The 72,089-nt window shown below is 36.2% G+C and overlaps 1 protein-coding gene across 4 annotated transcripts; it reads left to right on the forward strand.

Annotated features, from left to right (window-relative positions):
• The first annotated feature begins 11,448 nt into the window (after nt 1-11,448).
• Nucleotides 11,449-56,355, forward strand: DNAJC10 (DnaJ heat shock protein family (Hsp40) member C10). Of its 4 annotated transcripts, none has more exons than XM_036744168.1 (24): nt 11,449-11,621; nt 12,314-12,400; nt 13,731-14,092; nt 15,791-15,956; nt 17,538-17,588; nt 24,240-24,322; nt 24,595-24,726; nt 25,390-25,483; nt 26,374-26,451; nt 27,904-27,947; nt 28,429-28,566; nt 30,732-30,821; nt 31,401-31,514; nt 32,145-32,259; nt 33,866-33,993; nt 34,622-34,738; nt 37,856-37,957; nt 38,708-38,863; nt 40,152-40,285; nt 41,115-41,168; nt 41,540-41,687; nt 42,495-42,614; nt 52,315-52,431; nt 53,536-56,355. In XM_036744168.1, exons 3-24 carry the CDS (start codon nt 13,886-13,888, stop codon nt 53,545-53,547), a joined length of 2,400 nt encoding a protein of 799 aa, XP_036600063.1. In that variant the 5' UTR covers nt 11,449-11,621; nt 12,314-12,400; nt 13,731-13,885; the 3' UTR covers nt 53,548-56,355. The 4 variants fall into 4 exon arrangements, with proteins under 4 accessions (XP_036600063.1, XP_036600064.1, XP_036600065.1 ...); XM_036744169.1 differs by having other exon boundaries at nt 11,608-11,678; XM_036744170.1 differs by lacking the exon at nt 11,449-11,621 and adding an exon at nt 11,828-11,846.
• Nucleotides 56,356-72,089: the final 15,734 nt, after the last annotated feature.

A 72,089-nucleotide genomic window follows, 5' to 3' on the forward strand; every position in this document is an offset into this window, starting at 1 on the left:
AAAATGGTTTATTGAGGTCATAAATGAGATTAAAGAGAAACAGCAGGCTGCCCATTCATAGTTGGAATAAAATACAGAAATTATTAAAGTACCTCTGTAGTTCAGTTAGAGGTAGAAAGTGCCCAAGTGAACCCTATGGGTATTTCTAAGAATACGTGAAGGCTAGATTATGGAAAATATATATTTATACATTGCTATCCTTCATCTTCTCTTGAATCTATCAAAAGATGTGGAAAGCTGTCTCTTAGTGCTATTGATTTCCTTCCTTTTGTGACTGGAAAACTGACAATTAAAATCTTTTGGTAGTTTAGTTCTCAGAATATATACCAAACTTGAAAGTCTACCCTTAAAGTCCCTGAAGAAAAACATAACAAATAAAAGCTGTGAAGTTCTTTGGACAATAATGATATATTACAAGTGTTTGTTCAGCCACTTAACATGCATCCTTTTGTCAGGTCAGATTATGAAATGATAAAAGGGGAATGCTAGGGATAGGATGGTCTGGTAGCCTTCATTGCACTTGTTTCTTTTAAATCTGCTGGCATTCTTTTTCTTTTAGCTATGTAACAGAACGATTCAATCATTTTATAATGTTGATGAATAAAACAAAAATCATTGAGGAACATACTATGGGGAACAAATGTTCTTTTTCAAAAGATAGATCAGATGACCTTTTGAATGTAAAATGACTTTTATTTAATAAGTTCTCAGGTATTGACTTCAAAGGAAAAGTAAATGAGAGTAGAATTAGCTGTAATATATGGCTCCAGAAAGTTGTTTCATTTTATTGGAAGACAATAAAACCCAAGCTTTAAATGCCTTTAGTAGTTTTATTTAGGAATTCAAGAAGATCTAACAAAAAGTAATAATTCATGCTGACCTTAATGAGAGTTTAAGGGATTTTTGAAACTATCCAGTGACTTGCAAAGTTAAACCTATTTAGAAGTTTGCATATTGTTGATACCAGGAAGCTTGCCAGGATGTTTAACTACTTGGCAATGTAATCAGTTGTTCTAGCAAAATTGCTGGAAGCTATACATGGCCTTGCTGGCAAATCTCTCTGGGTGATATGGATTCCCATTTGTGATAAAAACAGAGAAAAGGGCTGATAGCAGACCACTGATGCTGGCTATATGAGATGACAAGCACAAAAGTAATGTCAATTGACTGTAATATAAGGATTATAAGCAGTGTATTAGTTTTCTGGGACTTCACACTGAAAGGGTCTTCTGCTTATTGTTAATTCCTTGTTGTTAAAATAGCAACTCTTTAATTAGGGACAGGAAACATGTGTTCTCTTTCTTTTAAATCTATCCAGCATCCAGTACAATGCACTAAACAGTAAATTAAAGGTTTTCTTTTAATAGGTGTAGAGATTAGAGATCTACTGTGTCAGAACAAAGGCCCAGAAAGCAGGCATGCCCTGAGTTTGGCATAACAACAATCCTTTGCACTCACCCTCTGCATGATCTTAGCCATAGCAAAATCCCAGAATTGTTTCTGGTCATGAAGCCCTACTATGAATCAAACTTGTCACATTGTTGCTATTACCCCTCATTGTCAGGGCTACAGCTCACTGAGTAGCCATAGGTATAAATATTGAGATCTCCCCACACAAAAGGGTCCCTCCCACTTGGCACAGGGCTCCAGCACATGTGTCCTTGCTTGCGATTGTTTCCCTAACTTTGAAATTAAACTTCTGTTTGATTCCTGACTCTCCTGTCTCTAGGCTGCTTTGTTCAGCTCTGGCCATCCACAAGTTGGTGTGGTTCTGTCCAGTGGACAACTCATATGGGCAGTCATTGACATTAAATGTGTTGCTAAAAGTAAATGAGAAGTTTGGTAATTCTTATTTATTCTTGAAGAATGGTTTACCCAAATGACACGCTTTAGTTCATTCAAAAATGCTTTAAAATGTTTCAAGGAACATAAATTTTGATCACTGAAACCTCACAAGATGTCTTGGGATTTGGGGGCTAGATTTTTTTTCTCTTCCCTACTTATTTACTCTATAATTTTTTTTTAAACTGGGATGATTGTCTCTTTTGTCCCAACTAGTTTCATCTATGATTTCTTGAAACAGAGCTCTGAAAAAAACAGGTTTTGATTAAAGCCCATTGAAATTCAAATGGAGCTACTTGACCATGTTTTAAACTTAAATCCAAATCTCCAATAATGGGTTCCAGCCTAAGGCTCACTTGCTCATTATTTGGAGTTTTGATGGCTCAGAATAAGTGTAAATAGCAATTGTTTGTATTCCAACAAGAAACCCTAAGGGTCTCCCCTTCCTGGTTTGATTCCCCCTCCCACCCCTAGGCAAACTAGGCCATATTTTGCCTCATTTCTTGCCTATCCTTAAAACACTGAATGGGTGTTGTCTCAGACAAACCAAGACCTGGGAAAGACTTTAGCTTAAAAAGGCCAAGATCTCCCACTGCATCTGGGGTCATCTCCTATCATCCTGACCTATATCTTGCCACTTGACTCAGATGACCCTGCAGTAGAGTGTGAGGCTAATGACATTGCATAGTCCTGCCTCACTTAAATTCAATTCACTGGCAAGTCAAGACATCACCCTTCTGATGTCATTGGTCCTCTTTGAGAAGGAAGGACAAACAACAAAATGCTCCAAGGAGGGGTAGCTAGGTGGCACAGTGGATAGAGCACTGGCCCTGGAGTTAAGAGAACCTGAGTTCAAATCTAACCTCAGACAATTACTAGCTATACAATCCTGGGCAAGTCACTTAACCCTGACTGCCTCCAAAAAACAAACTAATTTAATTAAATGTTCCAAGGAAAAGATATAGACCTTAAAAGGAGTACTAAAGATTGTTGTGAGGTTTAATAAATCTTTTCAATAAAAAATAGGCATTTGTAAGATCAAGTTAGTCTGTGATATGCAAGATTACTAGGGTCACCTGGTGCTAACTGGAAAAAGTCATTCATAGGGACTTGAGACATGAAAACACACCTCTGGTCTTTCTCTGCTCTTGTGTACTCACCATATTAAAAAGGAAGCACAGTTTGCTGTAGCAAGCTATACAGAGCAGATAGCACTTCGTTTTTATTCATAGTCACTAGTTAAGTGGGTAGAACTAAACAGTGGCTATCATGGCATGAGAAAAGCCTTTCCTATGGAAAGATTCCTAATTTATACTCGTAATAGCAGAAAATGGTAATACAATATGCAGTTGTAGCAATAATAAATGAATGTGATCTCTAAACAAGTTCCAAGGCTAAGATATCACATGTCATTGATTTTCCTTAAAACATAATAAGAACCATGAGAAATAAATTACACAGTGTTAAGTAATTAGTGATGGGAACAGCTACCTAGGTATTTGTATGTACTCAAATTATGCTCTAAAGTCTATCTCCTCATATTTGTTTTGCAAATATTGGTAACCGGTATTAAATTTGTGTATTGACATTTAAGAAAGAATTTTTTTGGCACAATTGACCTAATTGTGTGATTAATATTCTAAGCCTTAAAGTAGTTGAAAAATGTTTGTATTTGTAGACATTTAAATTTGTAAAGTATTTCTGGAATGTAGTGTTTAGTACTCCCCCTTTATTAGGAAGCTCTAAAACTCTTTTAGGGCAAAAAGCCACCAACATCTAGACAGATACTCAGCATAAGCCAGCATAGTACCTCCAAGCTAAAATTATTCATTCTTTTGACTTTTTCCTTTGCTGGTGTTGCCTTGTAGTCTTTGAATACAGTGACTATCTGACCTAATGTTAGAAAATTCTTTTAATTTCTATTAAATTCCTTATTTCTAGACTGCTTTCTCTAATCTCCTTCCTGCTTAATTCTCTCTTCCATCCCCACTTATTTCCCTGTATTTCTACATCAAACTCTAAGTATCTAATCCTTGTTGGTCAGTTTCAGATGAGAGTGAGGCTCATCTAATGTCCCCACTCCCATATCTCTTCTTGTTTGTTTACTCTTCTTCTCACATACCCCAATGATGAGAAACAGGAAATTCTACCCCTTTCTTCCTCCCTACACTACTGCATTCCTTTTACCCTTCCCTCCAGTTCCCTTCTTAAAACCCTGAGAACACTCAATCCACTCTCAGGTTTTCTTTTGTAATTCCCTCACTACTTTTTGACCACATTAAGGCTTTGAAAGGACACTTTTCTTTTCTCCCCCTCCCCTTACAATGTTAGCACTGCATCATCATATAACCTTTCAAGCTGCTCAAATAAATTTAACTTTCTATGCTTCTCTTGACTCATGCTGAACTTGAATTTCAAAGTTTCTAATCATAGATACTTGAAAGTCCTTGATTCCATCAAAGATCCCCCTGTGGGATTATACTCAGCTTTGCAGGATGTTATATGTTTATTGTGCGCCCATATCTTTTGCCTTTTGGAATATTATATTACAAGATCCCTTTTCATGTGTAATAGAAGTTGAAAGTGTGATCTTGACTGCAGTTCCTTGTGATTAGAATTGCCTTTTTCCATTTCAGTATTTTTTCTTTATTGTATAAACTCTAGATTTTAGCTATACTGTTTATAGTACTTTTCCTTTTGGGAGTTCTTATAGGAGGATGTCTGTGGATTCTTATAATATTTACTTTGTCCTTGGTTCTGATAGATCTGAGCAGTTTTCATTTATGGTTTCTTGAAAGATATTATCTATGCTTTTTAAATCATGGTCTTCAGAAGTCTGTGATTCTTAAATGAGCTCTCCTTGACCTAAAAAAGTGAGTTCTTTTTAAAAGCAGTTACTTCACATTTTCCATTTTTTTCAATCTTTTGATTTTGATCTATTTCTTATTATCTCAAGGAGTCATTGATTTGCTCATGCTATTCTAAGTTTCAGGAAGTCCTTTCTTTGAGTAAGGATTACCACTTTCTGTTCTAACCTTTCTATTGTCCTTCCAGTTCTTTCCTCCGGAACTTATAAATCATTTTTTATCTTTTGCTCCATTTCTTCAGGAAATGCATGTAGTCCCTGAAGGAAGTTCATTTTTTTTCTTTGAATCTCTGCTTACGGTTGTCATGGAGTACTCTCACCTTCTAGAGTGGATTTGGGAGGCATCTCTGGGTCTACAATAATTCTTATCATAATTTATATCTTCTTCAATTTACTTATTTCTCCAGCCTTAGTTCCTAGAGAGAAATCTTGTGCCAGGACCAGAATTTACCTCTTTTACTTTTGACTAGGATGGTTGGTCACCCTTGATCTTAGTAATATCATATAAAGATTAATTGTAAATGACATAGCTCTTCTCAGCAATACAATAACCCAAAACAATTCCAAAAGATGGAAAAAGCTATCCACATCCATAGAAAGAATTGATGGAGTCTGAATGAAGAGTGAAACATACTATTTTTACTTTTTTAATTTTTGTGGGTTTTTTTTTTTCCTTTTGGTCTGTTTCTTCTTTCCCAACAGGACTGTGGAGTTAATGTGATTAAAGATCTTCCCTGCCCATTAATCCCATTAATAGGTCTCAGGTGGAGCTAGTTAAGGGAAGCTTGATTAGGGGAGGCTTGTTTGTAGGAAGGCCCACACCCTTTTGCTAATTAGGTCAGGAGAGTTATAAAGCCCTCAGGCTCTAAAAAGAGTACATATACTCTAAGGGTAGCCATTAAGCTCTCTCTCAGGTCTTCAGGAGGAGAGGAAGAAGCAAGCAGACAGCTAGGATTTGTGAGTGAGTTTTTAGGGAAGGCCCCAGCAAAGGGGAAGGTTATGGGATGGCTTGGCTCCCTGCTGTGATATTGTGTTTTAAGTTCTTGGCTGTTATAATGAAGTGGACTTACTAGTTTTGGGATATAATTGCTGCTTTGTTGAATTGGAGTTATTTGTTCCTCTGGTGTCTGAATAAATGTTTTACTACTTTTGCCTTCTATATAGAGAGTCTCTTATATTCTTTGATACAGAACTATACAGGCATATTCATGGTCACCATCACTATTGTGACCTTGCCTTACTGATACAATGACTAATATGGAAATACGTTTTACATGATTGCACATTTATAACCTATAAGGAATTGCTCACCACTTACAGATGGGGAAGAAAGGGAAGGAGGAAGAAAATTTGAAACTCAAAATTTCATAAAAATTAATGTTAAAAATTGTCTTTACATGTATTTGGAAAAAAATAAAATATTGACAGGTGTTTTTTAAAGTCGGATTGCAAGAGGTTGAGTGAGTATAAGGTGAAAAAGTATATGTATGAACTGAGATGTAAAGAACTTGTTCTAGTTCAGCTGTGTTAAGGAAGAGATATGACAGCTTGAAAGGATGGCATGATTGTGAGAGTTTTTAAGAATGGGGAGATCTGGGCATGTTTGCGGGCTTTAGGGAAAAAGTCAGTAGATAAGGAGCAAGTGAAGATAAGCACAGGATGATTGAAAGGACAAATTTCTGGAGGGTACAAGAGATGGGATAAAGGACACAAAGAAGGTTGAAATGGGCAAGGATGGCATCTTGTCAGATACTGGAGCAAAGAGAGAGTAAATAGAAGGTAAAAATGACAGTATTTGAGATGCAGAGCTGAGGAGAAAAGGGAACTTGTGATGGATAACATCTCTTTTGTGAGTAAAGTATGAGGCAAAGTCCTGTTAAGGTGAAGGAGTATAAGTGGCTTGAGGAATGGATGTGAAGAATGTGATAGTTAATTAGGGAAAAGTAACAGAATTGGAATGTAGCAGTGAAAGCCAAGTTGAAATAGATACAATCAATCCTCAACATTCATGGTAATTTTATTAGTAACTTCATTTTCACTTTTCCACTGGCAACCACACTTTCAGGGCTATGCACAATAAAGAAGGAAAAAAATGAAAGGCACCATGTACAAGTTTATATCTGCAAAAAGGAGGAAAGTATTCACAAAAGTGTTCATGAATCCCCTCCAGAAAGTGTTAAAGTAACTTCTCAAGTGATGAGGGAATTGAAAAAGATGGAAAAGTGGCTAAGTCTATGTGTAAATGAGATGGTAGTCATCCTAATCCTTTAACTGATGCTTGTATAGCCAAGCCAGCCTTCCACCTCTGCTGCTGCCTATGCCACTGGGGTCTTGAGCATCCTGGAGGAGCAGCAGAGCAGCATGCAGCAACAAGGCCAGCTGTACCAGGTCAGGCTGAGCTGCCCCAATCGAGGGTCTGAGCTCACATACCCCTCAGGACTCACCCCAGACAAGTGCTTTTCATGAGGTAACAATTCAACCACTGAGCTGGAAGGGAGATTAGAGATGGTAGGTGTTGCCCATTCCCTTTTTTGCCTTGGCCCTTACCCATCCCAGTACCTTGTTGCCTTTCCCCTCACCTGCATTTTATAGATTATTTCATGGTTATTTATCAGAATTAATATTTTGTTAAAAAGAACTGCATGCAGAAAATTGTATTTTCAACAATGTCTAAAGAAAGATTACAGTTTTTAATGGGCACGGGAATCTAACCCCCTATTTCCCTAAGAGTCAATGTATCAACATTTGTGTTTTTTATTTTCACTCAGTTTTCTGGGAACGTTACCCCACAAAAGTTGAGGACTGATGGTAACTTAAATTTCTGTTGAATCCAGTCAGTATAATTATGCAATATCCACTGGCATCAGCATCATATTGGTCCAAGGTAAGTGAAGAGGTAACTCTGTGCTGATATTATCAAAGAGATGGTGGGAAATTGGATGAGAGGGCAGGGGATACAAGGGTAGAGGGCTCTATGAAAATGAATGGATCAAGATTTGAAGGGGGAAAAGTGATGCTACAGCAAGACTGCTGAACTGGGAACACAGCAAGTGAAGTTACAATGAGGACAAAGAATAGATTTAGGAGGCAGAGTAGAGTTAGTAAGATTTATGGTCTGAAAAAGAATTGGATCACGGAGATCAAACAATTATGACGATGAGATACAGTAGTTATAGTAATAGCTAGTGTTTATGTAGCATTTGAAGATATTCAAAGTCCTTCACACATCCTTTGATCCTCAACCCTAAAAGGTGGGTGCTGTTGTTATTCCTATTTTAGAGTTCTGCAAACTAAGGCAAAGTTTAAATGACTTGCCCAGGGTCACATAGTACTTAAGTGTCTGAGGTGGGATCCACTCAGGTTTTCCTTACTGCAAGTCTAGCTCTCTATTCACAATATCACTTCATGTGGTGTGACCATCTTAGTAAGTGGTTAAAATACAGTGAATGTACAAATCATGGGAGACAACATTGATGACTTGGTTATTCAGGGAGTTTAAGGGGCCAGCAACATCTATAAAGAAGTGAAGGCAGGGATTGGAATGGATAGGAAGACATGATTGATGCTGAACTTCTTGAGAAAAGAATAATAACAAGGGCATCAATAAATAACAACCACTTTGCCACCAGGAACTATATCGGGCTACCTGGAATGAACCCCAAATGAGATAAAAGGTAAGAGCAATAGGAGGTGGCAGCGAAGAGCAAAAAGAATACCTGTGTATATCACAGGACAAGAAAGTAGGTACATTTTGTCCTGAAAAGCCAGGAATATGCTATCTTTTTTAAATGATTTTTTTTTCAATTAAAAAGCACTTATTTTTTCCCTCCTACCTCCCCACGATGGGGAGGAGAGGGAACTTGTAACAACGTTTAGTCAAGCAAAACAAATCCCCATACTGCTCACATGCAAAAATTTGTTTCCTTCTGCACTGAGTCCATCACTTCAGTCAGGAAATAGTAGCAATCTTCATCACTGGTTGTATGGAATTATGGTTGGTCACTGTGTTTACCAAAATTCTTAAATCAAAATTGTTCATTTTTACAATGTTGTTACAGCAAAAATTGTTCTCCTGGATCTATTTACTCGCTTTACCAAGTCAATCATGGGAATGACAATGTATAATCAAGCCACACAAGAAATCATAAAACTTTTGTAGTTTTAAACAAGTATGAAGGCATACATGACAATATTCCTAATCAATAGAAAATTATGTGCAAATTGACATTACAAGGGTATTTAACAATGTTCTTCAGCAAACACAACATTTAGACAGTCATGGAAAGTGAATCATTACAAGCCTCTACACAAATTGGTAAGATCTTAAACTGAGTGTTTGTCTATAATAACATTCCCTTTTATGTTGAAGAAAACAAAGATACGTAATCTGTAAAAGTTGCACTGAAGTTGAAACCTCTTTTATAAAAGTATGGTAAGTTTTGAATTACTGCTTCGATTTTTCTCTTCTCATAATGATCATCTGCTTCTCTTTAGGTATGTGGAGACCTTGCTGAGACAAGTCAGCAATGGCCACATAGCTTATTTTCCTGCAATGAAAGCATTTGTGAATTTACCCAGAGAAAATTAGCTGACTTTCAATGCAGAAGAATATTCAGACATATCAACCGAACTTGTTAATTCTTCAGGTTTCATTGCAGAAAATCAATACTTAACTGGAGTCATTTTCTGTTAAGTAAAATCTTGCCTTTGTAGAAATACTTCTGTGTCCTTTGTGGGTTACCTTTGGATTTTGGGGGGGGGGTGAAATAAGTCTTTCCTTGGATCTGTCCATTTATGATTTCCTTTTCCATGTGATGGTTGTGGTATTCAGGGGTTTACTTTTAAAATAATTTGATTCAACTCTCAAGTGAGTGAATTAAATTATGTTTTCTTAGAAAGGAGGTCACCATCAGAATTGCTAGGTTCATATGGTATGAAGTTCCTCAGTGAAAGTTCCCCATAGGGCATATTTCATCACAAGTTGCTGAACTTAGGGTAATAGTTTTCACCATTTTATCTATATTTGAATTCTCTGGAATTAGTTTTGAAATGTCATTGTGGATGTGATCAAACAAAACATGTCGAATTTTAGTTATTTCATCACTTTTAATAAGAGTAACAGAATTTTAGAATGGGAAGAGACCTTTTCTAAACCATATAAGAATCAATTCTAGAACATGTCCAACAAGTAGAGGTCCAGAGATAACATGCGTAAAGTTATTTGCAAACTTCAAAGCTTTTTAAATGTGAACTTTTGTGATGATGACCATTAATCAGCAAACAGTTACTCAGCATTAACTCTGTGAGGGGCACTACACAATAGGGACCATCTCCAGTCCTCCTGACCTATATCATGCCACTGGACCCAGATGGCTCTGGAGAATAAAGTGAGGCTGGTGACTTTGCACAGCCCTCCCTCACTTAAAACCAATTCACTTGCAAGTCATGGCATTACCTTCCAGATGTCATGGTCTTCTAGGAGAAAGGACAAACAACAATAAGAACAAGGTCTTTGCCACCACAAAGACCTGCTTTAAATATTTTTGCACTGAGAGTTCTTTTCTTCTCTTTGCTTTGGGGTAGATGTGTATCTTCCAGAAGGAGCCAGCTTTACCAGATTGCAATAGGAAGTGAGAGATAAGAGGCAAACACAAAGGGTAGGGTTTTGTTTATTTTAAACACTAGGTAAGGGAGGAGTTCCCAGGAGCACAAAGGAAAAGGAGAGTAGGGAGGACTGGTACTTGAGGAAAGTTGGTAGTTTGGAAAAGGAGCCAACATCAGCAAAAGCCTTATAAGCCACAAAATGTTATATGACTATGAGTTATGAAATCAGTCCAATTTCTTCCTTTTGCTGATGACAAAACTAGAGTCCAGGGAAGTTGTGATTTAACCAAAATCACAGGGCTAGTTATGTGCAGAGACAAGACATGGAATATAACAAACTCCAAAGAATAAGAAATGCCTATCAGAGCGCAACGTGAATATACACGAAAGAAATACTAAGTAATCTGAGGTCAAGTATGAAGCGAGCCTTTGAGGACTAGAGATTTGGAGAAACGAGGATGTGAAAGGAGTGAATTCCAGGTATGGAGGGCAGTCTATGCAAAGGCAGGGAGTGTGTCTTTCGTGAATATTCATTATGAATTGTGAATTATGAATGTTCCTTCATAATCAGCACCGGGCACTTCCTAGGGATTCCCAAAAAGCGGTATCAAAAGCTTCAGTGGGTTTCCTTTGGGCAGTAGTAGTTCTTCCCGAAAACGGTCCTCCTTCCTTGTCCCAGCCTGTTTCTCGTGAACGTAGCAGAAAGACGAGTCCCGGGGCAGGAGAGGCTGGGAAAGCTCCCCAGTTCGGGTCAGTCCTCGCTTTCTCTCCTCACCCCTTTCCCTAGCTTCTGGTCGCCATGGAGACGGGGGGGGGCAGCCAGGCTCCGCCTTTCCCCTAGCCGAGCAGCGCAGGCGGGCCTCTGGTTCATCACAGACTGGGTCTTGGATACACAGACCCTGCCTTCTTTTCTGACATCCGGACTGGGGATGAGGCAGGAGTAGGGGCTGGGGCTGGGGCTGGGTCCGGGGCCGAAGCCGGAGCCGAAGCCGGAACCGGAGCCGGAACCGGCCACGTCAGCCGTCGCGAGCCGGCAGCGTCTCTCTGACTCCCGGGGCGGCCCAGCCCCCCACCCCCGCGCCTCTCCCACAATGCTCCACTCCGTGCCGGTCCAGGCCACGCCCCCTACTCTCCTCGCCCCGCCCCGCCGGGCCACCAGCCCAGAGGAGCGAACTGGGCTGCTAGCCTTGGGCTCAGCTTCCTCCTCCTCCTCCTCCTCTTCCTTCCCTTCTTCCTCCTCCTCGGGCTTGCTTCCTCTAGCCGCCCCCTCGGGTCCTCTCCGGACGCCGGCCGGGCGGCTGTCGGACTAGTACGTACTCCACCCTCTCCTTTACCGCCGCGGACTCCCTTCCCCACCCGCTCCCAGGTCCTCCTGGCCCCGAGGCGGGTGGGCGGGAGGTCGGGGCCACTCCGGGAGGGGGACATGGGGGCGGGGATAAAGGCCGGAGGGGCCCGGCCCCTGAGGGGAGCTTAGGCCTGAGAGAAACTGCCCCGGGGAGGGAGCGGGCCGAGGAGGCCCCGGATCCCTGGGAAGGTGATGCGAAAGTTGTAGCCTCCTCCCCTCCCTGGCTGCCGGCCTTATCTTCTCCCTCCATCTCCCTCCCAAGTTCGGTGCCCTAGCGCCGGCTTCCCGCACCCCGGGGGGTGCCTCCCAGTCCTCTCCCTCCTAGCGTGCTTCCCACGCCTCCCGGCCCGCCGGCTCCCCACGCTACCCACTCCTGCGTTATAGTCACTTTTCTCTGACCGGTCAGTCTCCATCCGCAGCCTCCCCACCCTGATTTCCCCTGTCCTTGGCAGAGAGACCGTGGAGGGGGGTGGGAAGGAATGAGCCTGGCTCCGTTCTTCCTAGGTTAGGATAGACTTGCAACCTACTGCGATCAGGTTCACGCCGTCTAGGGACAGAGATTTGGACATGAATGCTAATAGAGGTCACGGTGTACCTGAGTCCAGCTTCTGTCAGTTTTACTAATTAGTGTGTTTTTTTTCTTGGCATATTTCCAGCCTCACTATTTATTCCTAGCTTGGGTGGCTGTGCAGAGGAGGGAGAAGGGAGAAAATGGATTAGAGCTGAGGACCAGTAACAAACAGGTAAGGAACATAACACATACATTTATATATGTGTGTGTGTGTGTGTGTGTATGTGTGTATGTGTGTATACACACGTATATATGTTAAAACGAGTTAATAATAATAGCTAGCATTTATATTGCGTTTTAAGGTTTGCACAGACTTTACAGATTGCATTCTTTCCTTACAATCCTGGGAGGTAGGTGCTATCACTAAGAAGAAACTGAGGCAGACGGGTTATGTGACTTGTCCAAGGCCACACAGCTAGTAAGTGAACTCAGGCCAACTTGACTCCATGTTTGTCCTCTGTCTACTTTCCAAACTAAGTAATGGAAAAGACCAGAAGAGGGACTGACAGTGCTCCGTTTGATTTTTATGAGGATGATGATAATAGCCGGCTTTTATAGAGCACTTTAGGTTTTCTCACTTGACTCCACAACCTTGTGAGGTAGATGCCAGTATTTTCTCCGTTGAAACTGAAGCTGAGAATGGTGAAATGCTTTGTTCCTTGTCACTGGGCTAATAAGTGTCTGAAGCACTTTTAATGTAACAGCACAGTGTGTGGCACATTGTAGGCACTTAATAGATGTTTATCTGTTGATTAATTGGTAACTTATTTTACTCTTTTGTCAATTAACGTGCATTTACTTTATCTTCTACTTTTGTCTAATTAAAAAAGCAAAGCAAACCCCTTATAACAAATATGCATAATCAAGAAGTCTATTAGTTTTTCAAAGACTTTGTGACTAAAGTATGTTACTCTGAATATACTGTTATCAAAGTGAAGTTGTTTTGGCTATGTTAGATTGCAAATGCCTTCAATTGCAATGTGAATTCCATTTTATAAGCAAGAAGTTCCTAGGTAACACAGTACAACCACTAAACTTGTAGTTACTAATTGAGTTTCCTTGAGAAGTCTGGAGAAAGTAGTCTAGCATGTAAATTACTATTGAAAATAAATTGAGAATTTTTTTCAAAAGGAGGAGCTAGGTGGCAATAGATAGAGCACTGGGCTTGGAATCAGGAAGACTCCTCTTCATGAGTTCAAATCAGGTTTCAGGCACTTAACTAGCTGTGTGACCTGGGGCGAGTCACTTAACCCTGTTTGCCTCAGTTTCCTCATCTGTAAAATGAGCTGGAGAAGAAAATGGTAACCATTCCACCGTCCTTGTCAAAAAAACTCCAAATGGTGTCACAGAAAGATTGAGCTGAAATAATTAAATGACAAAATTTCTTGGGCAGTTGAGGGGACTGACAAACTACCAGTTATAATGTCATCATTCGATAGACAAATAGGTTCATTTACTTTCACGGTTGAAATAGATTTTAATTCCTGATTTCTTTCTTTCAGGTTGCAGTTTTTACGGAAGACCATTTTTAAAAACTTCATCCATGGACTAGTATGGACTACATCTCTCAAAGTTCAGTACTAGAATTAAAAGTCCAACCTGAACTAGCTGTACACCCTAATATTTACTTGAATTAGAACTTATGTAAGAAAACAGGATGGAAGGCTGGTTAAAGAAAGGAGATTATGTTAGAGACAAGAAAAGGACTTTTCTGTGTTTCTTAATTTTAGTATATCTGACTACTTTAGTATACACTGATAAGGATTTTTACAGTTTACTTGGAGTATCTAAAGAAGCAAATAGTAGAGAAATAAGACAAGCTTTCAAGAAGTTGGCATTGAAGTTACATCCTGATAAAAATCCGGTAGGTACAAATTATTTTTACACATCTTTGATTAAGTTACTGAAATGATGGCATGTTTAATAAAAGCTGTCTTAACTCATTTTGAATGTTTTTTTAACCTAAATAAATTTAGAATTTTAAGTGATGCATATTGATACATTAGCACCACAATATATATTTTTCATTGGCTATATTAGAAAAGAGATGCTGTATTTAATTATTGTAAATAGCTGAAGGACTGTTAATAAGCACATTCAATAGTTTATGCCAAAATATCCCCCTTATGTTATTTATGTTGGTATCTAGGAGTCTTGTTCAACTATTAACATAAAAGCAGCAGTAGTGCAGCAGTGTTGGAGAATTGTGTGTGTGTATGTGCAAGAGAGAGAATATATAATTACTTAGAAGATGCTCTTAACAGTGATAGATAAAGAATATTTGCTCTTTTTTTCTGGTACCATTTGGAGAAAGAAGCTTGAAAGAGTTTATCTACAACTATCAATAAAGTATTTTAAGAGTACTATATGCCCAAAACTGTAACTTCAAATATTTTTAAGGAATGAATAACAATTTAAAGTAGATTTACAATTTACCTACTACTTCTAATTCTTCTACTAGATGAGTTTTTAATCTTTGATTAGGGTAAAGGAGGAAGAAATCATGGGTAGGTTATACTTTATACAACTTGGTAATTGAGAACATTATAAAAGGTGGCCATTTTGATTATATGATAGAGTGGAACAGTTCAGGGCACTTTAAATTATATATTATCACAAGTTCTACATTCTGCTTTGTTTGATATTTTTGTCATTTCTCTTCTAATAGAATTTATTCTTACTTCTTTTAAGCTCTCAAATGAAAGGTTTTTCTCCTTTCCTACACTATTAATCTAGGCCTGCCATGTAAAAAGTGTCATTAAAATGACAAGCTTGTACCCAGAAAGTTCTATAATTCATAACTAATGAATAATATTTCAAAGACTCATAGTGAATTATTTTTAATTCTGAGTTACATTGGTTTATATCTTTTCACAGATGTAACATAACTATTTGTCAGATGGAAAAAGTGAATTATAATTGATTGTTGCTACCATGATTTGTTTTTGGTTAGGTTTTAAGTAAGATGACCACATTATGTGTTTTACAGGATTTAGTCTTTTTTTTTCCTTAGCACATTCCCTGAATCTTCCATATATCTATACTACCTGGCCATATTTGGGGTGGAGGGGAAAGTGAAATAAAGGCAGGGATGTGCTGGTAAATGTTTACAGTTTAGCTTTCCAGAAAGAAAAAAAATGGACATACAACATACTTTTAAGCTTAATCTGCGTTATTAACTTTTTCTCATCACTTTCTCGAGACTAGACAATCATTAAAAAAAACAATAAATTAAGCTGTGATTTGTAGTTTGTTAGATGATTTCCGAGGTGCAAGTGCTCACACTAAAAGTTAACAGACCAGTTTGAACTAGCTCCAGCACACCCTTAAATAGAGTAGACATTTCTCATTTTTCTGTACCCTTTTCATACTTTGTGATAATTGTAAAAACATAAAAATAGGTTTCAACCTTTGGCATCTTCATGCCATTTACTCTTCCCATCTTTGTCTATGACACTTGGACCTTTCCAGGACTTCTTAAATAAAATCTCTAGTAGGGTTGTGAAGCGATAAACCTAAGTTCCTGGTGTTGTAACCACTCTCTGCCATTTTTCTTTACTAGAATAACCCAAATGCTCATGAGGAGTTTTTGAAAATAAATAGAGCGTATGAAGTATTGAAAGATGAAGATCTTCGGAAAAAATATGATAAATATGGAGAAAAAGGACTTGAAGATAATCAAGAAAGGGGCCAGTATGAAAGCTGGAACTATTATCGATATGATTTTGGTAAGATACTTTTGATAACTTCACAAAATTGATGGTTCTTATTTAAGATTATATTGAAAAGCTTTAGTTTTTATTTTGTAAACTTAAAAGTGCCATATAATAACTCTTAATTGATCTGTGTTTACTTGCTTCTCCCGTTGTTACTGTATCATCTCATTCCAGTAAGATGAAAATACCTCATTACATAGATATTATTGACATAATTTTGAAGTACTACATCTTCTAGTTGTTTTAATTAAAATTGTTAGGGGCAGGGTTTAATCCACTGTAAGTTGATCTTGTAATATCCTAAGAATATATTTATTGAGACATTTCCTCAAATATTTTCAAGAAGTAATTCTTCTAATTAATAAGTCAGGGTTCACCTTAAATTTAGTTGTAGGATAAAGCTCTTTACAAACACTCCATCCTTCGCATCTGCCCTAATAAAAGCCTGTGGTTTGAGAAAGTGGCAAAAATACAAAGATTGAGGTTAGGATGAACAGAGACATAAAAGGGAAATGAAATCCAAAAGACAGAGCAAAAGAGGGGGGAGAAAAGTAGAAGAAAATGGGTAGATTCAGACCCTAGCTCTATCCCCCAGTACTTAGTAGTTCTTATATATAATCTTAATGTGCTTTTGGCATCAAACTAAATATAATTTGGCAGTTTTAGAATATAAACTGTATCGAGAGGAATTTCATGTCTAGATACTTATTCTTCAGTGTAAGAATCTTCAAAAAATTCTGATCAGCAGTATCATGCATGTTTACAGTTAATCTGACTTCATAATTAACTTTTGCCACTTTGTTGAGAGGCAGCATGGCTTAGCAGTTTTGGAGCTGACCTTGAAATTCATGTTCCACCTCTAACACACGCTGGCTGTGTAACTTTTGTTAAGTAACTTCGTCTCTTTGTTCCCTCCCACAAATCTGTAAGTGGCATCTAGATGGTTCAGTGGATTCAGGACCTGGAGTCAGACCTGAGTTCAAATACGACATTAGGTACTTACTAACTGTGTGACCTTAAGCAGTTCACTTACCCATATCTGCCACATTTTCCTCATCTGTAAAATGAGGATAATAATAGCACTTAACTCCCAGTGTTGTTATATACACTAATAAATCACAGGTCAAGTAAAAAAAAAATTTGTTTCATTATTGTAGACACTCATAACATGAAATTTAATTTTTTGTGATATAAATAAATTATTCATTTATTATATTCTTAAGTGACTAATGCTATATGTGCGGTTAGCACTAGAAAGATTACTAAAATACTTTAAAAAAAATTTTTTTGGATTGAACAAATGTTAAACATGTTAAAGGGAAAGTTCTTTCATGATTAGTTTATACAAAAATTAATGAATTAAGCAGTCACTTTCATGAAATCCTTGTATTCAAGCCTTATTTTTCACTCATTAAATGTGTTACTGATAGTATTCACTTTGGACTTTTCCTTTAGCATTTCTGTGCATGTTCTCTTCAAGTGTAAGTAAGATTTAGGATATTCTGATTTTGTAGTAATCAGTACTCAAACTTCACTTTAAATGCAATTTATATTTTGTTTTCTAATTTTGTGTGTGTCTCCTTTTCCAACTAGGTATTTATGATGATGATCCTGAAATCATAACCTTGGACAGAAGAGAATTTGGTAAGGCTCTGGGAACATATAATTTTATCAGAACACTGTGATGATAATAATTCTGTCATTAAGCAAAACTAATATCCACATTATAGACAGTTTTTTATCCAGCTTTTTATTTTATGCCACCAAAATGGCAAACAATTTGATCTATGGTCTATTTGAATTGGTAAAAGAATGAGGTAGGCAAAATGTCCATTTTTTTTTTAATTACTCATTTTGGAACATATCTTAATCTTTTTGAATTCTTATAAAGGACTTATGTTTTATTATTTGCATTCACCCTCTATCAGTGACATCACAAGTCCAGTCCCTATCCCACTTCAATTATACATTGAAGATTAAATCTTTTCCTACTCATTTTGTGCCACTGAACTATATTCAAGTCAAATTTACAGTTCCACCATAATCGGGTAACAATGTGGCTTTGGACATGCCTCCTAATATCTCTGGGTCTCAATTTTCTCATTTATAAAATGAATGACATTAGAATCTTCCAATTATTTGATTCTGTTAATATCTTGACATCTACTTATCTTTAGGAGAAATGTAATTCATCATGACATTTATTTTTAATAGCTCAGTCTATAAATCACTCTATCAAGCTGCATGTACTCTCAAAGTACTCTCAGAGTACTTTTTTGGTAGTTTTAAGTTTTACTTAGTATTCTAAAGCAGCAGTTCTCAAACATTTTGCTCTCAGGACACCCTTATACTCTTAAAAGCTATTGAGGACCCTAAACAGATTTTGTTTTTGTGGGTTATATCTATCAATATTTATTGTATTAGAAATTAAAATTAATAAAATTTTAAAATGTTTTGTAAATCATTTAAAAATAACAATAATAAACCTAGTGTATGTTAACATAAATGAGATTTATGGAAAAAAAGCAATTTTCTAAAACAAAAAAATTCTGAAAGTGTGGTTATTGTATATATTTTTGCAGATCTCTTTAATATTTGTCTTAGTAAAAAAAAAATAGCTGGATTCTAATACCTGCTTCTACTTTGATTCTGTTGTAATATATTACTTTAGCTAACGTATTAAAAGAAAAGCCAGCCTCACAGAGATACATAGTTGAAAAAGGGAAGAGTATGTTAGTAGGGAAATAACATCTTAGTATTATTATGAAAATAGTTTTGATCTCGTGGACCCTCTGCAGGGACCCCAGGGATCTCTGGACCACACTCTGAGAACTGCTGATCTAAGTATAATAGGATAGACATATTTTGTCTGTTTATTTTGTTAGACAACAATTAGACAAGATACATCATTGAGCCTAGTAATATGGTGTTGAATATGTGTTCTGTCATGTAGTAGACCCATAATAAGTTGACATAATTTCAGTGGCAAGAATCCTCTATAAAAAGAGTGGGTAGGGGCAGCTAGGTGGCACATCGAGTAGGGCACTGGCCCTGGGGTCAGGAAGACCTGAGCTCAAATCCAGCCTCAGACTAGCTATGTGACCTTGGGCAAGTCACTTAACCCCAATTGCTGTGCCTTGCCCCCCCTCTAAAAAAAGAGTGGGTATTTAGAGGGAAACTGAAAACTACTACTTGCTCCTTGCATTTTCTGTATTAAAAGTCTTCCTATAGAAAATACAGTGTCCAATAGTCTCCTAGTGCAATTTTAAGTTATTAAATCTTACTACTCTTTTCAGCTATTAAAGCTTTACTAAGACTTTTAGGATACCATGTATGTTCACAATCCCCACATAAAACTAAAAATCAGAATTCTAGAGTTTGGGATTTGTTTGGTTTGTTTTTTGGGGGGTTGTGGTGAGTAACTTAAGTCTGCTGTATTTGCCACCATATTTTTGTGGATGAAGTGACCAAAAGAAAAGTGAGCAAAACCTGAGCTTTGAAAAGTGTCATAGTGTATATAATGTAGACACTGAATTGGGTGTCATAAGCCAAGAGCTCAAATACTAGCTCTAACTCTCTTAACTAGCTGCATAAACATGAGCAAATTTTTTAAGCTTCCTCAGCCTCAGATTCCTCATAAAATGAGAGAGGTTAGACTAAATCTTAAGAAGTTTGTGCAGAAAGATATCTTGCTTCTTATTGTTGGTTATTCTATATTAACCAATCAGTAAAAAAAAATTTAAGTAATTACTATGTGCCAGGAATTGTGGAGATAACGAAACGCAAAAACAGTGCCTACCCTCAGTGGGCTTATGTTCTAATGGGGGAAAAAAACATACACCTTTACCTATATGTACCAAACATATATGCAGTTGTATACAAAGTTGTCAGAGAGAAAGGTAACAGTACTGGACAGATCTTCTGTAGGAGGTAGTACTTGAATGGAGTCTTAGAGGAAGCTAGGGGTTCCAAAAGATGAAGGTGAGAGAGGAAAGCATGCCAGTGACAGGCAGCAGTTAGTGCAAATACAGGAAATGAAGTCTTCTGTAAGAGGAGCATCTAGTAGGCCAGGCTGCACCATAGAGTGCATGTAAGTAGATAATGTGTAAGGCAGTTGGAAAAGTAGGGGCAAGGTTGTGAAATGCTTTAAATGCCACATGGGAGTTTTATTTGATCCTGGAGTTAACAGGGAGCCAGTGTTGTTAATCGAGTAGAAGAGTGACATGGTCAGATCTATACAGTCTAAAAATCATTGAAATGTAGAAAAAAATTTAAGGCAGGGACACCTTAAAAAACACTGCAACAGTCCAGGCAAGAGGTAAATAGAGCCTGAACTGAGGTAGGAGAAAGATGGGTGGAGAGAGGGGCACATATGTGAGAGATATTGTAGAGATGGAATTGACAAGTTTTAGCAACTGGCCAGATAAGTGGGGTTAACGAGTGAGATATCAAGGATGACATTGAGGTTGCAAACTAGCATTGGCTAGGATCATGGTGCCCTCAACGGCAATAGGGAATTTCAGAGGAGAGGGATGGGTTTGAAAGGAAAGATAATGAATTTTGCTTTGGACACCAATACTGAGACCTGTTTCCAATGCACTTAGAATGTTGTCATCTTACACAGATGGTCCTCCATTCCTGGAATGTTACTCCCTTCTTATCTTTGCTTCAGAAAATCACCATCTTCCTTCAAAGCACCATTCAGATGCTGCCTCCTACATGTGAGGTCTTTTCTATCTCCACTACAAATTATCATCACTCTGTGTAATAAATTTTTATTACTTTGTATATACTTTATATTTGCTTATTTGTATAAATATTGTATCTTCCCAAGAGAACATAAACCCCATGAGAGAAGAGACTTTGGTTTGTCTTAGTATTCTCCTGCACCTTATCAGGGTATAAGATGTAGCTAAGTTATTTCCCATATTGTTGGGTAAAACACAAACATGTCCACATAAGAATTTTTCTCAATTCTAAAAAAAAGTTAAAACCCAAGAGGACCTTGCCACTCTAACTACAGTTCTATAGTGAAAACAACATTGGTACCCTGACTAGGAAAAGAAGAAAGGAAATAAATGAGTCATTAGCATTTCCTTTGCCTTTACTTAAATAACCATCTTCTCTCCTGACAAAGGAGAGTTTTACATGAAGGGATGCTGCAGGTGTGCATACCTTAGATATTCAAAATGCTTCTTCCAACTATTTTAAGAAGCAGTTTACTATAGTAACCACATTTTAAAAATTTCTCAAAAATTCAAAACTCGGCTAGAGAAACAGTGAAAGAAGTAGTGACTCTCATAACTCACTGAAATTGTTTATTTAAATCTAAGTAGGTTGTACCAACTCAAAATATATTCAGTGCATCTCAAACCACTGCATGCTTCAATGCCTTAAATCACATCAGATTTAAAATTGGTAACCACAATCAGAAAAAAATAGAAGAGAAAAAAACTTTTGCCAGGTAAATTACTTAGGTACATGAAGAAATATGTATGGAATGGAAAAGAAAAGAAAATTTATTTTAAAATCATGTTAAAACATGAACTTAGTCAACTGGCAACAGTAAGATTTTTGTCTTATATCCTTTCCACAAGCTATTGTCCATATTATCATTATATATGTTTTCCCATGAGCAGCGTATGATTTAGCTGTATACATTGTGTTTCTTCATAACTAACCTGAATCAGTGATACATATCTAGAATACTATGGAATCTTTCTTTACTATGATGTTAAAGATTTACAAGGTCTTCAGTATCACCCCTACCTACTAAACTACCATCTTTGCTGTTATTTGTCTTCAATCTTTTCAATCTTTAAAATTTTTTCGCTTACTGTTGCATCTATTCTCCCTTTCATAATCAAACTCCAAGAAAGAATTTTCTACAGTCATTGTCTCTTTTTCCTCTTCTGCTCATTTCTGTCTTTCACAGTCTGGCTTCTAACAGCACCATTTGACTGACACTGTTCTTTACAAGATTATCAAGTACTTTTTTAATTGTTAAATCCAGTGACCTTTTCTCAATTCTCATCCTTTTGACCTTTCTTCAGTTTTTGCCACTATTGACCATTCCCTTTCCTGGAGACTCATTCTTTCCTTTACTTCTCTGACACTGCTCTCTGTTGGTTCTTCTCTTGTCTAACTACTACTTCTCAATGTCTTTTGCATTCTTTTTCTTCCTGCTCACTAAGTATGGGCATCCCCAAAGTTTTGTCCTTGTTCTTTTTCTCTCTCTACATCCCCTCTCTTGGTGATCTTACCAGATCACATGTGATCCAATTGTCTCTATGCGTATTCCTTTCAAATCTATAGAGTCAGCCCTAATTTCCCCCTGAAACTCCAGTTCTGCATTACCAACTATTACTATACCCATCTCTATGGGCATGTCCCATAGGAATCTCAACCTAAACGTGTACAAAATGGCACTTATATTTTCCCCTGTTATGGTAATTAAGGTGGGACTTTTTTACTTTTCTCTTTTAGAATACTAAAGTAATCAAGTGCTTTTGATTAAGTCTTGCTAGGTGTGAAGCCCCAGAACCACACCCGTTTGCTAATTAGGTGTGAAGCCTTCAGACCCTAAGAAAGATAGTAGGTTAGCATTTTGCTTTGGGACTTTCACTTGCTGGAAGAGGGTACTGTGATTTGACCAGACAAGACTCTGGGTTGCCATTGTTAAGGAGCGCTGCCACCCCACCCCCACTCCCCACCTCCCGGGTTTTGAAAACCTAGATGTTGGTGTTTCTCTTTTTGGTAACTATATATGTGATGTCTTAATCAGACAAAGCCTGTCTCTTGATTTGTGTTATTTGCTTTGTTTATATTTTCTCTGTTTGTAATTTCTGTTTGTATTTGCTCTGAAGGTCAGGGTGCTGACTTTTCCCCCTGAACTAAATGAATGATACATGTATGTTTAATTGAAGTGAGAGTGTAAACTCCTTCAAGTTGCTTTCCTTGGGAAAAGCAGATCAAAGAACTTGTACAAGCAGCCCTTCTGTGTTATTGGTCTTATACCCCCACAGCAGCTGCTAGCAACGCTGTTGTTACATCCCCAAAACCTTCTTCCATATTCTCCCATTTCTGTTGGTGACACCGTGATCCTTTCAGTCATTCAGGTTTGAAATTTTGAAGTCATCCTTAACCTTTTTCTCCCTCTTATCCTTTATACCCACTCATTTGCCAAATCTTGGCAATCCTACTTCCACAGCACCTACTGATGTTTCTCCTTTTCAATGAAAGCTTCTACTCTGGTTCAAGCCTTTATCATCTCTCACCTGGATTACTGCAGTAGACTCCTAATAGCTTTACCAACTTCTGGTCTCTCCCCTCTCTAATCAGTCCTTCACAAAGCTGCCAAATTAGTATTCTGAAACGCATCTGACTATATCACTTCTATTCAGAAATCTTCAATGATTCCTTATTGTCTCTAGGATAAAAGGTAAAATCCTCAACCTGGAATTTGAAGCACACAATCTGGATTTCACCCATCTTTCCAGGCTTATTTAATAATATTCCCCTTCACAAACTCCCCATTCCAATTAAAACTACCTTAGCTGTCCCTCATCATGACACTCATCTCCCACCTCTGCCTTTGCACAAGTGGTCCCCCTCTGTATGTGTGGAATGTGCTCCCCCTCCCACCTGCTTCATGGAATCCATAACTTCCTTCTACATGAGACTCTTATCAATTCCCTCTCAGTTATTAGATCTCTCTTGAAATTAATTTGCATTATTTACCAGTGTGTTCATTGTATCCCAACAGTAGCATGTTATTAGCTCCTTGAGGGCAAAAACTTTTTAGTCTCCAAACTTAGCACAGTGCTTAGCACATAGTAGGTATTCAATAAATGCTTACTAAGTGATTGAAAAAGAGACAAGAAGAATATTTTGTGAGCAAGCCTAGTCCATTCCCCTTGTTCTGACTTTTGTAGTTCTATATCTGGGATTACCCTGGGGTTTAAAGCTATTGCTCACCTCACTATATACTAAAATGAGTCAACTGGGATAAAAGAGGTTGATTAGTGTAGAAAAGAGGAAGGGAAGAAAGAGAAGACCTCATCTTGATACTTCCTCAGGAGTCAAGACAGCCTGGTCTATGCCTTACACTAAGAAAATCAGGGAAAAAGTGTGTCATATTAACTGGTTTTTCAAAAATAAATGAATTTTTAAAATTAATTTATATTTCCTGGATTTTATCTTTTTGTGTGAGCAAGACAAACGTAACGAAACCAAACCATTCAAGTCTTTTTTATATGTAAGTCATTTTAATTTGATTTTTCATGTGCTTTTTAGATGCTGCTGTTAATTCTGGAGAGCTTTGGTTCATAAATTTCTACTCCCCAGGATGTTCACACTGCCATGATTTAGCTCCCACAGTATGTATTCATCTAGCACCTTAACATTAGGTTTTTCATTTTTCATTTCCAGCAAATTTGTTGATTTAATCATCTAAAAATTTTATTTTGTCATAAATGTTTGTCAGAAATAAATATAAGTCTTAGAATATAATTTTGCTTCCATAAATGCAAACTTTTATTTGCTTTTTCATTTTTCCCCCTATAATTTCTTTGAAAAAGGTAATGATTTAAGACTTCTGGGATGGAAAAAAAACTTGTTTTCTTTTTTCTTTCCTTTTCTTTTTCCTTAGTGGAGGGAATTTGCTAAAGAAATGGATGGTTTATTTCGCATTGGAGCTGTAAATTGTGGAGATGATAGAATGCTTTGCCGAATGAAAGGAATCCAAAGTTATCCAAGCCTGTACATTTTCAAATCTGAAGCGGTAAGGAAAAAAATTTGCCTTTACTGAAAAAGGTGAATGTATAGTAAAGAGTAAAATAAAAAATGCAAGGAAAACCCATAAATTTAGAGAGAATTTCAGTTATAAAAACCTTGTTTTAAACACCATATCTAACTATAGCCATGATTGCCTTTTGCATTATTCTGTTAGACATTTTTTTAAAAGTCACTACTTTTATATATTATCATAATTTATAGTTTGGGTTCTTTTTTCATGGCATTAAGGGTATTGTCTTTAACTTTTGAATATTTTTTGCCAATTAAAATAAATCCTATTTATGTCTATTTTTCTCCAACTTTAAACGATGGCCTTATGTGGCAGTTCATAGAAACTTCATGTCACCTTGCAAATTAGCCAGACTCTTATGCTTTCTTGCAGTGGCAATTTTTTTTTTCTATAATAGAGCCACAGTCCTTGGAATTAAGCAAAGAAATGATTGAAAGTTTTGTCTTTTCTAGACATTCATGGAACAACTTGTGATTTCATCTTTTAAATGAAAATTTAAAAGTTATCAGTTATTACACTTAAATGTATGACAGAAACTGCAACATTGTTGATAGAAATTGCAACATTAATTATAATCTAGTCTCATGAGATAATATATTTTAAATATAAACAATTGTTTTTCAATGTTTTCAAAAATAGAATCCAGTGAAGTATTTTGGAGAAAGATCAAAGGACCACTTAGTGAATTTTGCCATGCGGTATGTCACAAGCACAGTGACAGAATTATGGGCAGGTAATTTACTTCTTCAGTTTAATCCTGATACCTGTTTATTCTTAAATTAATAATAAGTATAATTTGATAATGGTAATATTAATGGACTTTAAAAGAACATTAGATTGTTTTTAAAGCCCCTTTGTCAGAATTCATACAAGGGCCCCATCTTTGGGAGGGAGGTCTTTGTCCAGGAAATCATACAACTAGTTAATTCCTCATCTAAATAATAGTTTTGGTGACAAATCACAGATCTTTTTGCAGAGTTTACTATGATATGAATGGTAATATAACTAGGGCTGGAGGTTGGGGAAAGGGGTAGTTAGAGCTAGATTATGCAAAAAGAAAACCTCTTTTGCAAAATATAATGGGCGGGTAATTAAATTTGCTCAAAAATATTACATCATATCATATGTTTGTTACTTTTGAATATGGTTTTACAACTTTAAGAAAATTGGCAGCTATTCTTGTTCTTGTCACTGACTCTCTAACGTTGGACAGGTCATTTAACCACACTAAACACATTCTTAACCTCCCATGAAATAAAAACCTAATGGCTAAAAACTTTATCATTTTTAGCATATGTCTGTGAAGCATTTTAAGATCTTTAGATGAAAGAACTTTATAAAATGTAACATTTCCTAAACTAACTTAATATTTTAATAGGTAACAGTCTAAAATTAAGTGAATAATTTCATGTTTTAACTGAGCGAAAATTTTATTCTTAACAGTTAATTGAATGAGTTCGGGGAAGTATAGCTACATTTGAATGTATTAAGTAAAACTTACATTAATTTCATAGTTTTTCATGATATTTTGAATAATTATGACACAATCATGAAAGAAAACATGGAAATTTATTTCTAATTGTTTTTTATGTGTCTGTGTATGTGTGGCTTTTTTTTTTAAAGGAAATTTTGTTAGTGCCATCGAAACTGCCTTTGCCTCTGGTGTTGGCTGGCTCATCACTTTTTGTTCTAAGACAGGAGGTAAAAATATTAATTTTATTATGGTGAAGAGACAGTAATACTTTTAAGTGATACTTTTAAGTTTGTAGTCTCAAATGTTCATTCAGGTAAAAAATTCTAAACTTAAAGATCTTCTTTCATTATTTCATATGTAATTTGAATAATTTCCTTTTATTACATCATTCAGCACAGTTGATTATTAAATAATGTATAGTTTAAATGTGTAATTTGTGTGCTTAGTTTCATGGACAGATTTTTCAGCTTAAGGCTTCACATTCGTTCCCATAGTTAGTTGTGCATACAACCAGTTAACATGAAGGTTGCTTTATGTTCTTAAAGGTTTTGCCAATAGATCATGAGCTCTGGCAGGTTCTTCCATGCTGGCAAAGCTTAGAAGATGGTCTCTTAGAATATTGTTTGAGTGACAGATTGAGACAGAAGACTGAAGGCCAACCTCACTAAGAAGGAAGAGTCTCATCACTAGTAGATTGCCCCTGGTGATGAATTATTTGGCCATGGCAACCTGTGAAGCAAAATTAAAATAAACCTTCCACAGTGATGATGTGGAGTGTCAGAAAAGGACGCCAAGCAAAGAATCACACCATTTTTAGACCTTCTATAAATACTAAACGTACACATTCTAAATGTAAGATCTTTGTCCAGGGAACAAAGAAATTGACATACTCTGGAAAAACTGGTGTACCCCAATAATTATCTTCTCATGACAAACAAAAGCAGAAAATAAAAAGAGGAATGGCTCAGATTCTTGGAGAGGGTCATAAAGATGCTGAACAAGTTGTTGGTTTTGCCATGTATCTAAAGGTAGTAAGAAATTCATTTCATGGGACATGTGGTCATCCCACATTTCAGTGCTCATGATGAACGTAAGCAAAGAGAACACCATAAAGATAATTTCAGCCTATGTAATAGCATCATTTGTAGGAGATGGAGTAAAGAAATTCTTTGAAGAATGTGGCAAGATTCTCAACTATTTCATTTTGATCGATATTGATACTGATACTGAGTAACTTTAAATGAGAAAGTGGGCACAGAGCAGAATAGTGAAAAGTACGTTAGAAAATATGTCTCAAGTTTGGGAAACAAAAGAGATCAACAGTTTATAGGCTACTCAGAAACCTGGTGTCTACGTATCATAAAAGCTTTCATATGGTAGAAAGCAAAGTATTGGACATGGCATGCACTGAACAACTTCATAAAAAAATTAAACTGACTATATCTTTACTTTGATAGCCCCTTATGTGTCCTGAATGCCTTTAGACCTAATTAGAACAAAGATCAGAATCAACATTGAATGAGGAAAAAAATGGTTAGAGATTAGAAGGTATGACAAACAATTACAACACCTTCAAACCTGATGTATTCAAACAAGCCATTGATGCCAAAATTGAGAAATGGAAAAAGATAAGATGATGGCCTTATAAAACTATGATAATCTCTTTACCTCTGTTTCAGATTGCTTAAGTTCACAGACACGTCTTAAACTGGCTGGCATGTTGGTAAGCAGGAATGCACTTTGTAAAGAGTACACCATTAATTTGAGTAATATACTTGAACTTTGTCTATCTTTACCCAACAACTAAACTTCTAAAAATTTCTATGGAGATCTGTAGGTTGGCCATCCATATCAAGTAAAAAGGTAGTTATTTTAGACATGATATTTGCTTCCAGGGTTTTGTGGTTGATTTTTTCTGACATTAAATATAGAATAATATCAAGAAAATGGTGAGTATATTTTGATTCATTTGGAAACCAAATTGACCCAAGTGAAAAATAATATGATTAATAGTATTTCAAGGTATCTACGGACAATGTGTTTTAAAAATGAAAGCCTTAATTTCTAGTAATCTGATTTTGCTACTTAAATAATTACTTTTAAATTTTTTCCTACATAGTATAGCTTTCAGAAGTTTTCAGCTTACATATTTTCATTAGTAAATTTTGTATCTTTTTATTTTCTTTTTTATTTTAACCCCCTAGGATGGCCTTGTTAATGTAGGCTGGATGGATTGTGGCACCCAGGGTGAGCTATGTAAAAGTCTAGACATCACATCAAGTACTACAGCGTATTTTCCTCCTGGAGCCACCTTAACCAACAAAGAAAAAGGGGGTGTATTGGTATGAGTCACTTTTAAATAATTTCTATGCACGTTGGCCATTTTGTCAGGTGGTCAAGTTGTGAAGTCAGTTTTCATTTATCTATGTGTAGAGCATATTTAAGAAGAGTAACGACATTCTGCAAATGAAGTCCAGGAAAGGCAGAGTACAGAATGCCTCTCATCTCTTGTCCTTCTCTTAATACTAAAGTACCAGGTGCATCAATTGATGCAAAAAAGATCATTATAATTTTACTTCAAAATAAAAGTTTTCATCCTGTCTCTTATTTTTTTGCCTCATGGATAAGAAAAAATGCATTGTATCAACATGCAACTTTCCCCTTAAGGATTTTCTGAAATTCTGGTCCTTCTAGAATGCAGCCCCAAATCACCTTTGCTTTTTTGGCTTCCATGTCCCACTGCTGATTCCCATTGACCTTGCAAGGTCAGCCTATTGTCTAACTTTGCTTCCTACAGCCTTTATTTGTAAAATTGATTTTTTGAACCTAAGTGTAAGACTTTGTACTCAACTTTATTTGACTTAATCTCACTGCTTTAACCTTGTTGTTAAAGTTGTTTTAAGATCCTGACTCTGATATGTAGAGTATTAGCTCTACCTCCCAATTCAATTTAACTCAAATTTGATTGGCTTTTGTCTAAGTGATAGATAAAAATATTAATTAGCACAGGGCCAAGCACAGATCCCTGGGGATCTCCGCTGGTGAGCTCTTGCCACATTGACTTTGAACTACTAACAACTGTTCTATTTTTTGTCAACTCTGTACTTTCCACTTTTTTTAAACTAGACAATATTTGCCCTTTTCTAGTCTTGTGTTCTGTGATCTTTTCGATATTTACTGATGTGGCTCAGCATTCACACCTTCTAGTTTTTTTTCAGTGCCTGAGGAAGGAGATCATCAGGGCCTTGTTATTTTTTTAATTCATCAAGGGTAACTTGGTCTTCTGTTACAAGTTTTTTTTGGAGATTAACCCCTTGGTAGCCTTTTTTTAGCATGTCTAACACAATTTTTACTGAACCATACCATGTTCTATTACCTGCCCATACCTTTTTCTTTATCCTCTCAGTTATTATTCCTCCTCAACTAAAATTGTTTGTCCTTTATATCTTCAGAATTTCATTCTTGAGTTTCTCCTATCCGGTGCTGACTTCCTCTTATAATCTTAGCCTGTGAGATATCCTGCTTCTCCTTATTCTGAACCCTTTGAAATTTGCTTTCCTGAAATCAGTGTTACATTTCAGACCATGACTGGATTTCTTCTTCTTAGTCAGAAACTCAGAGTGAGTGGTCACTTCCTTCTAGGGTTCTCATCATTTCCAATTAAATAATCAGCTCTAACAGGGGTTAGAATCAGATCCAGTGTGTGATTTCTCTTAGCCCCTTCACCTTTTGAAGGATGAAATTATGATTAAGGAAAATAAAGAAGTTATCAAATGCTTTGCTTTTCACAGAGCAATTCCAACAGATGCTTGGATAACTGAAATCCCCAATCACCACTATATCATTGCTTTATATCAAAATTTTAATCAGTTTCAAACGTTTTATCTATTTCTAATTTCTATCCAAGTAATTTGTAATATGTATTTCAGTGAAAAAAATCACTTCTTTTGCCTTCAACCCAAATACTTTTTTGCTCTCTGGCTCCTAGAGATCCTCATAGTAGTAGGAGTCAGGAATATCCATGTTCAAATTCTGTATCAGACACTTGGTAGCTGGGTGACCCTGAGCAAGTTACTTAATCTCTCTCAGCCTTAGCTTCTTCATGTGTAAAATGGAGATAATAGCACCAACTTCACAGGGTTGTTGTGAGTTTCAAATGAGATTACATGAGTAGTGTTTTGCAAACCTTAAAGTGCTATATAAAATGTCATCTATTATCATCATCATTAGATATAGTACTGCACACCCTTTCTCTCTCTACCTGTTACTTATTTCATCTGAATAAGATATGCTCATCCAAAACCATATTCCAGTTAGGAGTTTCATCCCACCAAGCTTTAGCTATACCTATGATGTTGTATATGCCTCCTTTTGTTAGGACCTCTAGTTCCTCTTTTTGCTTAAACTTTAGACATTTGAAACTAAGAGGTTTTACTGTTGGCTCTTTTCTTGAATTTGTCTTTTGTGAACTGAATGGGTGTCTCACCTGCTGTTCCCTTGATTCTAGTTTCTCAAGTCCTTGGATGCCAAAGAAATATATTTTGAAATAATGCGCCATCTTCCAGATTTTGAAATACTCACTACAGATTCACTAAAGGTAATATGTAATATTTAATTACAGTAACAGTTAATGACATTTCAAGTAAGGTTAAACTGTTTCAAAATCGCCAATTGTATAGTCTGCCAATTTGGTGCATATAAAGGTTTAGAAGTAGCCCAAACTAAAGAAGAACCCAAAAGAATTGTTCATCAGATTATACTAGGAGTGCTGCTGATTACCCGAGTTGTCAATACCAAAGATTTCTAAACATTTATTTTCATCTCCACCCCACCTCCTACATCTTTCCTGTGAAAGCTGAACAAATTTATCTTCATTCCAGTTCCTTAACCATGTGTAATTGAACAATATTTATGTCTTGGTAAAGTCTTCCCTAATAAGAGTTTCTTTATATTTTCATTACTTGCTGACATTTAGGCTGATGTTCCCTTAATATTCTGCAGATAGTCGATTGTATTATAGCAGAGAGAATAAAGTGATAACATGAACATTTGAACGGGTGTACAGTTTTGAAAGCATATTTGAAGTAAAAAAAAATGGATAATGTGAATCGTTTAAGAGACAGAAATAAAGAGTTGATATTCACAGTTTGCCATGTTCTTCTTTCTCATTTTCAAGGATCGATTGGCTCATCATAGGTGGCTGATCTTCTTTCAGTTTGGAAAAAATGAAAATTCAAATGCTCATGACTTTAAAAAGTTAAAATTTCTTCTTAAAAAGGAACATATTCAGGTGAGAAAGCATGTTTCTGTGTTATGTAAGTATAATTATACTTTAACTGATGTCAAGAATCAAGAATGTCAGATTTACTTGAAATTCTGTTTTTGTTTTTCCATTCCAAATTTTAGGAGACATAACTGTTAGTGGTTAAAATGCATTTCCTTCAGAAGTTGCCCTTGTGATCAAGCTGGCTTTATAGTAGTTTCTCTTAAATGTATACATGCTATGGGAGAGTAGATTTCTTAAACAGTTTGAAAGAACTTAACTCTGAAGCGTTTCAACTCTTTCTATGGAGAGATTTTTTTTTTCTTTTTTGAAATAAAATTAGCTTTCAGTATAAGAGGTGAAATAAATATTTCTAGGAAAGGCAGTGAAAATTTCTGATAACTTTTTCAGTTTATGTAGCTTCTATTTCATTTGGCATCAGTAGAAAGTACATTAGGAAAGGAGAGGAATAGTCTGGGAAATGAAGATTATATAAAAATAAATCGATAAAAAAATTTATTAAAAGCTATCAAATGAGAATAAATGGGAAACATGTATTAATAGTACAGTATCATTTTAGAACATCTTCATGATTTTAAAATTTTTGCTAGATACTAAGGTTTTCATATTAAACTCAAATGAATTTTCTCTTTTTAGGTTGGCAGGTTTGACTGTCTTTCTGAACCAGACACCTGCCGTAAGTTTTATGTTCATCAGCCATCTGTGGTAGTCTTTAAAGGTAAAGGAACTGAAGATTATGAAATTCATCATGGTAAGACGATGACAAAATATAAAACTTAAGTTACCTTTATTACAAATATTACTATTTAATCTTCATACTACCCTGTTTCAAAGCATTATAAAATTTTTTATTTATACAAATATGGCTATAATTCTTGCTCTGGGTTGCTTTATAATTTCATGTTCTCACTGCTAACTTCCTCAGAAACTTCATCACTTAAGAGCTCCTTGCTGTCATTTAGTAATCTTTTAAAAAATTTTTCTCTTCAACTGCTTCCTAAAATTTTACAGTTAGAAGCCTGTGAAAGTTGATTGGTCTGCCTGTAGAGAAAATGAGTTCCCTCTCACTAGAGGTGAAAGTGTAAAACCTAGATGACAGCTTTTTAGGGTTATTGTAGGAACTTTTTTCCTGAGCCAGTATAGATTAGATTTGGTGGCTTCTGATGTATGTCACAGCTCTAAGATTCCATGATTCTTATGGGAAAAATCTCTTGAACTCTAAATTATTTCAACTTTTCCTCTTTAAAAAAAATTATTTTCCTTATACTTAATAGTTTTTATCTTTCAGCAAAAACTGGGGCAACATTAATCTGTGAGGTGTTCGTGAGGTTATTTTGTTAGCCAAAGTATCTAGGACTCCTTGTTTCAGTTCTAATGTGATCAGTACAGGTTCTAGGCTACTGTTGACCATTGTTTTCCATTTTTCCCCTGTATATGACCAAACTTTACATTTGCATATGTCACCTTTACTGTATTCGCTATGTTATTTTTGCATTTTAGTCATCCTAGTTTTCAGATGGGCAGCTAAATGGCACAGTGGACAGAGCAGTGAGCCTGGAGTCAGGAAGAAGACTTTTGTTCAATCTGACCTCAGACACTTATTAGTTGTGCGACCCTGGGCAAGTCACTCCGTCTGCCTCAGTTTCTTCAATTATAAACTGTAGCTAATAACAGCACTTGGCTCCCAGGGCTGTAGGGAGGATCAAATGAGATGATAATTATAAAGTGCTTCACACAGGGCTGCATGGCACATAGTAAGCCACATATAAATGCTTATTCCTTTCCCCCTACCCTATGGGCATGTAAAACAACATCACGAAAGAATGATGGACTGGAAGTCAGAAAATCTATGTTCTAGCCCTGGTTCTGCCGCTAATTTTACTTTTGTAGTTGAGGGAATGGAAGGTGTACATGCCAAAGCAGCTAAAATGACTAATTTATTTTTCAGTCTTGTAATAGATAATTGACAATGGAAAAAACACTGTCTCTGGAGTCAGATGACCTGGATTCAGATCCTTCCTCTGATACTTAAACACCTACGAGACCTAAGGCAACCCATTTAATGTTACTGGACCTTAGTTTTCTCAACTGTAATATGAGAGGGTTGGACTATTTTCAGTCCCTTCCAGCTCTAAATCTGTGATACTACAATCCTGTGTCATTCTTTAACTAGAATTCAAGTTATTAAGAATTCCATACAGAGAAGTGAAACAAAGTATAGTTGAGAATCAAAAAGCATGAAAGTAGAATAAAGAGCTAAAATCAGTTCTTCGTTAGATTGTCATCCAAACTTAAGTATTTTCTATATATGGGAAAGGTTATTGTAGCTGTTTCTTTCTTTTCATTCATTTTCAAAGGAAAGAAGGTCCTGTACCATATACTTGCATTTGCTAAAGAAAGCGTTGACTCTCATGTTGTCACACTTGGACCGCAGAATTTTCCTGACAAAGAAAAAGAACCGTGGCTTGTTGATTTCTTTACACCTGTAAGTAAGTTATATTTCTTACTCTTTCTTCAAGTTAAAAAAAATTGTATTTAATATTTTTGTTGGAATTATTTCTTTGTGACAAAAGCATCTTTGTTTATTTGTATCCTCAGTATTTGGAAGATGCTTAATAAATGCTTGATTGATTTCAGTGTGGAATTCCATAATGACTACTCCAAGCACTATACCATTTGAGGCAGTTAAATATTACACTTTTATCAACAAACGAATATTGATGAAAATGCCATTTTGAGGACTAATTTGCTTGCATGATGTACAGTGGAGAAAGCAGCATGTCATAATGGAAAGGGCACTGGATTGGAATTAGGAAGACCTGATTCCTTTAACTCTTTGTGACTCTGGCCAATTTATTTAACCCTGATGAATTTCAGACAATTCTCATATGCTATAAAGTTATAGATAGGTTGTCCTATATCTATGAAGATACACCAGTGAAATAACAGGTCTTTGATTTACTGATATGCAGAGTTCTCTGCTTAGTACATTATACAGAATAGGTATTTAAATGTGCATCAGAGAAATAACTGATTAACTAATTTGTTACAAAAGATATAGAGTTCTTCTGTTTTCTCTTTCCTACTAGTAACTAATCTCTTTTTCTTTCAAGTGGTGTCCACCTTGTCGAGCCTTGTTGCCAGAATTACGGAAAGCATCAAAGCATCTGAATGGGCAGCTTAAATTTGGCACCCTTGATTGTACAATCCATGAAGGCCTCTGCAACATGGTATGGAATAAATGTAAAAAGTTGTTGATTTTTTTCCTAATCATCCTTTTCTAAGCAGAAAATATTACAGCAAAGGAGCTTCTTTAAAAGTGTTGTTAGTAGGAACATCTTTTCATGTTAGCAAAAATTTGTTCTCAACAGAGAAGGGTTTGAGAAATATTGATTGAAATATTGAGAAATATTAAAATTAAAGGTTTATAATTTAATAAATGAATAAGAAGTATATGATTTCTAAAATATATTAAGACCCCATTATTCATAATTTCATGAATTCAGATGCTCTATAGGTCAAAAACATAACTACTTTTAGAATGATAAAAACATGATATGACATGGTTTGCCCATTAGGTGTTTTTTAGCCCTAGAAAGGACTTTTCAAATGCTTATGGAATTTTGTGAATAATAGATGTGGTTTTTATGTAAGAGGTTTCCCAAAATACAACTACCAGATCTTCTTTTAAACTTGGATGATACTTTAAGCCAGGGGTGGGGAACCTGTGGCCTCAAGGCCACATGTGGCTCTCTAGGTCCTCAAGTCTGGCCCTTTGACTGAATACAAACTTCACAGAATTGAATGAAGCAAGATTGGATAGTGTTCCTTAAGTGTTCAGGCATGTTTTGGGTACACTGAAATATTGTATGAGTAACTTATTGATGATTCATGTAGACAAGGAATTTGTATATTGCAGGAAACACTGTATCATATTACACAGGTTGGCAGAGCCCTCTGGAAAGATGTCCAGTTCCCCATTCATTGTTTCTGTCTGTGATTTAATAACATTAGAAAGAACTTTAAACCTAGGCACACACTGTTAGATTTGGTTGCTAGAGAAGACTGATAGGAAAATGCTTAGTAACTGTGAAAGGTAGAAAGCAAAGGGAACTAATTAAGTTAGCGCCTGACTTAAAGAAATTTCATTCAGGGTATGTAAAATGATTCATTGAGAAACAAGCCCCATATTTTATGATAATATCATTCAGGAAATGTATAATCAGACAAGCATCTAACTGCAAGATACAGCCCTAGGAGGAAGGATGATGGAAGTGTCTTCATTATCCCCATTTTACAGATATGTAAACTGAAACTGTGAGAGGTTAAGTGACCTGCCCAAGATCACACGATTATTAAATTTGAATCCAAAACTCTTTTCATCATATTACCTTGTTTCTCACAGATCGTGTCCAACTTGCCATTTGGATTGTTACATGGCACCATCAAAATCATTTTTAAAGGTTTTTCTAGACTGCCCAGAAAATAATGAGAAAACAGATGCTTGACTTTCAAAATAATAAAGTAAATATTTCTGTCCCCTTACCAGATCCTATCCCTTTGAACCCTGTGACTTCTTTCAGTATTTAATCCACAAAAATGGCACTGAATGTTGCAAAGTTGTATCATAAAGTGTTAGAAATGCCATAAAGGGAAATATTTGTATAAATAGGGAAATTTGATCAGTATCACATTTTTCTAAAAAAAAAAAAAGGATATAGTTTTACTGCTTATTGATCTAATGGAATTTTAAAAAATCATATCCTTAGGTTAAGTAGTCTTGATATTCCTTGCTTTCCATACTTACATTTCTTCATGTATAAAATTGTACCTCTATTAAATCCATGTATATTTTGGAAGTTCTATTTTGGTCCAAGCTACTAAACTCACAAAACAAGATGAATTTTGCATAGGACTATTAAAATATGCTTCTAATGCTACTGCTTATGCAGTAGTGCTTCCTCTCATGCAGTTTCTATAAGTTTTACAATGTACTTTTTATTAGTGACTTGAACAATTACAACAGCATTAAAATCATAGATTAGGAATTTAATATTCTAAAGCTATGATTATCACCTGAAAGGGATCTGAAACAAATCATTCTCATCTAACCCCGTTTAGTTTCAGAAAGAGAGCCTGAGAATGTGAACTACTTTTGCTTTATCCCAGAATCTAGGAATATAGTAAGCACCAAATAAATGCTAGTTGAATTAAATTGAAAAAAAATCAGCCAATCATGTAGCTATAGTGAGGTACTCACAGACTATAAAAAAGACACAGAAAAAGGCTTTAGGCAACAAGACCAGTGTCAGTATGCATTGATGGAATGAGTACCTATGGTACTGAGGTAACACACCCATTTAAATAGATAAAATATAATTTTTAAGAAACGTCACATTTACATTATCTTAATTTACCTTGTCCCAAAATTTATGGTTTTCCCCAAAAGCCATTAAGTGTCCTATTGCTAATCTACTGAATCTCTACCATCTACATTTAATTTCCAGAAATATTTTTAATTTTTTGAATGTGCAGTTAACCTTGAAAAATGGACAGATTCTCCTATAAACTCTTAAAAGTGTTTAGCATACCATCTTTACATATGTATATAGTACTTCCTTATAGTAGTCTCAAAGATAAGAACGCTTATCTTTCCTGAGTTCAGTAGATCACTGCAGAGTGATTTGTATTCCTTCCATACTGTATTTGCACTTGATGAGAAATGAACACTTTGGATAATATGATACGTTATTGAAATCAAAATATGACCCGCTCAAAATCATAGTTGACTGTTAATTTCCATCAATTTCATTTGTTTTATTTGTAAAATTTTCTTTCCATTTGTAGAATAAAGGAAAATATAGAGATAAATAGATAGGGTGGGGAAGAGTGTTACTACAATCATAAATGAAAAATGTAGTTGCTAGCCATTGGGCAAAGATTATAAAATAGTGTTGAGACACAAAATTGGGAACCAACAACTACTTTTCCCATTGTTCGTGACTCAGTGTCAGAAAGCCTTAAAGATATGGCAATATCCTGCCCTTCATAGTCTCTGACAACCTTTCTCTAAACAAATGAAGTCAGACATCTGATCATATATCCCCTAGTGAAAGCATTTCAGTAATGTCATTGGATCTCATAGTAGCTACTCAGACCATGGGTGGAGAAAGAGCCATGTGTTCATGAAAGTTCACAGCAGTGTTCCCAACCTTCTTAGCCTAAGTAAAACGTCCTGTCACCAACAGCAGGTAGATGAGTACATATTTCAAACTCTTAATAAAATCAGGAAGCTTCAAACTTATAACAGATTGTGTTATGTTCATTTGCCCTTTCTTTTCTAATAGTATAACATTCAGGCTTATCCAACAACAGTGGTATTCAACCAGTCCAGTATTCATGAATATGAGGGACATCACTCAGCTGAAGAGATTTTAGAATTTATAGAGGTATGTTAAGCTGCAGTTTATTAGTACTGTTCCCATGTGGAGGGGGGGGGTTGTGCGTGCACACTTTTTTAATAAATTCTGTATCAATGTTAACAGTTTCAAGGTCTCAAAAGCATTGTAACTCAAAGTTAACTCTAAACTTTAGAGCCATGTAAGGGTTCATTTTACATATTCCTATAGAAGTTTTAGTGGCAGCTACTTAAAGGTGTAAAAAAAGTGGTAAACTTGAAAATGCTAAGCTCAATACAAGGAGGACCCTAGGAAAAGTAATATCAGCACTGATTACATTCAGTCCATCTCAAGCCTAATAAACTAAGCTGCAGTGGGCTAATCCGACCAGGTGGCCACACTAAATCCAGTACCAGTGTGGCGAACCCTGGAAGTAGAGAGACCACTACGTTGTTGCCTCAGGAGGGGCAAACCAGCCCAGGTCAAAAACGGAGCAGGTCAGAGTTCCTGAGCTCACCAAGAGAGGAATTGGGTCCATGAATGGCCACTGCATTTCCAGCCTAAGTGAGCTAGGGAGAACCCAGTCTTCCTCATGCCCATCCCACCCCTCCAAAAAGCCTTTTGCAGCTGTGGGGAATGGGGAGAAATTATTTCATTTTTGTCTTTCTGTTCCCCCCACACACACGTGTTTTGGCACACACATAATTTATAAATGCTGGTTGATTGATTGAATTGATTATATATGTATATAATATTGAATAAGTAATTGAAGCTGTATTCTCTTATTTCTGACACATTTAGGATCTGAGGAACCCTTCTGTAATTTCTCTAACACCAGAGACATTCAATGAACTAGTTAAGAAAAGGAAACGTGATGAAATCTGGATGGTTGATTTTTATTCTCCTTGGTGCAGACCATGCCAGATGTTAATGCCAGAATGGAAAAGGATGGCACGGGTAAAAGAGAATTTATTTTCCTAAATCTTAATGTTCTAATTTGTAACTAAAGTTGATATGTTAGACATAAAACTTAAATGAAAAGCTGAAGATGAGATGACAGTTTTTTTCCTAACATTTTTGACCATAGCACTGGAGTGTCTACCACTATTGACATATAGATTGAGTGTCTAACCTTTTTGTGTGTCATGGATGATGTGTTTGGCAATCTGGTGAAGCTTATGAACCCCTCAGAAAAATGTTTTTAAATTCATAAAATAAAATACATAGGATTACAAAGAAAACCAATTCAATTGAAATAAAGATAAACATTTTTTCCCACCCAAGTTCAAAGATACTACCCCCCTCCCGAAAACTATACACAGACATCTTGGGGATCCATGGACCTCAATTCAAGAAATAGAGTGATCTGCATATTGATGTTTCATTACTATTTGAATCTGGGTTGTTGCCAGTCTCTTGTGATGTTAAAGGCTGCTACTTAAAAGTATATAGTGATATATCACATCTTTGCAATTTCTTTCCAAACTAGTTTGGGAAATTTAAAATGAGAACAGATGCATTATTCATCATGAAAGTGTTTAGATTTGAAAATTTCATACTGTTCAGGTGAGCACAATGATAATCAACTTAAATAGCTTGGGAAAGGAAAGGGAGAAAAGGTGGATTTTATTCTTATTAATTGAAAAAAAAACATTTTAATTTTAAAAAGAAATAAGATTGGAAATTAATTATTTGAGCACAGAGCCTGAGAATACAGCTGCTATTTCAGGGTTTTTAAAACTTATTTTTAATACATCTTCAGAATTTTGACATTACTAACTTTGTCTTTTCAATACATTTTTTTACAATTTAAATTTTTGAGCAAGTATAACTATTTGGGTCAGCATTGAAAAAGCTTTCATTGTATTAGGTTCTCTTATTTGAATCAAAAAAACCTTAATTCGTTTTCTTGTAAAAGATGAATTAAAATGAAGCAGTTAATCTGAAATAATTCTGAGAGATGAGCCCTATCAAAATTCAGATAACATAATTTCAGAGATCTTTCATTTTGACTATATTTATTTATCAGTTAAGCTTATATGATGTAAGGTCTTTGTGAGAACACAGTTTTTAATTTCTTTGTAGTATTGCTTAAGTTTGCTTTAAATTTGAATTGTTTTCTAAATACTTGAATCATAGGTTAATTTCTTTACTTTAAAAATATTTAGAAGAAAATTTATAGCAGCTTTTTCCTTCTAATCACTTTTCAGTATTTTGTTTAAGATCTCTTATTTTTCCCTTGTAGTTGTTAAATGGTCTGATCAGCGCTGGCAGTGTAGACTGCCAAAAATATTATTCCTTTTGTAGCGAAGAACAAGTCAAGAAATATCCTGATATAAGACTTTACCCTTCAAAATCAAACACAGCATATCAATATTAGTAAGTTTTTTTTTTTCGAACTTGAAGACTTATTTATAACATGCATTTATATAGTTAGCATATAAAAAGCATTAGATCTTCTTTTTTACTATATTAGGTCAGAGATGATGTGCAGCAATGTTAGTGTAAAATCTGTTTTATCTTTCTTCAACACCCTGAAAGTTCTAGAAACCATCAGTCTCACTCTAGTAATCAGTAATGCAGTTTTCCTACTGCTTTCTGTGCAACAATAGGATTAGCCTTTCTGAATTCAGAACAAATATCTCACCAAATTTAGTATATATGAAAATGCTACCGTTTTGTGGTAGCTTATCATTCTCTTGCTTCCAGGACTAGTGTAGGGGACAGTTAGTTAACAGTAAATCATAGGATGGTAGCTTTTAGCCATCTTGTCCAATGCTATCATTTTATACATAAATAACTAACAGTATGTGTTCTTAGAACATACAAGTAACAAAAAATTTAGAGACCCTCTTTGAGCTGACATAACCTATTCTGCTCACCATCCCTGCAGAGCTACTGTGAGGATAAGTGAACTGATAGATGGCTGTCTGAAACAAAACAACTTTGAGCAGAAATACTAGGCATTCTAAGATTGAAAAAAAGCAAGTCTGAAAATACAGGTGTCACTTGTTAAAGCAATGACTATTTTCCAAAGATGGTATAGTAAGGTAATAGGTGACAGTAACTAATAGTCATTTTTAAAAACAAATTATTTCCTAAATAATAGCTCATACTACTTAACAATGAACTTTGACAATGCTTTCGTATAACTTTTAAATATATATAGGATACCAGTAAACATGACATGTTGTTTCATCTCTTACAGTACTTATAATGGATGGGATAGAGATGCATATTCTCTAAGAACCTGGGCTCTAGAGTGAGTAAAATCAGATGTTTAAGAACTGCATGCCTTTCTCTTATTTTTATAGTTTATTGGTATTGCTTAGTGTGTATTGTCACTATGATATATACTATCTTAGGTTTATTAAAAGTATCTAGTAAAAAGTTGGTAGCAGTTTTAACTTATGAAAATAAAGGAATGTTTAAATAGGGATGATAATTTCTGACCTCCCTATAGGATTATTGTTGGACTCAAATTATAAAATATGAGCAGTAGAGTAGAAGATATTATTATTGCGTTAAAATATTCTGAAGATTATAGTTTGGCTTACATTATTACATTTTAAATGTTTTCCTTATTTTTTATATGGTGGAAAAATGCTTTTGATGATTTATGATTTGCCACAGATATTTGCCTCAAGTGTCCGTAGAGCTTACACCGCAGACTTTCAATGACAAAGTGTTAGAAGGGAAAGATCATTGGGTAGTTGATTTCTATGCTCCTTGGTGTGGACCTTGCAGAAATTTTGCCCCAGAATTTGAGCTTTTGGCTCGGGTAAGTGTTATTCAACTTCTTCACTAATTTGTAATATCTGTTTTAGCCGTTAAGTAAATAATCATGATTAGATCTCTTCTTCTTTGGTTTACTTTCTTAATGTTAAATGCTAAAAGAAAAAAATTATTTAAAGTGACTTTTCTGAAATCTTTCTTTGAATTCAGAGAAGCTATGTTTCTTCCCTACAAGAGAAGTGTATTCATCTTTCTAATAAATACAGTCAGTGTAATTTCTTTATTATTTATGTCTAAGGTTAATAGGACTCTATACTATTTATATTAGTATTTTTAAATTCACTGAATATGTAACCAAATTTTTAAAATTTAGTAACCATTTTTTCTCATGGGAGAAAAGGAAAATCTCTTGACTTTGGCTGTTAATTTTACTTTTTTCTTAGTATACCTTTTCCCCCTATAGCTCTAATCTTCCTCCACTTCTTCACTAGCATTCTTAAATTACTTCCCCCCCTTCTTCATTCCCCAGAAGGTATCTGGCAATTAAATATATATATTTAGTATAATGACTTCTTTTTGTAATTATATTATGAAAATTTCAGGAAAAGGGTATAAAACATAATGCAGGCCTTTTAGAGTTTCCCTTCTAAGATCTCTTATTTAAATGGCTGGGGGGCGGGGTGGGGAAGGGGCCTAGAAGAAACCAAGTAAAATTGTTTTTTTTTCTGATCCTTTGATATAGAAAACTAAAATTTTGATTCTTGTTGCTATAATGGTAGGTACCCAGATGAAACATATCTAAATAGATACTGCCAGTATAAAGCATAGTAAACTTTTTTTCTCCCCTGTTTAGACTATTAAAGGAAAAGTGAAAGCTGGAAAAGTAGACTGTCAGGCTCATGCTTATACATGCCAGACTGCTGGCATCAGAGCTTATCCTACTGTTAAATTTTATCCCTACCAAGGAAACAAGGTAAGTATAGTATCTCAGCCTACTCGCTTTGAACTATTTAGATTCAAACATTATTTGGGCCTCTAAAAAGCATGAGGCACTTCCATTCTCTAGATTTTTGTCTCTGTAATCTTTTGGAGCATTTCAGTAGGGTAGTAAATATGTATTAAGTGCCTGCTATGTACCTGTACTAAGCACTAGGAATACAAAAAGAGGAAAAAGACAGTCCCTGCCCTCAAGGAACTCTCAATCTAATGGGAGAGACAACAAGAAAACAAATATGTATAAATAAGCTACACACAAAATGAATAGAAATAATGTAGAGCAAGGAAACACTAGAATTAAGAGAGGTTGGAAGAGATTTCCAGTAGAAGATAGGATTTTAGTTAGGACTTAAAGGAAGCTGGGGAACCAAATGGGCAGAAATGAGGAGGGAAAACATTCCAGGCATTGGAGATAGCCAGAGAAAATGCCCAGAACAGCTAGGAGGCCAATATTGCTGTATTCATGGTGGGGAATAAAGTGTAAGAAGATCAAAAAGGGAAAAATGGGGGTAGGTTATAAAGGAATTTGAATGCCAAAGGATTTTGTATTTGTTCCTGGAAGTGATAGGAGCCACTGGAGTTTATTGTGTAGCGGGGTGACATGGTTGGACCTGCACTTTAGGAAAATCACTTTAGTGGATAAATGGAGGATGGGTTGGAGTGGGGAGAGATTTAAGGCAGACAGACTCACCAGCAGGTTACTGCAATAATCTAGGTATGAGTTGATGAGGGCCTGTACCAGCATGATGACTGTATAAGAGGAAAGAAGGGGGCACAAACAAGAGATGTTGCAGAGGTGAAATTGCCAGACTTTAATAACAGATTGGATTTGGGGGGCGGAGAGGAGTGAGAGACAGTATGAGTCCTAGGTTGAGAGCCTGAGGAACTAGGAAGAAGTTAGAGTTAGAAAGGTTTAGGGGGAAAGATGATAATTTCCATTTTGGATATAGTTTAAGATGTCTACTGGACATCCATTTTGAGATGTCTGAAAGGGAGTTGGAGATGTGAGATTAGAGCTTGAGGCAGAATAGGTAGATTTGAGAAATACCAGCATAGAAATAGTAATAAAATCCATGGGAGCTGATGAGATCACCAAGTGAAGTATTATAAAGGAGAAGAGGGCCCCAAGACAAAACCTTGAGGGACACCTATGGTTAAACAATATGATCTGGAAGATGATCCAGCAAAAGACAGAAATAGGTATGAGGAGAACAAGGAGAGTGGTATCCTGAAAATCATCTAGGAGATGAGGATGATCAATAGTGTCAGAGGTTACAAAGAAGTCAAGAAGAATGAGGACTGAGAAATGGCCATAGGATTAAGAGACCTTTGTAACTTTGAAGGGCATCTAGGTGGCACAGTAAAAAGAGCACTGGGCTTGGAATCAGGAAGACTCTTCTTCATGAGTTCAAATCTCGCCTCAGACATTGACTGACTCTGTGATTCTGGACAAGTCACTTAACTTTGTTTACCTCAGTTTCTTCATCTGTAAAATGAGCTGGAGAAGGGAATGACAAACCACTTCATTATCTTTGCTGAGAAAACCCCAAATGGGGTCACAAAGAGTTAGACTGAAACACCTGAACAACAACAAATTTTGACGGAATAACAAAGTCAGAAGCCAGATTGTAAAGGGTTATAAGTGAGTGAGAGGAGAGAAAATGGACAGCTGTTTCAAGGGATTTTCAAGCATTTTTATGTGATTAGAATATGCCATGATACTTCCATCTTTCACATCTCCGCCTTCCACCAATCAAGAGCATTGACTCTGGATTCAGAGATCTTGTGTTCAGCTTTTTTTTACCTTCTCTGTGAAAGGGGGAAAAGTTTCTCTGTCTCATGTGCACTCTTTCTTCCCTCAAATGTTCTCATCTTTTGTCAGTGCTTTATCCACTCTGCCCATTCTAATGAATATATTTAGCATTTAAAACTTAATCTAAAATAAACATGTTTCCATTTTTTAAGAATTGAAAAATAAACAATTATTTTCCTAGTTCAACTTGCTCTCCTTAGAATATTGACTCATTGAAGAGGATAGGAACTATATTTGGGGGGTCTTATTGATATCTGTTATACATATTAAATAATTATTATAATTAACATCTTCAAGGTTTGGTCTTGTGTCTTGAAGAAAGTATAGATGAAAAACTAGGAAGCCAGTACCCACAGTCTAATCCCAGCTGCAATCACTAACTAGCTACATGATCTTTGACTTAGCTGTGTGATTTTGGATTTAACCTCTCTGAATTAATTTCTGAGATCCCTTCTATCTCTAATATTTTATAAACAAGTTGTTTATGTGACATTTAAAAAAACCAGCTTTGTTTAATGATTTTATGATATCAGGGAATAGAAGGGAATAAATTATTTCCTTTATACTCATACTTGAGAAGTGCCTAATTATCTATCCTTTCCCAAAGTGCCTAGGAATAACAAGTCACCCTCTTTAGGGCTTGCTGGAAACTCCAAATGTTTTAGATGATAAGTATTATCCAGGATATAAAGAGCAGTAATTATGACAGTGTCATTTGCGTATTACCAATTTAGTTGGTATTAATTGATGTAGAGTCTTAATAGGAGTATTAATCTTATATATTTTTATTACAGCTTAATGATAATGAATTTACTAGTTTAAAAAGTAGGATGGAAATGTTGATTCTTTGATTGCCTTTTATCCCCAGCATTTCTTCATAATATCCGTACTAGAATGGGAAGTCTTTTAACATCTCTATGGATCAGTTCCACCAAACTTCCATCTGGAATATTAAGCTACAAATAATTGCTTGCCTTTGATTTAGACAACATTATTCTTAGATGAATATGTAATCGACCATAGTGTCATATATAAAAGTTCGTAATGATTCCATGTCAGCCCAGGAAGAAACAGAAAATATTGCCCCTTGGGGAAAGTTTTTTTAAACATTCCATCAGAGGACTCAACAAAGAAATTAATAGGAGTCCTATATTAAAAGCAATAGTAGCCTGCTTATTTAGAGATCTTAAAATTTATAGAAATGGGGACAACATAGCTTGTAAGACTTAAGTTCAAAATTATAAGACCCATGTCACTTTTGATACTAAAAAGCATGATACTAAGAGATACTTTCTTGAATAGCAAGTTTATATACTGACTGCTATGTTTTTCTCTTATCTTTTACATCCTTCTCCCCAACTCCCCACCCTCCCCAACCCCAACAAAATACACACATACACACACACACTTGGTTAAAAATTAGTAACAAGAATGGGTGAATGCCTTTAGGACTAAACAGCCTGACCTTGCTTTCATTCAAACTTTGTTTAAACCAGCTTTGCTTCCCATTGCCTCTAGTTAATTCTGGTGGGTATGGGAATAAGTCTGGAGGTTCCACTACAGTTCATTGACTGACCTACAGTCGGTCCACCTGTATCAATGCCATATATTAGCTAAGCCTAATAGCCAGCTCTAACCTTTTTTGGCCTTTACTCTTCTATGGCCACTGATGACCCCAAATTGACATCTTCCTCCTCTTCTGCATCTGTTTAATAGGAGCATTGACTCTGGATTCGGAGACCTTGTGTTCAGATCCTGCCTGGTTTTTTTTGTTTGTTTTTTTCCCCCTCTAATTTGTTTATTTGCATTCTTTTTGTAACAGCTGTAAAATGAATTTAATTAAACCTTGTTAGACTTATATTTAATTAAAGAGACAAAAAGCCAGACCATTCAGACCAAAACCAGAACATTTCAGTTATAATCCTATAAGTAACAATGGACTTTAAAAACCAAAGATGGAAAATTGGTATAAAATAAAAATACCAAACAGGAAGGTTTTATGGTCACATCTGGCTAAGAGTGTAACACAAACCTTGTACATCTGTGATTTGTATAATGTTATCACCCCAATCATGGATCCTTCTATTCCGCTTGCAATCAGTGATTGAATAAGCTTGAGTGTAAAAGCAGCTTCTGCCACATTATGGAAACTGTTATCTCTTTCAATCTGTTCAATTCCTTTGACATTATAGAAACACAGAGTTGGCAACCATTCCAATAATGGGCTCCTCTCTATTTCTGAAATGCCATCTATTAAATGTCCTTCATAGAAGAGGTCATTTGCTATAGCACTAATAGCAGGGTGACAACGGTATTGAGTTCTCAGTAGAACTGCTTTGTGACCCATTAAGCAAAGCCGGTCAAAAAGTAACTACTTTCAGTGGGCTGTTCCCATATTAAAAATGGAAAATAGTAAATATAACTATTATTTTAATCATGTTTTATTCTGAACTTAAGCACCTAAAAAAGAATGTTTCTGTATACACAGAATGCAAAAAGAGGATGCTCTATAAAACCATGAATCTCCATTTCATATCACTTCCTTTTTGAAAAAAATTCACATATTACTTTTGAAACTGCCCGACTAGATGTGCTTCCTTCTAAATTGTTTTTCATTAAAATGTTGTCCTTATATAAATTATTCTCCTGGTTCTGTTCCACCCACTTCATACTGCATTAGTTTATACTGCCCAAGATTTTCTGAAGTGGTCTCTTTTTGTCATCTTTTAGAGTGTAATCATATTCCATTTTATTCATATACATGCATAACAATTTGTTAAGCCATTCACCAGTTCATCATTCTTGATATAAAAATCAGTAGATTTGTGGTTCATTTCAGGTAACAGTGAGGTTCATCTGATGTCCACTTACTCCTTGTTTGTATACTCTTCTCATATGTCCCAATTATAAGAAATAGCATATTCCACTCCTTTTTTCCTCTTTTCTATTCTAGTTATTACTTTACCCTCTTCGAACTCTCAAAAGAGAACCAATATACCCTCATGTGTTCTGTTTTTCTTTTTTAACTCCCTCAGTACTATTTTAAAATAGATTGAAGGAACACTTGCTACTGCTTCTCCCACTAAAATGTTACTTCTATATCATCATACAACTCCTTCCAGTGTTCAAATAAATTTACCTTCAACTCCTGTGTTTGTATTCCAAACTTACTATTCAGCTCTGGTCTTTAAATTAGAAATTCTTGAAAGTCCTGTATTCCATTAAAGATCCTTTTTTTTTTTCCTGTGGGATTATACTCAGCCTTTAAGGATAAGTTATTCTTGTTGTATATCAATTGCTTGCCTTTTGGAATATAGTACTCCAAGCTCACCACACTCATGGTAGAAGCTGCTAGGTCTTATGTATGGCTCTTGGTACTTGAGTTCTTTCTTCCAAGATGTTTGTAGTATTTTTTTCTTTGACAAGGAAACTCTGGATTTTGGCTATGCCATTCCTCATACTTTTTCTTTGGGGATTCCTTTCAGGAGGTAAACAGTGCAGTCTGTCTTTACTTTGGCTTCTGGTTCTAAGAGATACTTTCTTGAAATAGAGTGTCCAAGCTTTTCTTTTTTAATCATGATTTTCAGGGAATCCAATTAAATTACCTCTCCTTGACCTATTTTCCAGGTCAGTTGTTTTTTATATCACCTTACTTTTGTTTTTAATCTTTTAATTTTATTGTATTATTTCTTGCTTTATAATAGAGTCATTGATTTCTGTTTTGTCTATTCTCTTTTTCAGGGAGTCCATTTCTTGGATGAGTTTTTACCACTTACTCTCTTCTAAGCTAACTTAATCACCTTCCAGTTCTTTCCTCAAAAATTTTCATTTTGTTTTTAAATCTCTTTATTTCTTCTAGGTATTCACATAGTACTTAGGGAATTTTTTTTTCCTTTTGAATTTCTGATTACACTTAGAGCAATATTTTTTTTAATGGTGAGTGTATGATGTTTTCTTTGATATTTTTATCTCTCTTGTTTTAGTTCCTGAATCTGGGCTTTGTGCCAGGGCCAGGATTTTCACACACACCCCCTTCTCCACTTACACACATTACACTTTTGGGTGTGGTAGCCATCCCTGCTTGGTCTTACCCTGGATCTCCTGCTTCTTCACATCCTTGTGACCTCGAAATCCTTGAGCCTGTGACATTCTGGAAAGCACCACATTGTTGTTGTTCCTTAGGACTTCCCAGGTGTCCACCATAAGGTTTTCTGACCACCCTAGAACTTTCTCAAGGGAGCCCTCCTCTCTTGCTGCCTCTGGACACAGCCTTGTAGGTCAAATGGGTGTTTCATGTCTGGCTGTGTTTGTACTTTCTTTGCTGGAGAACCTCCCTCTCCTAGAGGGACCTCCTTTTCCTATTCTGGCTGACTTTTTGTTCAGTTATGTTATTTTCCTAAAACACAAATCTGGTTGCATCACTCCCTTACTCAGTAAACTCTAGTACAGGAGTGGGGAACCTTTTCCTGTTGGAAGGCTGCATTAATATGTAGCTGTAATAAAATAAGGCTGCATTCAAGAAACTTCAATTAGGTAACTTTAAACTGTACATTATTTTGTAAAAATCTAACTACTATGTACTTAATTTCTTTTTTTGGGGGGGGGGGGAGACAAGGCAGTTGGGGTTAAGTGACTTGCCCAAGCTCACACAGCTAGTAAGCGTTAAGTGTCTGAGGCTAGATTTGAACTCAGAAACTCCTGACTCCAGGGCCAGTGCTGTATTCACTGCGCCACCTAGCTGCCCTCTTAATAATTTCAAAAAATGAAAACTTAATTTTAAAGTTAACTAACCTTTTAATGACTTTGTTGTGTCTGCTTTTTGTTGGAAAGCATTTGAATATTTGGTTGCAGCATGGAGGTCTGCAGTTTCAGTTGATCCTCTAGATGGGTAGCAGTCATTTGTGACCTTACGGGCATCTTGATTCAGATTAGGTAGGAGAATAATAGATTTGCAACAATAAGTGGTTGAAAAGCAAGAAATCATTTTTTTAGGCATGTTGCCAAAGGCATGGGTATTCTACTGCATTTTTCCATATTTCAGCTGGATCATTCTGAGAATCAGACAATAACTTTAAAATGTCATCCACAGAGAGCTCAATCAATTCCATCTGTAGTTCTTTAGGTACCTTGGTGATATCAACTAGGTGAGGCATAAATGCTCTTTTGAGTGTGATGTCATGATTCTCAGAGTCAGTGAGCCTTTCCTTGTATTCTCTAATTAATAGGTCTATAATAGCTGCTCTTCAAATGATTCACATACATCATCCTGCTCATCAGTGACCTTTGCTATTTCCTTTTGAAGAAGTGTCTTGAAGAAAGATAACTTCTTTCAAAATGCTTGGATTTTTTGCCACATATCATATATAGACTTAGTTTTATCTTGCAAGAGAAATATTTAAGTTGTTTTGATTTGACACGATATCACCCAGAAATGCAGCATTCCTATAGAAATCTTCTTTCAGTAATTCACATTGCTGATTCTGTTCTTCATAAAATTTAACTATGTTCTTGCAGAGATAAAATTTTGACTAACACTTGTCTCTGCAATAGCTAACACACTTCAGAATGATATGGCATATCCACACTGAATACCTGGTTGTTCAACATTAGCACATTACAAAACTGACGACGGATGCCGTGTTGCATTTACACGAATATAGTTAACAATACGTATAACTTGTTGCAAAGTGTCATTTCAGTAGTAGCTTTGGCACAGAGATTTTGCTGATGCAAGATACAATGAAAAGAAATGGGAGCATCTGGATTTGTTAATACTTTTTCTGTGCAATAAACGCTTCATGTTTTCCTGTTGTGGAAGGTGTATTGTCTGTACATACACTCACTAAATTTACCAAATTCAGTCCAACTTCACAACAGTTATCATGAAAGTTGTTGAAGGTATTTACCCTATGTTCTGTTTGCAAGAGTGCCCAAAGCAAGTAACTCTTCGTAGCAAAGAAAATCTCCTGTTATGACCCAAGTGAAGTATAAAACCTGCACTGAGTCGGTAGGATCAGTTGATTCATCCAAAGCATCTGAATAATATATGTATTTTTCTTTTGAAGTATTGCATGAAATTGTTCTGTTAAGTTGAAGGCTAATTCATGCCGCCGATCAGTTACAGTTCTCCTTGAAAGAGGCAGTTATTTGTACTTTAAAACATTGTTGGAGTCTAAGCATCGTACAACTTTGACAATGCATTCTTTAACAATTGCTACATCACTGAATGGCTTCCCTTTTTCCCCCAGGTATATAAGCTACTTTATAAGTTGCTTCAGTGGCATTATTTCCAAGTCTTATTGCTGCTTGAAAGAACTATCTTTGCTTTTGCTTTTCATCTTTTAATTTCTACAGTACAACCTTTATACCTCTCCCTCTAATTTAAAATATTTGTGGTCCTTATGAGTGTTATAATACTGATGATCATTCAGTTTCTTTAATGTTGATATTGCAGTATCACAAAGTAAGCAAATCATCTTATCTTTAGCAGAAACAAGATAATATTGTAATTCCCAATCCTCATTAAAAAATCTGTTTTCTTCCTTCAGAGTTCTCTTGGTCTCCTTTGACATGATGGGCTGTTAAGCAGACAGCATGAAAAAATCCTGCTGAACTGTGCAACTATTCACAAATTCCACTTCAAACAGAAACACCGTCCTCAAAAGCTGATAACAGACTGGCATACTCTACCCCCATAAACTCTCAGCAACCAGCCTGCTGCAGTAGTGATGCCAGTCAAGCAGAGAAAGTTAGAATTAAATAATGAGCATAGCAGCCATCAATTTAGCCCTTATGGCTTACTAATGTTCTAACTGTACTGGTCAATCTGGGAGGATTATTTCGTTGAAACCCATTTTATTCTTTGGTATTTTAAATACATTCATTTTTAAAATAAAAATATAAAAGATGAACAAAAATGTATTAATAAAAATAAAAGGATTTGTTCTATAAAATTCAGATTAAGTCAAAAGGCTATACTTAAGGACCTAGAAGGCCACATGTGCCCTTAAGGCAGCAAGTTCCCCACCCTGCCCTAGCTTCCTGTTACCTCCACGAGCAAATAGAGAATGGTTTGGCATTCAAAACCCTTCATAACCTAGCCCCCTCCTTTCAGTATTCTTACATCTTACTCCCCAACGTGTACTCTTTGATCCAGTGACACTGGCTCTCTGGTTATCTCCCATGCCTGGAATGTTCTCCTTCCTCCACTCCAACTACTGACCTCCCTGGCTTCCTTTAAGTCATAACTGAAATCCTACCTCCTACAGGAAGCCTTTCCCAATCCTTCTTAATTCCAGTGCCTTCCCTCTGTTAATTATTTCCTATTTATCCTGTATATAGTTTGCTTTGTATTTACAGTGTGTTTATATGCTGTCTCTCTCATTAGACTGTAAGCTCCATGAGGACTGTTTTTTGCCTCTTTTTGTATTTCCAGGGCTTAGCATAGTGCATGGCACATAGCAGATGCTTAATAAATGTTTATGGAATTAAATTGATGTAAGAAATATTTTACTCTAGTTTCTAATTGGATTTCTAATCATTATTTGGTCTAATGTAAACTTCAGACCAAATTATTTTGCTAGAGTAAGGTATATGTGATCTGGGTAATCACTATTTTAGGAAACTATCTTGACAGGAAGTCTAAATATAGGCCTTTTGTGGGCTTTCCTGAGGACCTTACTACCATTTATAATATTATTTTTATGGTTAAATGTTTTCTTATTTCCAAAAAATTGACTAAGAAGCAAACTTTTAAAATATAACCCATTCATAGTTGGCAGTCCTGTACCTTTTGACCCTAAATGTCACATTCATTGAGTAATTAAGAAAAGATCATAATTAAGTAATTTTTTTTCAATTTTAGAAAAATATTCTCGGCAAGCAGATAGATGTCAGAGATGCAAAAAGTATTGCCGACCTATTAGATGAAAAGTTGAAAGCTCTACAGAGTAAAACACAGAGGGAGAAATCTAGAAACAAGGTAAGAAATAGAATTACCTAAAAGTTGTCATCTGTAAGAAATTTTGCTAAATGTTATACAAGATTCATAGTTAAAATAAGCAAAACTATCTGAAATACCAAAATACTGGAGAATTTCCATTTGAGAAGTATACCATAATCAAAATATTTTATATTCTAAAATACTGAGAAAAACACGATTATAGCTCTTAACCATTAACCATTCATTTTTTGTTCATATATGTAAAACCAGTTTAACTGTAGTGCATTTTTATCTCCCACTCTATGATACTCTAATGACAAAGCTTTATCACGGGTCTATATTGTACATCTCGCTGCCCCATCTGTTTTTCATTTCACCAGGAAGTGCAACTTGCAGTTTCTTTCCTTCGTGGAGCAGTTCATTTTTTTTTTCCTATCTTGAATGTAGGCTTTGAAACAGATTTTTTGACCAAATACCAGCGTTACATAGTATTCTAGATCTGAAAGATGGGATGGCGATGTCAGTGGTCAAGAAAATACTTTCCTTCCATCTCAATAGTGATGCTTGATCATTTTATTAGGCACTTGCGATTTCATCATTATGGGTATTTTGCTTTTTTGATAGGTTATTTTATAATTAATTTAGTAGATAGTTTTTTAAAATTACTATGGCCAAAACATTCATCATCCTGGGGCTAAGCTGATGATGTGCTTCTCAAAACTTAGCTGTGATCTGCTGTGAACAATGGAAAAGTAGGTTTCCCATACCGTCTGCCTTTCCAGTTCTGTAGGGCCTGCTTCAATGTGTTTTCTGGTTATCTTCATGCCATAGGCACAAGTATAGGACTTCAGTGGAAGTTTCATTACAGTTGTCTCAAAATGTATTATATATAAGACCATACATGTACCATATTAAGTACATTTTAAATGCACTGTATCATAGTACCAGAATTCGAATTAAGTTAAGGGAAAAGTATAGTTCCATTAACAATTTGAAATTCCATAATTTCACAACCGATGATGTATTTCTATTTGTCATTGGGGAAGAATTTTGAAAGTTTAAATGGTGAATTGCTTATACTAGCCTAATTGTTTTATACATTATAAATTGTCCTTTCTGCTTATCTGTTCTTTGTTTTAATAGGATGAACTTTAAGTGAACTTGAAGATGGTGCAAATATAAAGAAAACAGAATCTGTGTCATCGGAAGGCTTAATACTTAGAATGGCATTACATTCATAGTAGGAATAAATGAATATTATTTTGGACTTGTGATTGTGCTGCCTGAATTCTGTACATATTTGGTGCAGAAGGCTTCAGTTTTTTGGTAGGGGAACTCCAGACACGAGATTGGACTCTGCTCAACCTGCATTATTCCCGAAATACACAAATGGGTTCCCTTTAAGATCAAAAGTTTAGAACTGAGATCAAATGGAGTTTTGTGATTTTTCAAGCACTCTCTATTCTTCAGAACTCTATCCCTACCCATAAACTGCATAAGAAAACTATTCAGCATGACTTTAAATATGCAGAAATGCCATTTTCATGAGATCATGATATTTAACAACCAGGCTCTTTAAAGTGAAGAGATCCTGAATTATTTCATCTCCATCCTTCTAAAGGATAAGGAATTTTTTTTCTCACTTGGGAAAAATAGTTTGCATGAAAGATTTACTCATCTCCTAAAGGCAAAATGATTTCATGGGTTGTTTTATGATCCAGAACATCCAAGAAAAGTTGTATTACTAGTTTGGCTATGGAACTGTTGCTAAACAATTTACTTAATCAGGTGTTCAAAATATACATGCATTTTTTAAGTTTATTTTATGATAGTATCTTAAAACAAACTTTAATTGTGATGTATGCATTGGAATTTAAAGCATTTTCCCTGGATTTGTACATTTATCCTTTGAATACTTTATGTTATTATTTTATACCATAGAGTATTTCCAATATTCCATAGTCCCATTTTGTCAGACATTTCATTGTTTGGGTTGCAAAAATCACTTTCCAGATTTGTTTTCCTCCTGCTTACGATGGTATTAAAACTAATTTTACATTGGCTATTAATTTTCTACCAGAAAAGTGTTTTTCCAAATTAGTATTACTGATAACAATAATTGAGATTATTTTTATAAGAAAATTAAGTGGATAAACGAGAAGAAAGGGTATAAAAACCACTGAATTATCTGGGATCAAAAGCACTTTTTTTTTTAAAGAGTTAACACCAAATACAGTGTGAATAGGATATATGTCTCCAATATAAGATTATATGGAATAATAAAACACTGGTTTTGTCAAAGGAAATTTTCTCTCAGCTGTTCTGATACTATCAGGAGACATCTCAACATAGTTTCAGGATCAGCATAATGGAAAGTGTTGAACTTGGAGTCAGGAAGACTTGGGTTCAAATCTTGCTTCCATGACACTCCTCAGCTACGTGACCACCAGCAAGTCACTTAACCTCTATGAGGTTATTCCTACCTTCCTCATCTATAAAGCGCTTTACTACCTACAATACAAAGTTGTGATGCTCAATGAGATCACATATATTAAAACATTTTCAAATTCCAAAGTACTATATACATGTCAGTTATTGTTGTTATTAAGCTTTTTGCTTTACTATTTTAGCCCCATCCAATTTTCACTCTCTAATTCCAGAGGTGTTTTCCTCAGTAGTAATAATTACATTTGTGCTTAACAGCTGACAAAGTGTTTGACATATTCTCATTTGATAATCAGAAAACCCCTATGAAGCAATTTTGCAGATAATGAAATGAGAAGTTAACTTATTCATGATGACATTGGTAATAAGTGGAAAGGAGAGATAACTCAAGGAAATTCTCTTGCAACTGTAATGTACCCAAAGAATCGCAACTATTTTATTTTTTCTGATTGTTTATTAAAATCTTTTCTCTTTAATTATGACCTCATTTTATGCCTTCCAGGCATGATTTTAAATTACATTCTCTGGAAGTCAACCATACATACATACATATAGCTGTTCAATAGCTTCAGAAAAGTCATCACTATTAATACTCATTTAATAGATGATCAGTCCCATAGTGGGTGACTTTCATTTATGGTAAATAAATTTTTCATTTCTAAGGTAGAAATTTGTACAACTGACTCACTATTGCAGCACTTCTGAATCTGGAATACCTTAACAGTTAATTGATTCATTTAGTATTTATTGAGTCTATCAAACTTTTAGCAGTGATGGGGCTACAGAAGAATTTTTAAAATTGGACATACTGTACATTCTTAGAGTCCTAAAGGGGCTATACACATAGGAAATCTGTAACCCACAGTTAATGGTTAATGAATTTTTTACTCAGATTGGTTGCTGTTCCAATAATTTATGGGGAAGCTAACAGAAAAGAAAGAGCATCACTGATTGGCCTATTAGCATGCCAGTAGAACTATCCCTAACATTCTATAGGCTAAGCTACAGATTCTTAAAAGCTACTACATTTGTATCTCAGGACTGCTTATTGCCAGTTCAAAAAAAAAAAAAAAACAATGATCACCAGTGTTATAATAGACTTTCCAAGAACTGATAGAGCTAAAGATTTTCACTTCCAGAAGTATGTACTTATGTACTCTCCTCCTAGCAGCATTAGTCATTCAGTCATTAGTGGGAAATGCTATTTCTGTGGTCTGCCTCTTAAGTTACCTGAAATTACACTTATTCCTGTAAATGGGACTTCATTCTGTTTCAATGACTATGGGAACTGAGTGATTGCTAATAAACTGTATAGCTCAGATTGTTTTCCTCAGTTATTAATTAGCCACCACAGGCTGAATTTGAAACAACGCATCTAGGTAAAATTAAATAATTGACTTTTTTGTTGCAATTGATATTAACCCATTCCCAGTTTCTCAGAATTTTTTGGTCTTTTTATATGTTTTTGTTTTTAAAATGTGTGATTATGATAAAAATAAAATTATGTTTTCGTGTAAATAAGTTTTTGCATTTTATTGTATTTTTACAGCATTTTATTTTGTTAAACTTTTCCCAGTTACATCTTTTGTTCAGTTTTATTTTCAGTTCCAAATTCTCTCCATCCTGCCACCCCTCCCCTCCCCTCCCCATTGTAAAGGCAAGAAATGCAAAACCCATTACAAATATGAAGTTATGCAAAACAAATTTTTGTATTAACCATATTTGGGGGGAGTCACTAAAAAGGGGGAAAATATGCTTTTGCACTTTAAGTCCATCAGTTCTCTAACTGAGGTGCATAGTATTTTTCATTATGAATCCTTTGGAGCTGTGGTAGGTCATTAGCTGTAGTAGGTCATGTGTTAATCAGTTATTAGTCTTTCAGTTGATTATAATATTGCTGTCACTGTGTAAGTTGTTTCCCTGATTCTATTCACTTCATTGTATCAGTTCATATAAGTTTTCCCAGGTTTTTCTATCCCTTTTATCATTTCTTACAACACAACCATATTCCATAACTTACTCAGCCATTCCCCATATGATGGGGTTCCCCTCAGTTTCCAATTCTTTGCCATCACAAAAAGCTGCACAAAATAATTTTGTACATAAGGGTCCTTTTAATCTCTAGGGCATAGACACAGTAGTAATATTGCTGAAGCAAAGGCAATGCACAGTTTAATATCTTTTGAGATGAGTTCCAAATTGGTTTTCAAAATGGTTGGAACAGTTCACAGCTCCACCAACAGTGCGTTAGTGTGACTATTTTCCCACATTTCCAACATTTGTCATTTTTCTATCATCAATGCAATCTGATGGGTATGAGGTGGTACTTTTTTTTTCCATTTTAGAAGATTTTTTTTAAGATGTATAAAGTTGTTAATTCCCTGAAAGTGCTTAGAAAATGGAACAAATTCTCCTAAGTATAGTTATTATCAGAAAGATACTATATTGTTTCCTGTGGGAATCAAGTTCAAAGAATTCTTTATTATATGTATGTGTGTATACATATATATAATTATTTTTGGTTTTCAATATTCACTTCCATAAGATCTTGAGTTTATATTTTCTCCCCCTGCTCCTCCTTAATCCACAAGACTATGCAATCTGATATAGGCTCTACTTATACATTCCTATTAAACATTTTCATATTAGTCATGATATAAAGAAGAATTAGAACTAATGGGAGGAACCACAAGAAAGAAGAAACAAAACAACAAAAGAAAAGGAGAGCAAATAGTATGCTTCCATCAGCATTCCGACTCCAAAGTTCATTCTCTGGATGTGGATAGCATTTTCCACCATGAGTCTTTTGGAGTTGTCTTAGGTCCTTGCATTGCTAAGAGCAAAGTCTACCAAAGTCAGTCATCACATAATATGTCTATTACTGTGTACAATGTTCTCCTGGTTCTGCTCCCCTCACTCAGCATCAGTTAATATGAGTCTTTCCAGGTTTCTCCAAAGTCTGCCTGCTAATCATTTCTTATAGCACAATAGTATCCCATTATACTTATATACCATAACTTGTTCAGCCATTTCCCAATTTTTGGGCATCTCAATTTCCAGTTCTTGGCCACCACAAAAAGAGCTGCTATAAATATTTTTGTACATATGGGTCCCTTTCCCACTTGTGTGATCTCTTTGAGATACAGCCCTAGAAGTGTATTGCTGGGTCAAAGGGCATGCACATTTTTATAGCCCTTTGGGCATAGTTCTAAATTGCTCTCCAGAATGGCTGGATCTGTTCACAATTCCAACAATGAATTAGTGTTCCAAATTTCCCACATCTCCAGCATTTATAATTTTCCTATTTTGTCATGTGGAGTTGTGAATGGATTCAACCATTCTATACAGCAATTTGTAACCATGCCCAAAGGGCTATAAAAACATGCATACCCCTTGACCTAGCAATACCACTACTAGGTCTGTATCAAAAAAGAGATAAAAAACAAAAAGGAAAAGGATCTTTACATACAAAAATATTTATAGATGCTCTTTTCTGGGGGGCAAAGAATTAGAAATTGAGGAGATGCGCATCAATTGGGGAATGGCTAAACAAGTTGTGGTATGTGATTATGATGGAATACTATTGTGCTATAAGAAACAATGGGCAGGATGCTCTCAGAAAAACCTGGAAAGACTTGCATGGGTTGATGCAAAGTGAAATATACTATGTACAAAGTAACAGCAATATCGTGAGAGGATCAGCCGTGAATGATGTAGCTATTCTCAGTAATACAACGATGTGAGACAACTCTGAAGGACTTACGATGAAAAATGCTATCCATACTCAGAGAAAGAACTAATGGTGTCCGGACACAGATTGAAGCAGACTTTCTTTAACTTTATTTTTCTTGAGTTTTTTTGTCTATGCTTTCTTTCACAATGTGACTATTATGGATATATTTTGCATAACTATACATGTATAACCTATATCAAATTGCTTGCTTTTTCAATGAGGGTTTTGGGGAGGAAGGAAAGGAGAGAATTCAGAATGCAAAGTTTTAAAAAACAAATGTTAAAAATTGTGTTTACATGTAATTAACAAAAATACTAAATAAATTAATTTACTAAAAAATAATAGTAAAGCTTGGGAGAGGTAGGGAGGGAGGAGAAATAATTAGTTTAGTTTTGGACATAATGAATTTAAGATGTCTGTGGGATTCTCCATGGGACAGCTAGGTGGTGCAGTGAATAGACTGCCAGGCCTGGAGTCAGAAAGAATTATCTTCCTGAGTTCAAATCTGGCCTCAGACACTTAGCTGTGTGACCCTGGGCAAGTCACTGAACCCTGTTTGCCTCAGTTCCTCATCTATAAAATGAGCTGGAGAAGGAAACTGCAAACCACTCCAATATCTTTGCCAAGAAAATCCCAAATGGGGCCAGAAGGGGGTCAGACAATGACTGAACGACAAATGAGACCCCTAGTTTAAGATGTCTAGTAGGCAGAGATGTAGGACTGGAGATCAGTAAAGAGGTTAGAGCTGGAAAAGTCGATTTGAGAATCATTAACCTAGGGATGATATCTGAATCTCTGGGATCTGATGAGATCAAGTGAAAGAGTATAAGAGGAAAAGAGAAGACAACCCAGGACAAAGCCCTCTGTGTCACCCATGGTTACCGAGCATAGTCTGTATGAAAATCTAGCAAAGGAGACAAAGAGTGGTCATATAGGTAGGAGGAGAACCAAGACAGAGTAGTGTCAAGAAAACTTAGAAAAAAGAAAGTATCAAGGAGTAAAGTGATTCACGGTGTCAAATGCTACAGAGACATCAAGAAGGATAATAAGAAAAGGCCATTCGAATTGGCAGTTAAGAGATAATTAGTAACTTTGGAGAGAGTAGTTTCAGTTGAATGATGAGTTTGGAAGCCAGATTGTACAGGGTGTTCCCAAAGTCTGGACACAGGCAAAAATGCATATTTTCAAGAAATGAAATGAATGAAATTTTCAACATTTTATTTAATTGGAACATTAACAAATAACATCTTCAATATGATTTCCATCGTTTGTGATGCAAAGGTTGATGTGCTTTGCAAGATTCACATGAACTCAATGCAATTACTCCACATTGCTATCAATTTTAGCACATTCACTATGTGTTTTATGTGTTCAATCAAGTATGTTGCATCTGTGATTTCTACTGAGTATGCCTTCTCCTTTAGCATACCCCAGAAAAAGAAGTTGCTGAACAACAGAGTCTTCGGTGAAACGGTTAATGAGATTTCCTATGTGTCCAGACTTTAGGGACACCCTGTAGAAAGAGGAAAGGAATAAGCATTGATATAGCACCTACTATGTACCAAGAGCTTTACAAATATGTCATTTGAGACAACAACCCTACAAGATAGAGTATTATCTCCATTTTACAGTTGAGGAAACTATAGGCAAACAGGTTAAGTACATGACCACTAAGTGCCTGATGCTGAATTCGAACTCTCTCCTATCCCTGCAGACAGGCCAGCCAGGAGATAAGCAAGAGGGTAAAGAAAGGAATGCCATCTCACTGTCCTCTGTAGGGAAGAGCCCTATGTAAACAGGAAGAGGTCAGCCACAGAGACCAGCAAACAATGGAATGGCATCTCCATGTTATGTATGATGTTTTTCTGTAACAAGCATCTGAGTGGTATAGCTTGGTAATTTGTCTGTCCCTCAGATTTGATAAACAACTAGTAATGATGTATATTTGTGAGTAAACAACTACTAGTGACTGTGTATTTGTGAGATTTAGTAAACAACTACCAGTGATGTGTGTGTGTGTGTGTATCACAAATCTGGTAAAAAAAAAACTGATAAATACTGGCAATGATGTTAGCTTTGATTGATAATTTCCTTTCACCATAAGCTTAAGTAATCAATCACCAAACAGAATTTAGATATAAGTTGTAAAATGCCCTTAGCCAGGACCATAAAAACCCACCAAAGGCCCCAGCCATCATCCTGGATTGCTACTAGGACATGCTTCTGTGTTCCCCACACTCTGGGATTTGAGCATTAAATATTCACTCAGAAGCAGCCCAGATGGAAGGAGACTTGCTAGAAGGCCACCTCAGAGGGAAACACATGACCTGAGTGCTGCCAGCAGCTGTGGCACTGAATGGCCGGAGACGGTCAAATGCTGCGGAGAGTGAAAAGAAGACACAGGCCAGGCAGAAGAGTATAGCACAACTCTGTTTATTAGGCTGAGGGAAAGGGCTTATATACCTTTTTAGGGAAGCAGAATCAACAAGTTCTTGTGCAAAACATTTGTTACACTGCAGGACCTCCTCGTGCTTTGTTCCCTTTTTGCCATAACAATATCGTGTTAACAGCCCACAGGCGGTGTTTAGCACATGTTTGCCAAGGGGGTTTGGAGAGAGCCCACACCCTGAGTTATCAGCCCAAGGGCAAGAACAGACTTCAAGGAAAATCTGGCCTGTATCTTATCCCAGAACTTTCTCAGAGCTGGCCCTCTACACCTCAGCATGAAAGGAACCTTGTCGTGACCACTACTGGGACCTCTAGGAATCAGATTAATGGTTTATTCCTAGAGGGGTGGATATTTTTGTTGCTAAATGGTCAATAAAGTTTGATTGCATGCATTAATGAGTATCTTATTAGTGTTCCACCAGCCTCAATAAGCATACATAGCAATAAATTAGTTTTAGACATGCATAGTAATAATAATAGCTAATAGCTAATATTTATATAGCATTTACTATGTGCCAGGCACTGTGCTAAGTGCTTACAATTATTATCTTATTCGGAGAGCAATTTGGAACTACACCCAAAGGGCTATGAAACTGTGCATACCCTTTGACCCAGCAATACCACTACTAGGTCTGTATCCCAAAGAGATAAAGAAGTAGGGTTGTGGGGGGAAGGACCTATGTGTACAAAAAAAAATATTTATAGCAGCTCTTTATATGGTAGGAAAGAATTAGAAATTGAAGGGATGCCATCAATTGGGGAATGGCTGAACAAGTTATGGTATGTGATTGTAATGGAATACTATTGTGCTGTAAGAAATGACGAGCAAGATGCTTTCAGAAAAACCTGGGAAGACTTACACAAAATGATGCAAAGTGAGCAGAACCAAGAGTACATTGTACACAGCAATAGCAATATCATATAATGATCAATTGTAAATGAATTAGCTCTTCTCAGCAATACAAGAATCCAAGACAATTTCAAAGGACTCACGACAAAAAGTGCTATACACCTCCAGAGAAAGAAGTGATGGGGTCTGAGTCAGATCAAAGCATAATATTTTTCACTTTATTTTTTTGATCGTTTTGGGGGTCTGTTCTACAACATGATGAATATGTTTCATATGATTGTACGTGTATAAGCTATATCAAATTGCTTGCTATCTCAGGGAGAGGGGAGTGGAGAGAGGGAGGGAAAGAATTTGGAACTCAAAATTTTTAAAAATGAATACTAAAAACTGTTTTTCCTATAATTGGTAAAATATTATTTTAAAAACATTATCTCATTTGATCTTCCTCACTTGGGAGGTAGGTATTATTATTATCTCCATTTTACAACTAAGGAAACCGAGACAAACAGAGATTAAGTGACTTGCCCAGGGTCACACAGCTAGTATGTTTGAGGGTGGATTTAAACTCAGCTCTTCCTGACTCCAGGCCCAGCTCTCAGTGCACTATGGTGCCACCTACCTGTCTTGAGGGTAGATGATAAGTTTTTGCTTTAGGTTAGCTAATAAATATCTGGCTCTCCTGGACCAGCCATTAATGGCAGCCTTGGAGAGGCAAGAAGAGGATGTTGTAGTTGCATGAGTTTTCTCACTAACGGTGCACAAGAGGTGAAACTGAGAGGCAGTGCCAAAGCCTCTCAACCACATGGCTCCAAGAGAGATTGTAACCACCTGAACTAGCCTCCTGTGTAAAGGAAAAGGGATTTCTGGAATAATGCCCGGTTCTAAGGGCATTCCTGGGCCCAGCCTTCTGGAGAGATGAGGAAGAATTCTTAGACAAGACCTACCTCTTGCAGAGAAAAGGGTAGAGCCTCTATCTGAATCCTTGCCCCTCCTCCAAGGACAGGAACTGCTGAACTTTGCACTCTATACAGGAAAAGAGAAGATGTGCAAGCAAAAAGGTCAAGATGTGACAGCCACTGGGAAGGTGTCATGAAGAAAGAAAAGATAAAAGAGAACAGATGAGGAAATATAACAAAGGGAACACAGAATTTCTTTCCATGTCTGCCCTGCCCTTGCCTGCACCCTTAATCCAGAAGAGTAAAAATTAACTAGTTATGATGAAAAGCAAATCCCTTCCAGTCTACAAGATACCAAACAAAAAAGCAGCAGCCATTGGGAACTCTGCATCTGAATTTGCTTTGTGCTATGGGATCCCAGGTCTCAAATGTCCACATACTCACCCAAAGATTGGCCCGACTAGAAAGCGTAAGTTGAACATTGAGTAGTTTGTATTGGCTACACTCGATGTGTCCATTGGCAGAAAGAAAAGTCATGGAAGATTAAAATCAATCAATGCCTTTCTTAGGATCCCTAGATTCAGATTGACACATGGCCTGTCTATGAAATTCCTGGGTCTGGCACAGGCAGTGAGTGTGGCCACATATAAAATCAAAAGATCACAGATTTAGAGTCTTTAGATTTAGAGATGGGATGATTACTTGCTAGTTATGTTACAGTAGGGACTCCTTTTGTTTATAGGTGAGACTAGATGGACACTGAAGTCCCAACTCTCAGAATCTATTATTCTGAGTTGGAGGGTATTTTAGAGGTCATTTACTTCAACTTTATTTTATAGATGGGTAAACTGAAGGTCAGAAAGGTCAAGTCACTTACTCAAGGTCACACAGGAAGTGAAGGATAGAGCTAGGATTTAAACCTGGCTTGCCTGACTCCAAATCCAATACTCTTATCAATATACTATTTTGCCTCCTCATTCATTCATAAATTCTTTCATTTACTCATTTATCGTCTATTTGGTTGCTTGCTTGCTTGTTCGATTATTTTTAAAGACTGAGTCTCTCCATCTTGTCCAGGGTGGTGTGCCAGGGCCACTCATAGGCCTGATCCCACCACTGATTGGCACGGATCCTTGACCTGCCCTGTTTCCAACCTGGGCCAACTTGCCCCTCCTCAGGCAGCCTGGCCTCCTGCTCATTCCTATGGAGAAGCGACTCTATTATGCCAAAGTTACATGACTTGGGCTCAGTGAAATATAGGAGGTTCAAGGAAGAGGCAGGGTATTGCTAGGAGAATGGGAGTTCAAAGATTATTTTGATTAGGTAAATCTACACTAACCCACAATCCCTCAGCTGGAAAAGAAAGAATTATACTTACTATTGATAAGCTAATGTGAGTCCTTCGTGTTATTTTGAATTTTCTGCAGTTTGACTATAAAAGGCTTTTCTATATCCACTATTGAGAGCCAGGTGCTTGCACAGAAACTGGAACAATTTTATTCAATCAAGACCTAGACACAAGCCATGTGCTGTAAGTTTTCAAAAGAAACTCTTGGTGAGGGCAGAATGTGTTAAAGAGATAAATGTTCACATTTGTTAGTTACATTAAATAAACATCTCTACGATTTCCATAAGTCTAGATAACTCATTGATCCTCAGAGGACAGCTTAAATAAAATATCCAACATTTAACAAAAATATCACTCAACAGTAACTTGGAAATAATACCCAACAAAGGATAGATGTCTGGTGCAGGTAGACTGGCTCGAGTGGTGAGTGAATCTATTTGGTCAGGAGACATAATTGAGCCCCCTTTATCCCCATACAGAAATGTATGTGATTAGAAGAGTGTCTTGACCTAGAAGCATGCGTTGTCTTCCATAGTAGGAGGGCATCCCTCAAGTTTGGGGAGCATTGACTTTTCTTGGCTTGCCCTCTTATTGCCTAGACCAGTGCCTCTTAAACTGCGAGTCATGACCCAAGCACTAAAGAGGTCACAAGCGGAAACCGTTTAAGAGGCCCTGCCCAGGACAACTAGGAAGCCATGTCAACTGCTTGAACCCTAACATTTACCGTGTAAATGGTATTCCTACCACATCCAATATCCCATGTCCTGTCAGTAGAAAAATCTTGTTTCTACCTCCACAATATCTCTCACACCTGTCCCCTTCCTTCTACTCACATAGCCACCACTTCATTCCAGACCTACATTACTCTCCTGGATTCAGTCAGTTAGTAAACATTTTATAAGTGCCTACTATGTACCAGGCACTGTGCTAAGTGATGGGGATATAAATACGAATAAAAATAAATATAGTCCCAGCCCTCAAGGAGATTACATTTTAATGGGGGAAAACAATACACTGAAGGAAGCTAAAAAGCGGAAGCGGGGAGGAGGTATTGGGACAGGGGAAAACAATGGGAAATTCTTGGTAGGGGGACATGATGGAGATGTTCAAAGATGTCCAAAAGCAGTGTAACTAGCATGAAGTGGGAAGAAACTGTGCTAAGTCCCTCTTTAAATAGAGGCTCTAGAGCTGAAGGCCCTGCCCTCTAACCATAGGTGCAGAGGATATTAATGAGATGTGAGTACCAGGCAGATTCAATCTTGCAGGATAATGAGATTTCCCAATTATGAGTTTCCTAGAGAAGGAAGGCATAATTGAGATGTCCAAAAAAGTCCCAAAGCAATGTGGCTGGTGGGAAATCATTGCAATAGCTTCCTAATCAGTTTCCCTCTTTTCAAATCCTTTTCTTGTACAATTCATCCTCCACACAGCTGCCAAATTCACATTCCTAAAACAAAGATCTGATTACAACACTTCCTATTAAAAATATTCAATGACAAATTCCTGGGCCTGGTATTTAAAGTCCTCCATAATTTGACTCCCACCTGTCTTTCTTTAGCCACTCTATCACTATTTTTCATTTTATTGGCTAACCAATTCACATGAAAAGTTAGGAAAGTTAGGGCAATGTTTTCATCTACTTATCTCTATTATTATTCTTTGTTTACCTTTCTCTTTTTAGTTAGTACTTTGTCCTACGATTTGTTTTGTTCAATCCACTTTAATGGAACCCTTTCCTCAAAGGCTCTCTTCTCCCCCAGCCCCCATTTCTCAACCTTTTTCTATAGTTTCAGAGTTTTAAATAAAACTGGAATTGGTCACAATGGAAGGGGTTGAGTTTCTGGTTAGTAGATATTTTCAAACTAAGGCCACGGACCACTCATCAGGGATACTGTAGATGAGACTCATGCGTGGAGTGAGAAGTTGACCTAAATGGCCTCTGATGATCCTTCCAACTCTTAAGATTCTCTGATTCTAAAACTCACTTGTAACACAATCCTCTCCTATATCCACCATATTTATTCACTAAGTCCTAGTTAATTTTCTTTCAAATAACTTTGAATATGTTCCTTTCTGTCCATTTCTTTGGTCAACCCCCCAATTCAAGCCTTCATAGCCTCACACCTAGAGTATAGTAAAAGCTTTTTAGCCAGTTTCCATTCTGCTTAGTGCCACTATATTGAACTTTCTTAAATATGACTTTTGTCATGTCACCCTAGCTTCAACTCAGAAACAATCTAGTGACTCCCTTTTTCTACCCTTACTCAGTAAGTTATAGCACCATAGAATGTTAAAGTTAAAAGGGCCTCAAGAGAAGATCCATTCTAACTTCCTCATTTTACAGGTGAGGAAACAAAGATCCAAAGAAGCTAAATGATCTGTCCAAGGTCACACAGCTAATTAGCTGCAATCCATGACTTGGGCAATTTTCAAATCATATCTCCTCCATGAGGTCTTCCCTGACTTCCCCATCCCTCGTCAAATTCCATCTCTTTTGAATTAGTACTACACTTGTAATAATTAATTATATACTTCATTCCTTGTATATAATAATTGCATGGTGTTATTTACCATCATTTCATATCTCAGCATTTAGTAAACTCTTTGAGGGAAGGAGTCTTGTCATTTTTCTCCTCTTTTTTCTACAGTGCCTTCTACTACCATAGGCACATAGTAGGTCTTTAAATGCATTTTGATGAACTAGAAAAGGTTTGAATGGATGGCATTCAGTTTTTTTAGTATATGACAACATAATCTCCAAAATTAGATGTGACCAATAAATGGCAAGGAGAGCAGTAAACCAGAAAGTTGGTCAATGACAGGAGCATTTTACCAATAGTTATAATGAGAATCCTGTTATTTATAATTACAGTTATAATGAGAATAGTTATAATGAGAATCCTGTTATTTATAATTATAGTTATAATGAGAACAGCTATAATGAGAATCCCGTTATTTATACTTCTTAAATTAATAAATGATACCCATAGGCCTAATTGGCACCCATGTGGCACAGGTTCTCTTTTTAAAATTAACATAGAAATTTTTCATCATGTAACTTTTCAGACAACTCCACAGAGCAAAATAGTTACATATTTTTGAAAAGGACCAAATCCAGACTCCTTCAAGTTATCTTTGTCAGCCTTTTTCCTATAATCAAACTCATATTAAGCAATGTCAGACACAGTAAGCTTCCACTAGATGGCAGGAAAGTTCAAGTTTTCCTTTTGTTGGTTTTTCACATAAATATAGCCTTCAAGTGGGTTGTTGAGGATATGAAAACATTTAAAAAGTAAAGGTTCCCAGAACTGGTATTTCATGATGTTTTTAAAATGATAGAATTAGTTTCTGATCTCAGCCAACTTCATTTCCTGAGCCAAAGAACTGCTCACAACCTGAGGAACACTTGTATTTCTTTATTCTGAAAGTCAAGCACCAATATTAGAGTCACCACCAGGGAAGTTAGAGATGCAAATTACCTTCAAAAATCAGAGCCTGTCACTTAATCATAGAAATAAGACAAAAGAAATAAGTACGCATACACACAAGTGACTGATACACACACACACACACACACACACACACACACACACGCGCGCGCGCGCGCGCACACACGAATAAAGACAAAGGTTTCTTCTTTCATCTATGGAAAAATAAGCATAATTATAGATATGCATATATTTCAAGCTTTATTAAATGCCTGCAATGTTCTCCAGGAATCTTAGACGCCCTTAAAGAGTATGCAATTTAGTGGGGTATGACGCAAAAACACCATAATATTAAAAAAAATAATTGCATAGAAGTGGTACAAATAAAGTGGTACAAAAGATCTGAAGAGAGATTACAGCTGCAGGTGGAGACAAACAAAAAGTCATAGAAGGTTTAATACTCCTTAAATAGGAGGCATCTAACCTGGGCTTTGAAAAATGGCTTGAATTTCACCCATGTAAGGTACGGAGGATTAGAGAGAGAGAGAACAAGATGAGCAAATACATAGTTGTTCTTGTTCAGCTGTTTTCAGTCCTGACTCTTCATGACCTAATTTGGGATTTCCTGGGCAGAGATACTGAAGTGATTCGCCATTTTCTTCTCCAGCTCATTTTACAGATGAGGAACTGAGGCAGACAGGGTTAAGTGACTTGCCCAGGGTCACACAGCTAGTGAGTGTCTGAGGCCAGATTTGAACTCAGGAAGATGAGTCTTCCTGACTTGAAGCCTGGCAATCTATCCACTGCACCACCTAGCTATCTATATAAGCAAATATACAGAGACAGGAAAGAAAATAATGATACTGGAAATCATATGACAGGAGCAGACAGCATGTAAGAGAGTTAGATTGTAAAGTGAATGAGGAGTAAGATTTTGAAAGGCTTTGATTGCCAGGATAAGGAGTTTGAACTTTATTTGGTAGAAAATGGGGAGGGGATTTTTGAAAAGAAGGGTATCTTGATAAAAACTATGCTTTAGAAAGATTTTTGAAGCAGTGATGTATAGAATGAGAAAGGGATGTGTTCTAGGTGCCATAAACTCCTATTTATAGAGAATGAATTGGTAGTTTTCTGAATAATTGGATATTTTAGCAGATATATAGAGAGATGAGAGGCAGACAGACAGATCATAGATAGTAATAAATATGGAAAGGGTCTTAGAAGTGGGTTTGGGCACTCACAGATAAGCTCCTCAAGGACAAAAATTGTATGGTACTAAGTAAACATTTGCTCAATTGACCACGTAATAGATTGTTTTCTTGTTTGTAGAATGAGGATAACAATACCTGTTTTTTGAGCCTGATGTGACAATCAACTGAGAAAAAGTACTAGTATTTTGAAAAGTTAAAATCCCTTACATAAATGTAAAACATTATTTTTGTCTACTACTTGCAGAGGAGATGCTTCTTTGTGACTGTTCGGAATCAAGGTCAAGAGGAGTTTAATTAGAGATAGGAAGGACAATCATTACTCACATTTACATAATGCTTTCCTAGTCACCACCTTTATGAGGTAATTTGTACAAGTATAACTGTCCCGCTTTTGTACATGAGAAAGTATCTACCTTCACAGCATCTCTCCTCTAAGTCTTCTTCTCTCCTTTGACTCTGCCACGTCCCATGGATAGGCTCCCATCACATCTTGCCTAGACTACTGCAATAGCTTTCTGACTGGTGTTCCTGCCTCAAGTCTCTCCCCACTCCATTCCATCCTCCACTTGGCCATCAAATTAGTTTTTTTGTACCCCAAATTCTCATGAAAAGCTACAGAAAAGTTGTGACTGATCATAATAAGATGAAACTGCTATAACACTGCAAAAGCACAGTACTGAATTGCATATAGAGTCAGAAATAGAAATGCTCAGTTCACAGTATAAGTTTACAAGATATTATTCATTGAATATGAAATCTGCACTTATAGTTAAAAATTACACTAAAAATATTATTTATATTCTGTTCTTCACATAGGATTAATAGATCTTTTGTTAATTAGGGTATATATTGAGTATATATACTGAATAGGTCCTTAGAATGAAGACTAATCAGTCATACCAGAAAGGGGAGAATTGTATAAAATATGATTTTCTATTTCCTGTGGAGTAAAATAGTCTGTCCTGTCCCTAATCTGCATTGTTATCTTAAGGGTATATTAAGGATCGAGATACCTTCTACTTCTGTCAGCAGAGGCCTAGAAATAAGCAATTTCTAAGGTTACCAGAGAAAATTCTGAGTGGTAACAGAAGAAGCCAAATAGGTACAATTTGGAAGGAAAACTCCCAGGATTGAATGCAGCTACGGGTTACACTTAGTAGATCAGTCTTAGAGAGTTGCCCAAGACTTAGAGAGGTTAAATAATTTGCCCATAGTTGAACAATAAGTGTCAGAGGCTGGATCTGACAGATGTTATTCATTATAAGTCCAGCATTATATGTAAATAGAAATACACATACATGCATCAGTGGTGCATATCCATACCCACATACATGTATATCACATACTTGCATATATATAGGAAATCTCTTTATCTCTCCATATTGCATATTATACATGCTGTAAAAATATGTTTTATATATAACATATGTAATCCTTGGCTCAAAGGCCATTTGCATAAGATTCTTCTCACAGGGGAAGAGCAGTTACTCAATGCTCCATGCCTTTGTGAGGAATGAAACTGGTGAGAGCTGAAGAGGAGAGAAATTCTAGTCTTCTGGCTTCTGGCTTCAAGACAGAAGTCATACTTTTAAGTACCTGAAGGGAGATAGACTGAGAAGAAGCCAACACATAGAGAAGGCAACACTTTGTGTCCATAGACTTAGGGGGAATTTCCCCTTGGGTGAGATCTAAGACTTTCTCTTGTGGTTGACCTGAGTTATCTCACTTCCAGTGGGTGAGATCATTCACTCTACGTATTGTCTGGTATATATTATCCTATGTCTCCTTTCTCTGATTTTTCTTTGCTATTTGTGTGGACAAATGGATTTATTTGCTATTTACTATGTGGGTTCATTGTAAAAATGGCATCTTGTGGGAAGGGAATCAAACCTTGGATATATAGCTTGGGCCCCTCCTCCATTAAGGAAGCAATCAGGAGTGCAGCATGAACTTTAGAATTATTCCCCCTAGACTAACAACATTTAAAGGAACAGATAGATATAATTCTAGCCCAGTACACACTCTCTCTCTCTGAAGAGAGCAGAGTGGCCAGCCTCTGCCTTCAACCTCTTAATTCCCTCCTGGCAAGCATCAGACTCCCTTAAAGAAGGGTTGGAAGAGGAGACTCTATATAGATATCTATTCTTGCCTCCCTGCAAGACACCTCTAGACAAACCCATGTGGACACACATAACCTACATGGGAAAAATACAGCCCACTCCCCCCATATATACCTTACATATACAGTTAAATAGATTTAAATATATTTATAATATATTAACATACTTTAAAATAAATAAAATTTATTTATAAAGAAGACACTGGGTTAAATTATGTCTTAAGACCTTTATGGCACTAACATTTCATAATTACATGAATGTATTTCCTAATTTATCAGTCATTTTTCAACCATACTAACTTATTGAGGAGAAGCTGCCTAAAGTTTTGGCAATTTTAATTAGTTATTAAACATTCATTCTCATGTAAAAATCTTTACTATTATTCTATCAAATGGCTAAGTCTGAATTGGGGTTAGCAAAAGATCATCGCAGTGTCTAACCAATCAGAATCAGCAACTGCCGCTTACAAAAATCCTAACATAAAATCCAGGAGGTTTCTTTCTATAGGTCTTCATTTTGAAATTGTTTCATAGATCAGATAAAATGTAGGGGAAATTATAAGCAATGATTCTATGGCTGTAGAAGAAGAATAGTTGGTAAACTTTCTAATCTTTTATCTGTTGATCAGGCTGGGTAAATCCAAATGCGATGGGACACGAAGGGTTCCTTTATTTCATATAATTTTTTTAAATGACAGGAGAATAGTACATTCCTCTGTGTCCCATTCTTTGGGCCAGAGTCTGATTTCAGATTGGAAGCATGCACTGGCAAGTCCCTCAAAAGACCACCACTGGATATATGTCTGCAGATGTGCAACACACATCTGGTGCTCCCATCCATATGGCCAGATTAGACATACTGATTGCACAACTGGTGAACTTTCCCCCTTTTCCTTTATCTTCCATTTCCCTTCTCAGAGACTCTCTTCTGGATGAATTCCCTTTGCAGGGGAACCAACATGGCTGAAGTGAAGTCAGTCCTGAAGAGCAGGAACATAAATACTCACCTCCTTACACTGAGAAGTGTAATGGACCACATTAAAAAAATTATAGTTTTCTCTCATGTGTGAAGCTACAGATTCGGAATGATACCTCTCAGAAAAACAAAGAGCAAAAGGGGCAGAGCAGTGTCCCAAGACATTGCTCTCCTATCACTTTTCACAGATCAAAGTAGAATTTCCATAACTTTAACTGCTGGGTGACTTGGCTTGTATAATCC

This window comes from Trichosurus vulpecula, chromosome 2 (genome assembly GCF_011100635.1).
Source record: "Trichosurus vulpecula isolate mTriVul1 chromosome 2, mTriVul1.pri, whole genome shotgun sequence".
Classification (NCBI taxonomy): domain Eukaryota; kingdom Metazoa; phylum Chordata; class Mammalia; order Diprotodontia; family Phalangeridae; genus Trichosurus; species Trichosurus vulpecula.

Bases quoted from the DNA above. Each gene is read 5' to 3' on its own strand.
- DNAJC10 (XM_036744168.1), top strand. From the start codon at position 13,886: ATGGAAGGCTGGTTAAAGAAAGGAGATTATGTTAGAGACAAGAAAAGG. The intron at 17,589-24,239 runs GTAAGGCTCTGG...TGTGCTTTTTAG, and splicing joins CTTGGACAGAAGAGAATTTG to ATGCTGCTGTTAATTCTGGA. The intron at 31,515-32,144 runs GTGAGAAAGCAT...TTCTCTTTTTAG, and splicing joins TTAAAAAGGAACATATTCAG to GTTGGCAGGTTTGACTGTCT.